Raw genomic sequence first — 72,089 nt, forward strand, 5'->3', positions numbered from 1 at the left:
CTATTTAATGTATCTGATAGCAAAAAATATATATCTAGATGTATCTGACATTAAATCTGATATTAAATTATTAATTAGTGATATAAAATGTAACTATTTCAAATTATAGAGAAAATTAATAAATATGATAGAAATATTTGTGTAATTAAGTAGTTTCTCCATTTTAGAGAGTCATGTTAACGATATTTCAAATGGGATTAACTACAATCAAGTATATATCTCACATCAAATATATGCCTATTAATATAAGCATCGTAAATTAATTACAATCAAATGTATATCTCACATCAAACAAATACTCATGACATGCATGTCACGACCGAAATTAGTTCTCTGGACACAATTGACACCTGACGAGCAACTACCCTCTCTTAGGCAAACAATTCTCCTAAATAATTTTTAATAATAAAGTTCTCATAATTAAAGTGATAATATATAAATTAGGTAATTCAGAAGCAACAAAACAAAATAAAGTGAAATATCAACTATAGCTCAAAATCCGTTCCACACTGTCAAGGTGCATTTATAGGCCCTCGTCAATACGATGGATTGACTAAGAGCCCGTTTAGATTGACTTATAAGCTATTTTCAGCTTTTTTTAGTATTTGATTGGTCAACTTAAAGTCGTTTTGTGTTTAAAATAAGTTTCAATGGATTTGTTTGGATGGACTTATTTTAAGCAGCTTATAAGTTGAAAACAACTTATAAGTCAAAAAAAAATAAGTTGGTTGCATCTACTTTTTTTAAAAAAACTTATAAACAGTTTCAATTTATAAACTGCTTAAAATAAGTCAATTCAAACAGACTTTAAATTTATGGGTCCTTTCCGATAGGACGTCTAGACCGAATCGATTAATCCTCACCAGTCTTCAATAAGATAGTTAGACCAACTCCATGAGCACTCGCCGATAAGATACCTAGACCAACATTAATCTAAGAGTGTACTCATTTAACTCAACGAAGCAATAATTATGCAAGTTTCAATTCATGATTTTGAAAGAAAAAAAAACAAGTAATCTCGAAGTTAAACTCTCACTTACTTGAAGTCTGAGTCCTAAGCAGTTGCTTGTGTCCGATACAACAACCTCAGATCTTTAAATTATATGAAGTTTTTAACTACTTTTAAATCCCAAATAATAATTATCTCCACGTTTAAGAAAAGTTTGAGAAGAACCAAAAGGATAATAATGACAAATTTTCTTTGGTTAATGTTTTTTTAAATATTTTTATTAAAAAATAGTGTCACACCCCAATAATTCATTTATAATATTGAACTAGCTAGAGGAGTAGTATTTATTTTTTTGTCAAATGACAGAATAGTCCATAATTATTGGGGTTATTACAGATTATAAACAACATAAAATAGCTCTTGAACTAAATAAGTAAAGGGTTGATTTTTTATAATTTTGCAAACCACAGGTGTTATTTTTAATTTTCTTTTCCTATTTTTTTAATTATTTTGTGAAGGTTCTATTATTTAAGTTAGCAAATGTGTGTTATTTTTGTAATGGCGCGGATATACCTAACCCAACTTGTAACGGAGGACAACAATAGACCATTTTGCAAATTACCATACCATTTTTTGTAATGACAAGGGTATAGTTGACCCAACTTTAAACAGAGCACAAAAGTATATCACTTTGCAAACGAGGTAATTTTGGATCTTTTGCCAACTTAAAAACCACGGAGTTGATTTATTGCGTTTCTTATGTCATGACCATACAAGAAAATGATGATTTTTTATTAATTAGAACGGGTAAATAATGAAAACAAGAAAATAATTAAATTATGTAAAAGTAATTGTAACATTTTAATAAATATTGTAGTTTCCTTGTGCAAAATAATTTTGTATGAACTGAAAATGTCATATAATGAATACAAGGAAATAATGATTTTTCAATAATTAATTGTAATTATGATTTCTTTTCTTAAAAAATGTGATGCACTTACGAAAGATAGAAAAGTCGATCAACATTTTTCACTTTATATAATAATATGTATAATTTCAATAATTATTATAACTAAATGATTTCAACTTTTCTACATTTTAATTGAGGTTATTCAATAAGTAAATACAGTTTTTCTATTTCTCATTAATTAGTATATATATTTGTCTACTGATACTACAACAAATAAAGGATTTTGCAGCAATTATTTAGTGGCAATAATAAATTTACGTTTTTATAACCATCATTTTATATAAATGTCTCTAAAAACTTTAGCAACTTTGAATACAATGACATAATTAACTCAATTTCGCTAAATATTTTTATGGCAATAACTATTTACTATTATGAGAGAAAAACAAAAGATAAAAGGATAACTATAATTTCTTCTATTAGTTCACTGTGGCTTGAGTAATATATCGATTAAATATAGTATGGGGGATGTATATAAGAGCTAGTTTATTAAATAGGAAAACTTATCTAAATACACAATTATTTTATTATATTTTCTAAAATTTTCTATCGTTTGAAAAAATTACAAGAATTTTTACTCTCTTCTATTCTCGGATACATCACTTTACACGATATATCGATCGGATACATCATTTTACGTAATGTATTGGGACGTCAGATATATTACTTTATGCGATCTATCGGTCGGATACTTCAATTTACGTGATGTATCAGGACATCGGATATATCATGTATAAGTCGGATACATCACTTTGTGCAATGTATCATTCGGATACATTACTTTACGTGATGTATCGAAACGTCGGATACATCACTTTATGCGATGTATCGATCGGATACATCACTTATTCAAATGAGTAAGTAAATAAAGTTTTTCTATTTCTCATTAATTAATATATATATTTGTCTACTGATACTATAACAAATAAAGGATTTTGCGGTAATTATTTAATGGCAATATACATATTTATAACCATCACTTTATATAAATGTCGCTAAAGACTTTAGCAACTCTGAATGCAATGACTGTTGGGTTTAAGTGGAGAGTGAATGGAAAGAGAAGAATTGGAAAATGTGGGGAACCAAATGAAGGTAAAAATGAAAAGTCATTCTCCTTCATTGGTAGAAGAAATGAAAAGTCTTGTCCTTATATTAGGAAAGACTTCCTTTAACTCATAAAGGAGTAAAGGGTGCCCCCTCGCACCATCGTCGTAGTCGTTTGCTCGGTTACGGCTTCAGCTTTGGCAAATGATTGATTGATAATTTTTTAGACAAAATTTATTTATTAATCTCATTATTTGATTTCCTTTTTCTGAATATTAGTTCAGTATTACTTTGAAATTATTTATTATTAATTAATTAATTTACGAATTAATTTGAATTAATTATATTCGTAGAATTAACTAAAATAACCGAAATAACTAAAAACGGGATTTATTTTAAATTTCGCGAAAATATTTTGGAAGGACCTGTTCCTTCCGAAAAGACACTTCCTTCCCAAAAGATATTGTGCCTATTCTGAACAGGCATATTCTAACTCATTGTTGGCTATAAATAGAGAGGCCTCCTCTCAGTTTTAGATATCGAAAAATTCTTTCTCTTCTGCATATATTTTCTTATAAACAAAGTTGTGTATTTGTGTGATCACGTTGCTATTTTCTGGGTTCGCTGATATTATCAAAGTTTGAGGTACCGCTACTTTTTTAATGTTTTATCTGTTTAATCTTGAGAGGAAATAATCCATAACCTTGGGTATAGTGAGGGAATTAAATTCGTTAAGGATATATAGTGAATTATGTGGACTCGAATACTATTTTACTTTTCATGTTTAGTGTTTTTGGTTTACTAACCTTAATACAGGATATAACAATAATATTAACTCAATTACCGCTAAATATTTTCATGGCAATAACTATTTACTATTATGAGAGAAGAACAAAAGAAAAAAGGATAACTACAATTTCTTAAATTAGTCCACTGCGGCCTGAGTAATATATCGATTAAATATAGTATGGGGATGTATAGAAGCGCTAGTTCTTTAAATAGAAAAAAAATACTTAAATACATAATTTATTTTATTATATTTTTAAAAAAAAATTACCGTTTGAAAAAATTATAAGACTCCCTACTCTTTCCTATTTTCGGATTTATTACTTTACACGATATATCGATTTGATACATTACTTTATGTAATGTATAGGGACGTCGAATATATCACTTTACACGATATATCGATCGGATACATCACTTTACGGGATGTATCGGGATGTCGAATATATTACTTTATACTACGTATAAGTCGGACACATCACTTTACACAATATATCAAGACATTTTAAAATATATCCAGATTTCATCAAATTTAAATTTTTTTTATAATTTTTAAAAAATAAAATATAATTAGCTCTTTAACACTTAAAATTTGTGTAATCCTTATTTTTAAATATTGGAATGTATTCGAAATTAAGTCATATGCATGGATTTTTAAAACGCATCCTCTAGCAGAATTAATAATTATATCAAATGAATATGAACAAGTAAAAGAAAGAGACGAGTATAGAAAAGCAGGTGGAGTTATGACATTTCTAGAATTGGGTGAGATGGATGTGTCATCATGGAGGATGGCAACAAGAAAAAAGGCTGCTGAGTGATGAATTTGGTGTTGTTTGCGGCCTTGAAAGCGTCAGAGGATGTGGGCGTGTAGGTGAGAGAATCAAGCGCAAATATGACTCCCTCTCCCGAAAAGTTAAACTTACATCTTAAAATATTAATTAAAAATCTGATTCTAGAAGAAAATAATGACAATTAAAAGAAAAAATATATATTATTTTATTTTGGTAATAATTTCTTGGAACGAAATTTAAGTACTTATTAAAAGGCAATTTTAAAACATTTGTACTATTTTAGTCTTTAGATGTAGTGTAGTTGCCATGTGTAATCATAAAACATTAAGGGATCGTTTGGTCGGGAACAAATTATCTCAAGATTAATTATTTTAAAATTAGTTATTCTGAAATAAGGTGAATAATTTATTTCATCATGTATATAGAATAGCTTGTTTCATCACTATGGTAATAAATAATAGGATAAGTTATCCAAACTTATCAACCAAATAAGACTTTCTAAGATCGATTGGTTAAGTCGATTTTTCTAAGGTCATTGACATTAATTTTTTTAAAGATCTTCAGGATTTTCTTCATAATATCTTTTATAATTTTTAAAAGTGCTTTTTAAATATAACACTTAAAGAAACGGCAAACACTAAAAGTCAAATTTAAGCGGATTAAAAACGAATAAACTAAAATATTTATGCGGATTGAAAATGAATAAACCAAAATATTTATGCGGATTAAAAATGAATAAAACAAAAACATTTGTACGGATAGAAAACGAGCACGCAAAAATAAGAAGATTATTAGTCAAAAAGAAAGGTCTCAACTCTCAAAGGGTTGCTTCCAGAAAGAGAAAGTTCAGAGAGGGAATTATTGTGGGTTGAGAAAATTAATTAATTAGTTATATTATACTAAGGGAAAAATGCAAATATAGACTAATTAATTAATAGACATAGCTAGACTTTCATTTAATTGTAATTCGTCACCAATATTTTTAGTTAACTATGTGGCCCACGTTTTCCCCACTGTATAACGAAGTGATCCACTGATTCAGTTGTGAAACTTCGTATACAATTTTTAATTTCTTTCTCTACAATCTCTTTTTACCATATTTTTCCTTTTTTCACTACATTCAATTAATTTTCAAAATTTAAAAATTTCATCAGTTCCCTCTCAATTTCTGATTCCAGATTTTCAGGGCACTTGTTTTGCGGTTTTTGTATTTTTATTTTATATTTTGAAGTTTTTATCCCTTCTAGTTCGATTTGTTTGTATATGAAGTGATTTTATTTGGATTTTTTCAGTTTTATAGGTGTATACAAGCAAATCATGGCTGAAGAAATTCCTTCTAAGAGAATCACTAGAGGTGTACAAACTATCCAACAAAAATTGGATGATTTTTCATCATTTTCCTTGGGTTTAACTCAGGAATTCCAAGAAATTTCCGGTTAAACCAGTCAAATGGGCCAATTGACCCCCTAACCGGCCTCCTAAGACCGGCCCAACATAAAAAAAAATTGGGCCGGTCCGATCTTTTTTGGACTCGGAGCGGTAAGACCGGCCCGGTAAGGGAATCGGTACCGACCCACCGATTCACCGGCCCGAGATCGGGCCGATTCAAGATTTGTTTTTCCGGAAATAAGCGTTTTTGGGCCATTTTCCAAAAGAGTCGTTGGGCCCAACTGCCAAATCTAAATATATGCAAAAAAAAAAATTAAAAAAATAATTAATCAATTTTTTTCTATAAATACCTACGACATTTAATTATTTTTTTCTCACCAACAATCATCTAATTCTCTCTCAATTTCTCAATTATATCTTAAAGTGATATCATTTTTTTATTATTTTTTGCAATTAACAACATCAAGTGGAAATTTTCAACTTTTAAGTGTTCAACGTTTCATCAATTTTACGATTCTTTGTTTGATTCCGACAATTTGATATAATCGTTCCTTCTCTTGCTTTTATTTAGTAAATTAATTTTAGTATATTTAAATATTTAATTTTTGTGTTTATAATTTTTATTAATTTAATTTGCATAATGAATAGATTAAAAAATATAGATTAAAATGTTAAAAATTTGTGTCCCGACGGAGGTAGTGGTAGTAAGAAAAAAAGTGCTTCCGATAGAGGTAGTACAAGTAAAAATTATTCTCGTATGGCTGAAGCACCACCTAGTGAATTTGGAGAAATAGGTGTAGGTGCACATGATATGAATGAAAATGAATTTCAAGAAACCTACGGTATAGAAGAACCAAATGATTTTAAAGTAGAAATAGAACAAGATGATAATGATGATGTGGATGTTACACCAATTAGTCCTGATGTAGATTTAGGTAATGCTTAATCTAAAACTGTTAATCTTCCTCTACGGCCTGTAAAAAAAATAAAATAAACTAGTCTAGTATGACATTATTTTGAACACATAGCCGGAACAACTAAAGTTCATTGTAAAGAGTGTCAAAAATATTTTGAGCATAGGACAGGGGATAATAGAGGTGGAACGGGTCAATTGACTAGACATCTAGACAATAAGCATCCTGGTTGGAAAGAACGAATAGGGGTGCTACTGGGCCAGTTCAAGGTAGAATAAATCCACAAACCAAAAAATTAAAATGGACGTATAATAAAATGAGGGACCGTGAAGAGATAGTGAAAATGATAGTTGTGGGTTTTCTACCTTTTTCATTTTCTTCTTCTGATGCTTTTATTCGTTATATACAATCAATTTATAATCTCATGTTTAACAATATTTCAAGATGTACTTGTAGATCATATATTTTTAGACTTTATCGACAATATACATATTATTTACGTTGGTTATTAACAAATCTTCCATGTAGAGTTGCACTTACTCCTGGATCTTGATCGTGCTATAAATAAAAATGATTATTTAACCGTTACTTGTTATTGGATAGATAGTGATTTTATTATGCAAAAAAGTATTTTAGAATTTCAATATGATGAAGATCGAAGACATAATGCATAATTTATTTCTTATTTTATATCAATGGTTGCAAAATATTATGGTCTTGAACACAAAGTTTTAAGTATTTCTTTTGATAATGCATCTAACAAAACTGCTACTATTAATTTTTTGAAAACTGAGTTCCCCCCCCTTTAGATAATATTTTTCATATTAGATGTGCTTGTCATATATATAATTTAATTGTTAAAGATGAATTTTATTTTTTCGAGCCAACAATTGAAAAAAATTGACATGCAGTTGGTTTTATTCAAGAAAATAATAGAAAAGTTAGACTTAAAGAATTTAAAAGAAAATGCGAGGAAAATAATCTTAGACCTAGATTAATGCCCGAAGAAATTGAGACTAGGTGGAATTCGACTTATGATTTTTTAAAGACTTGTAATATTTATAAAAATCCTATAACTACAACTTTTAATCAATATGCATATAAATTTCCCGAAGTCATGTTGGAAGAATCTGATTGGACTAAAATTAATGATGTCGTTGTGTTTTTTTTATTTGGCTACTCTTGAATTTTCCAATGTTTATCATCCTACTGTTTCTAATATTTTAGCTTATTTAGCCGAAATTTCTGTATTGCTTATAGAATATAAAAAAAAAAGTTGATTACAAAGATGTTGTTGCTGAAATGATAGAAAAATTTTAAAAATATTTTTTTCTATTCCTCCTATTTATTTAATTGGTGCTTTGTTAAATCTGTATATGAAATTTAATACTATGTTCGAATGTGTTCGCCTTATATATACTTCTATAGAAATTAGAAAAAAATGATGATCCTACTAAGTTTAAGGCGATGGGTGATACAAGTGATCATATTCAAACATTATATAATCATTATATCGATTTAATTGATAATGCTACCCTTACTCATACTGTTCCTCTATCTCATCCTTCTAACGAGCCATCATCTTTTAAAACGCAGGCACGTAGTATGCCTGTCCATAGTTTTTTCTAATTTATCTATTTGGAATAATATACAGTCTACATCATGATTGAGCATAAATCGGGACGAGCTTAATTATTATTTGAGACAGGCTCCAGAGACCTATGATGAAAATAGTGTCACTACACTGGAATGGTGAAAGAACAATAAAAAATAATAGCCAGTATTATCAACCATGGCTAGGAATGTGCTAAATATTTCAATGTCAATTATTGCATCGGAGAGCGCATTTAGTCAAGGAAGGCAGCAGATCGGAGACAATCGACACTCTTTGGGGAGCAATGCCATGAATGTTTTAGTTTGCCTCAGAGATTGGATTAGATCAGAGCGTACAAATAAAGGAAGAGTAGAAGATACGGAAGAAGACGAAGAATTTGAAGAAATAATATCAATTGGAGAACCTTCGGCACAAACTAGTCCAAATTACGGATTAGTTGATTTTAAAAATTATGAGTCAATTCCTATTAATGTTAATACAGATGAATTGGAGAAAATGATTCAAAATATGTAGAAGTTATAATTTATTATATACAACTAGTTGTAAGTTTGTAACTTATATGTTTTTGAATTTTATCAATATATTAATAAAATCAAAGCCTTTGCATTTCTTAATTTTTTTCATACAAATTTTATATGATTCAATTAAATAATTATTTTTACTTCACATAATCATCTAAAGAAAATTAAATTTGTAGTCACTATCAGATTTCAATACTTAAAAAAATATTATTATAATAAATAGTATATTATGAGTATATTTGTTATACATTGTAAGTAATATATTAGATATACATTGTAAAGATATATAATATATAATGTAAGTAATAGATTGTATATTGTAGGTACATTAGATATACATTGTAAGTATATATATAATATAATGTAAGTATATTATTATAATAGATAGTATATTGTGAGTATATTTGATATACTTTGTGAGTATATTTGGTATACTTTGTAAGTATATATATGAAATATAATGTAAGTAATAGATAGTATATTGTAATTATATTATATATACATTTTAAGTATATATAATGTAAGTATAGCACTATAACAAATAGTATAATGTTAGTATACTTGATATACATAGTATTATATATAGTATAGTGTAAGTATATACATACTAATAGGTAGTATATTGTGAGTATATTATTATAATAGATAATATGTTGTGAATATATTAGATATACATTGTAAGTATATATAATATATAACATAAGTATATTATTATAATAGATAGTATATTGTGATTATATTAGATATACATTGTAAGTATATATAATGTATGTCTATAAAGTATATTGTGAGTATATAGTGAATATATTATTATAATAGATAGTATATTGTGAATATATTAGATGTACGTTGTAAGTATATATAATGTAAGTATATAACTATAATAGATAGTATGATGTTAGTATACTTGATATATATAGTATGTATATATAGTATAATGTAAGTATATGCATACTAATAGATAGTATATTCTGAGTATATTATTATGATAGATAGTATATTGTGAATATATTAGTTATAAATTGTAAGTATATATAATATATAACATAAGTATATTATTATAATAGATAATATATTGTGATTATATTAGATATACATTGTAAGTATATATAATGTAAGTATATAACTATAATAGATAGTATAATGTTAGTATACTTGATATATATAGTACGTATATATAGTATAATGTAAGTATATACATACTAATAGATAGCATATTGTTAGTATATTTGGTATACTTTGTAAGTATATATATAATATATAATTAATTATATCACTATCATATATAGTATAATGTTAGTATATTAGATATAGATTGTAAGTATATATATAATATATAATTAAGTATATCACTATAATAGATAGTATATTGTGAGTATATAAATTGTTATAATTACTTCTAAATTAACTAGATAACTATACACTATATTGATGATTGACTCAAATTTTTGAATATATAAACGCCGGAAAAATAATAATCAAGCCCCCTGACCCATGACCCATTAAGGAATAGTGGCCAGTCTTAATGGGTCGGGCCAGGGGGCCCGTTGGGATTGATTATTATTTTTCTGGCGTTTATGTATTCGAAAATTTGAGTTAATCATCAATATAATATATCATTATCTAGTTAATTTAGAAGTAATTATAACAATTTATATACTCACAATATACTATCTATTATAGTGATATACTTAATTATATATTATATATATACTTACAATCTATATCTAATATACTAACATCATACTATATATGATAGTGATATAATTAATTATATATTATATATATACTTACAAAATATACCAAATATACTAACAATATGCTATCTATTAGTATGTATATACTTACATTATACTATATATACGTACTATATAGATCAAGTATACTAACATTATACTATCTATTATAGTTATATACTTACATTATATATACTTATAGAAAAATATTACCTGATTGAATTTGATCTTTGAGTCTTAAATTGAAATCGTTGCGCAATTGCATACTGCTCCACTACAGACTTCAATGTAGCTTTATCATTGTATACCTATGTAACACCCCTCCCCCCCCAAAAAAAAAATCCCTAAGATTCAGATCCTTCTTTTATTCGTGTAGGGTTGGACTCAATTATTAGGAAGTATATGCATGAGTTAGGATGAGTCTCTAAGAAATCAAAAAGTGTTAGAGGTGATATGGGGTCACAAAGGACACTTGGACCAAGCTAAGTCCAAAAGATTCATCGTGGCTAAGTTTTAGGATGAGTTCGTATAAGGGGTCGACTTCTAACGACCCTATCTTTTGAAAGACAAAAATTTGGGTGGCCCACGACCTATTAAATTAAAGGTCATCGAGTCTTCTTTTCAATGCCACTAAGAATGTAATTTTTAGAGTTTGGAGTCAAAAGATATGATGATCCTAAGACGAACTAGCACGACAGGAATTTCAGGCCTGGGTTGCAACTGCTGGAGATTTGGGCTTGAGGTCGCAGTGGCGCGACGCGTCACTATCGCGCCAGGAATAAGCCTCAGTAGTTTGGTCCCTATTGCGGTGCGCCACTAGGAGATGTGCAGGGTTTTCAAGCCTATTTTCCAGAACCCAGAAAACTTGGGCTTGGCGCTGTAAGGGCGCGACGCGCCACAAAACAGCCTTAGTAGTTTGGTCCTTGGCGCGGCGCGCCACTATCAGATGTGCAGGTTTTAAGCCTAAATTCGGCTTGGCGCTGTAAGGGCGCGACGCGCCACTATCGCGCCAAGAGTGTTTTTGGCCTATTTTCCAAATTTTTGGAGAAAGGGCAATTTGGGTATTTCCCCAAAATACATATACACAGCCTTAAAACGTTTTGGACCATTATTTTCAGCTCCTCTCTCTCTCTCTAAAAGCCCTAGAAATCCCTCTCTTCTTCTTCAATCCTTCTCCAACAAAGATTTCATTCAAGAGCTTCAAGAAATTCAAGTTCCCCATTGAAGACCTAACATCAAGGTTTCTTCAAAATCTACTTCCAAGGTATGTAAGGCTATTCAAAATATAGGTTGAGTCCACCCATGTGCCCTACATCTTCTTTTGATTTATTGTCCATAAGAATGAAGTTTATTGATAGAGTTAGGTCCAAATAGGTCATTTTCATCTATTACCCTAATTTCTATTGTGATGATGTTGTGGAGTCAAGAAAGTGATGTGCTTCATGTTGTTATGAGTTGATTGAGATGAGGTTTCGATCATATATTGTTAATTTCTTAACTATGTTGATTTTGATAAAGAAATGTTAATTTTCTTAAATATGTTGTTTATCTTGAATTGTTGATTTAAAATCTTGGAGTTGTGTTGAGTCCCAAAAGATTTGTTAAATGAACAGAGGAACGATTGGATAGGTTTACATGTTGTTATAAATCCATATTTAATCTACTTTTGAAAGATATGATTGAGATTGATTGGATAGTATGATTGGGAGATGTTTGATTGTGATAGAGTTGATGAGTTGACAAGGTTGTAAATGAGACTTGTCGATATGATTTGATTGAGTTGATTGGATGGAGTTTTATGAGCATTGAGTCTTGAGAGGAGTATCGAGCACCGAATTGGGTAAGAGTATAGTCCATACTCGAACCCAATAACTACGTCGCCAAACGTAGGAGGGGATTGAACCGTTAAAGTCCGATGTTTCCCCAAATATATTGTCCCGACATTATAGGACTTGGTTGGATTGGATCCATGATTGGTTGATTCGTTCATACCCTGGCAAAGTATGAACAGACGCGGCAACAACGTCAGTTTGTTGTACTGTCACTGGCTCATAAGTGATGGTTGTCGGATAAGAGAAACTCTCATATAGGTCTTGATAGTACTCTGAGTCAGATTGAGTTGAATTGTATGTGATTGGTCCCGTCTAAATCATATTCTTTTTTAGACTTAGGACACTTGATTGAGTTGTTATTTCTCTTGAGTTGAGATTCCGAGTTGATTTGATTCGGTCCTTTCTAACGTTGTTTCATTCGGCTATTTTACATACACGTACATTCCATGTACTGATGCCATTTGGACTGCATCGTTTCATGATGCAGAGATAGGTACTAGAGATCATCAACCGGCGCACCGTTGAGGATCCACACACTCCCAGCTAGTTGGTGAGTCCTCCTAGTTACCGGAGGATGTTGAGTTTCCTGTATAGTTTTGTATTATTTCCTTTATTTTGATTGTTGGTAGCCATGGGCTTGTCATTGGCACCTCCTAGATTATTGATAGAGGCTTCATAGACCGGAGCATAGAAATGTTGAATTGTTCTTTTGAGTAGTTTTTCTATAACTGTTTTGTTGACTTGATAGTTATTTGGCCTTTGGCCCTAAATTATGAATAGTACTTCATTGATTGAGTCTTCCGCTGAGAGAATGTGATTGAATGAATGTGTGACTGGACCAGGTGGTTCGCTTGGAGGCCAGAAATGGCTTTCGAGTGCCGGTCACGCCTAGGGTACCCTCCCGGGGTGTGACAACCTAATCCTCCTCAACATACTTATGATACGTCTCTGAAATTACCATATCATAGTTACCAAATTCTAATGCAGCTAGTGGATCTACCAAATTCGAAATCGCAAGCTGTTATTGTTCAGACTGCTCAACCCCAGTTATACAAAGTAATCCGAAGCTACTCGGTACCCCGTGAATTGATATTCCTTCACACAATTCATTGTTCTGATTATCCTATCCAATAGAGTTATACAAATTGAATATTTGTTAAATTCATTTGTAGCCCTTTTTAACATTACATATACTCTCACACCCATGTCATTGTGTATAACCATTGGAGTTCTGCTCTCTTCCACCTTATATTCAATTTTCAGTGTTTTGACACCCACATCCACACCTAATTGTAGTGCAATCAAATTATACAACTTTGTATAAGATGCATTTTCTTTAAAAACGACCCCCTAGATAGTGTAGTCTACATAACAATTTGCATTATTCCATTTTCCAGAATGCATTAGCAAGATAGCTATGGCAGTCATTGATGTATACAATTACACAATTATAAAATTCAGAAATTTAGACAACAATATATAACTTTAACCATACATACACATTTTGATACATATAGAGGATTTTATACAACTCATAAAGTCCAACTACATATTCAGAAATTTATACAATTTTAAATATGATACATATACAGAATTTTATACAATTTATTAAATCAAACTACAGAATTAAACTGTATTTATACAAGTACAATGCAACTCTACATAGATACAGTTGATTTATACAAATATAATGCAACTCGACTCGAATTTTCAATCATATACCAAAAATTTCATTAATACAATTATACACAACATAATCTCTTCATACACAGCTAATTCACAATCGATCGATTCAATCTGAAGACTCAGAAAACACGAAGTGAATTCAAAATTAATTGAGCAAAGAAAAACACAGAAAAACTGAATCTAAATTATGGATTCTATATTCGCAATTAAAACTAAAAATGAAAACCCGATACAGTTCATTGATTATATAATTTATCACAATCTTTTGTTACACATATAATAGAAGATACGAGAATGCGAATTCAATATATCACGTACCTTTTTGTATATTAAGCGAAGAAATTAATTGATTAGTTGTTGAATTGCATTCGTTCCTTATCAGAAACCCAGAATGAAAACTTTTGACGGCATGAAGCAAGCCATATTCGTGTGAAATTGTAAACAGATACTGTTGCTTGATTTAAGGGATTTTTTTTTGTAACCGAAATTTTCACGCCTAATTACTGAAATTTTTGAATTACTGAATTGTATAAATTTTAATGAAAAATACAAATTATACAAAAAAAACAGGCGCATAGCAAATTTAAAGTCTAGCTACGAATTGAAATTATCCAAACTGTAGCTATAGAGCATAAATATAATTTTTATACTAGCTATTTGTGAATTTTTCACTTATACTAATCTATGATTATCATTCAGATACATAGTAGTCAAACTTTTGTACTTCATTAATTTCTTAAAATAAATAAAACACAAGAGCTCTTCACCCACCCAAATAGATCATTTGTAGATTAAATCGTTAAAGTTAGATTTTCTCCCTTTTAAGATTCTTTTAAAGATTAACATGACTTTTGTGCACGAATGATATGTAATAAATCGAGAAATGGTCCAAAAATCTTTCGGTACGTATTTGTAATCTGCTCCTCAAATGTTTATTGATAATTACCTCAAAACTGAGATGGAGTCTTAGAACTTAATTTTGAGAGGAAAAAGATGGCATCAATATTAGATATTTCTTCAATAAACTCTGGCCTAGTGTGGATATATATACTTCCTTGCCACAAGATTATATATGTTGACACTTTGAATAAGCCACCTCTATTATTGAGATCTAATATTCCCTTGCCAAAATGACATCTACTCTTATCTAATTATAGTATTATCCTTACAAAAGAAAAGAAAAAGATTATAATTAGGGTTGGGAATAATCTGGTTTAAAATGAAAAAATCGATCGAATCGATTTTTTTTTAAATTTCGGTTTGGTTCAATTTTAAATTCTAAAAATTTAGTTATTCGGTTCGATTTTTAATTTTTAGCTATTTTAATTCGGTTAATCGATAAACCGAAAATTATTTATATACTCTCCACAGTAAATGCCTGAATCATGTTGCCTAAAGCCACAGACTGTAGCCTGTAGGAGAGTTGCGTGTGCACTGGATCTCTTTATATATATATATTGTCATTGGAATTCACTAGATCTCTTTAAATATATTTTGAAAAATATTTACTTTTGCTAGTGTCTATTTTACTCTTTTCCTTGTGTGAATATTAGTTATGCGTGTGTGTGTTATATTTTTATCTTTGTGATTGAAATATACTAGTAGTGATATATATTTCGAAAAATTCATATGAAGGATTGAAGGAGGTGAATTTGTTCAATAAATCTCATAAATCGAAAATCGAACCGAAATAAATCGAACCGAAATTGTGAAAACCGAACTGAACCGAATTTATTTTAGTTTGGTTTGAATTAACATTTTCACAAACCGAAAACCGAAAAATCGAACCGAAATTTGCAAACCGAATCGAATCAACCAAACGCCCAACCCTAATTATAATATCTTCTTGAGAAAAAACAAAATAGTAATTAAGAATAACGATTAGCATATCATTTTCAATTTCTGTTATAATTAATTAAGCTTTACCAATAAGATTCCACCTAGTTATCAATTGTACATCAATCGATAGATTACTTGAGATTTGCGGCATGAAGCATAGTAATACGCATTAGTTTAGAGTACTCGTATGGAAAAGTGAACTTTGTTCAAGAAATGTTTTGATAGTTTTCTGACAAATTTTTTACCTTCATAAATCATAACTAAACTTGAGACACCCTTTTAGAAAAAGAAAAAAAATCCTCAGTTTTGTAATTCTGGATCAATTTTCCAAAAAAAATAATTCGTAATCAATAGCATGTTTTATTTGTTTATTTACTTTTGTAGGTATATTTTTTTAGCGAAATATATATATATTGACATACGCACTCATCAAACTGCGATATTTCTAATTAAATAAGCAGTTGAACAAATGATAAAATATTTCGATTAGATATTTTCAGCTTAAATTTCAGAAAAACTTATATGTGTGTTTTCAAGCCTTCATTACATAGATAAATTTAATCATATAAAATATGTTATCTTCTTTAATTATACACATCAACCTCCATTTGAACAAGCTTGAGATTTTACAACTTATTGAGACTAATCATATAATTAAAGAAACATATTTTAGGTGGTTAACTCATGATTTACGTATGTAATAGGCACTTGAGAATACACCCACAAAATAAATTTCAAAGTTTGAGATAAAAATATCCAATAAAAATATTTTATCATGTGTTTAGGTATTTAATCAAAATATATCGTAATTTAAATGTTTAAATAAAATTTACTAATAAATTTAAAAAATTATGAATATATGAACCCCTTTATGATACTTCTTGATCCATTTATTTAAATACCTACGGCATAAAATTCATTAAAAAGGAAGCGACAAATAATATTTCTATTCCCAAAATTCAATTTTTTCAGTTGAAGTCAATAGTAATATTTTATATAACAATAAAAACCAACTTTGAATAACTCCAATGTATGTCTCAATCACACACTATTGATGGTGGAGTCTTGAACCTCATCACTTACTTCTCTAATGTTTTAAATAATAATAATAATATATTGTCATTACATTTTACAGGAAAATGAAATAACCTGAACCACAGACTTAATTCAAATGCCTAATTTTACCCGATAAGAATTTGTTCACACTTAATATTCAGTAAATACATAATATGTCTATATATCAAGAATAACACTTAACTGTGATTAATTAATATACATTATAGTCTTATCAAATTACTTAGCTATAGTAAGTTTATGCAGTTTGGTGTGTAATTGTGTAAACCACCTATACAGATAACAATTAACCTTAAAACCTACTAAATTAAAAAGTTCTTATTGTGGGAAAATATCTATTCACTGTTAACAAAATTATATGAACATATAACATGAAAAGTTTCTAGGTATATGAACTCTATCAGGTGGATGCATCACTACCATAAAAATAACTTTTAGCAGCACGCAATCAATATACACATTAACAAAGAATGTTAAAGTTTTTATCGATATTAATTAATTGTTATTAGATTCAATGTTGTTGTAGACTTTAACAACATTTACAAATAGGTCTAACACGTATTGCCTCTAAAAACATATGTAAATTGTCGTTAATTAATTACCGCTAAAAATTATTTTTGATATAGTGCATTAGTGTTTCTTGTTTCCTTTTTTAAGAATTTTTTTTTCTCAGAGAAAATAAAATATTCAAGAATATGATGAAAGAGGAAAATTACAAGAAGAAAACGCTCTTTTTTTTTTTTTTGAATGATTGATATCCTTTTCTTCTGTTTTGGTTTGAAGAGGGTATTGGCACCAGGTTACGTTGCCTTGTACATTGTACATCATATATAGAAGAAAACAAATTGAATTTGATTAAGATAAACTATTTATGGAGTGTGACTCGGCCTTCTTTTTCCTCTTTCTATATTTTATATCCGACAGTTTTTTTATTCACCCAAAAATATAATCTATCTTTATAGTAATATTTAATTTATTAAGATGTTTGTAATCTTTAAAAATATTTACTACTTAAAATAATTAATAAAATTATCTTGAATTTTTAAATGATAAATATTTTTAAAATAATTAATTTTAAATATCACGATAAATAATTTAAGATGGAAAAAGGTATTATTACCGTGCGCATTTGAGCACAACACCAAAATAGTCAATAATGTACCAAATATACCAAATTGTAAAAATGGGGAACAATATGCCGGTTGCCATACTATTGAACCCACTTACCCAGTTGAATATTAGAGATTGTAATTTAATAAATCTAATGGACATGATTATTTAGTTAACAACAATTAAAAGGAGGAAAACAATAAATTAATGGAGAAAAGAAAGACTAAAAAAGTAGTAATAATATGGACCTAAGAAAGCATATGTAGGCATGAAAATGAAAGGGTAATAAATCACTTAAATATAAATGGATAAGAACGACTCACAAGTCACAAATGACCCCTAATTCTTATGAACCCAACAAGTCGATAAGCACCAGGTAAAACTGTTTTTTCTTGATGTTTGGTATTTGTATTAAAATTTGATTATATTTTAATTTATATTGTAAAGTTTCACATGAGAATATAACACTTTTTATTAAGATAATTTCATATTCAAACGTACTTGAATTCAAAATCTTTAATTGAAAATAAAAAAACACTTATTTATGCACTAACACCTTGTTTGGAGGGTTGTTATCCGGTGTATTGTATTGTATTATTAATTTAGATACCATGTGTATTTTAATTGTTACTTAAATTATAAGCAAAAAATTATAATATTTTATATCAATGATTCTAATATATTATAATTAAAAATATATCGTTCAACTGTATATAACTTAACAAATGTGACCGTATCGTTAGATCTGTTACACACTAAAACACCATTATATTCAACTCAATTTTATACCTGAACTTAAAGCATTGAAACTTAAGTAACTAGCAGTGATCTTTTTGAAGTCTCTAAGGGTTCGTTTGCTTAGTAGGTCAAAAGATTAGAATTTCGAAGATTTGATTAAAAGTGACCAGAAAAGAGAAGGTCGAGGAGGAATGAGCGGAAACTATATTGATTAAGTGCAATTTCTAAATTAGGAAAAATTAGACAAAAATGAATTATTAGGTTATTTTATTTCATAATTTCTCTTATTTATTTATATAAGAGAGAGTTTGAAGCTGAAGTAGGCAAACGTGTGTAATATTTGTATATATTTTGGATAAAATATTCATGATCGATGACGAAAAATATTTTAATTATGGACATCTTAATGGAGCTCTTCACATTATATTTGAATGAAAAAATATATATATTATAATTTATTTTAGAGAAATTTAAAATCATTTAATGAATACCACTTAAAAATTTTCAATATTAATACTATTTATCATATATTATTTTACACTTAATAAGATAATTTAATATTGTTTAATTAATACCATTTAAAAAATAATTTTATGAATAAATAGTGAGTAATTTTCGTAACACTTCCAAAATTATTTATACTGCCATAATAAAATTTCTAATTTCGGGATATTCCGCACCCCCATTTCATTATTAAATACCATTCATATTTAAAATTAGATGATTAAGTAACAAAAAGAAAGCCCCACAGCTCACAGTGCCATCCCCAAGCCTTACAAGTAGCCATCCTTTCTCTCACTGCCTCCACTTCCTAAATTACCCCCAAAACCAAAAAATCCCACAGTTTCTCTTTCTTTCTTTCTCCAATACTACATTTTCTTTTTTGTTCTCTCACACCATATTTATTGAGAAAATCAATACTACTTAAAAAGTCTTTCAAACTGGCGATCGACAACCAAGAAGCCCCAATCTGTGAAATCAAGCCTAAGAACAGGCGTATCATGGTACTATTTCAATACTCAAAACACAAAGCCGTGCTGTTTCTATCATTCATATAGTTAAAATTTCTCTGTTTTTGCTAAAAATAATAATCTGTTTTTAGGGACCTGATGAGGATGACAATAGATGGCCTCCATGGTTGAAACCATTATTGAGGGAACGATTCTTTGTTCAATGCAAGTTACACGCTGATTCCCACAAGAGTGAATGCAATATGTATTGCCTTCAATGTATCAATACTCCTCTCTGCTCTCTCTGTTTAGCCCATCACAAAGATCATCCTGTCATTCAGGTTTTTCCCCATTTTCCCTGTATTCTTTCATCATTTGAAATTGCTCTGTTTTTGAAAGCTTAAACAGAGTGTCACTTTGTTGAAATAGATAAGGAGGTCATCTTACCATGATGTGATTAGAGTGAATGAGATTCAGAAGTATTTAGACATTTCTTCAGTCCAAACATACATTATCAACAGTGCCAAGGTTGTTTTCTTGAATGAAAGGCCACAGCCTAGGCCTGGAAAAGGGGTCACTAATACCTGTCAAGTATGTGAAAGGAGTCTTCTTGATTCCTTCAAATTCTGCTCTCTTGGTTGTAAGGTATACAAAATTAGCCATTAATTTCTCTATTATCTTGCATATAATTTGACTTTTAATTGGATTGTGGGTGCCCATAAACTTCTTTATTGCACACATTTCAAGGTAATGGTAATGGAAAATCTTTGGCATTATCAAAGTTGGGAATTTCTAAATTTGATCAATTGTACAGATTGTTGGGACCTCAACTAATTTCGTGAAGAAGAAGAAGAAGCCGAAGAATTCGCCGGAGAAGAAGATGTTGCCGGCGGCGGAATCTGAAGACTCTTACAGTAGTAGCAGCAGCAGCCATGGCCGGCGAAACAAGATTCAGAGTTTCACTCCGTCAACGCCCCCTCCAACTTCTGCTATTTACAAAACGGCCAAGCGTAGAAAGGGAATTCCTCATAGAGCCCCAACAGGAGGACTATTCATAGAATATTAATCTTTGCAATCCCAGTCCTTTAATTTACAATCTAAAATGCATAATGTCTATACAAATATACTGCCTAGTTTATCAAGAATTGCAACTTTTCCAAAACCCATCAAACACTAGTGCTTTCTCCAAAAAAAAAAGGCCAGTGTTTTAGAGCTCTTCGTCCATAAGGAGCAGTATTGTATATAGTTGTTAGGATTAAAATAGGGTATGTGACAAATTGGAGGTGTGGAAGTTGAAATAAGAAAAAGTGTAAGGTCTAATAACGTTGGGCTTAGAAAATAAGCTTTATAGTTTGATGAACTACTTATTTTAGCTATTGTTTAAACATAAATTCTGAATGTCTCTTTGAGCCTGTATAATCTAAAATGTAAATATATTGTATTGTGATTATTAGAATACTTAACACCGTGTCGACATTTGGAATAGAGCTTCAGCATTATAATTTTCTCATCTTTTTTTATTTCATATAACTGACACTTCCCTATCGTCTAAATTTTAGTGCTAATTTGCTAATATTCCATCTTATCACAATATCAATACTTTTATATGAATTGACATGATGGGTTGAAAATCACTTCATATATATAAACAACGGAAGTGTCACGAAAGTTAGGACTTTGAATTATAAATATACACTACACAGTACACAATCCCTATATTTTGGGCATTAATTCATTTCAATGTAATAAATAAAAAGGATCAAGTAAATTTGGTGCGTTATTTAATAAAGGTTGGGGTAAGTGTAAATAATGTAAAATTAGACTAAAGGCAAGTTGGAGATGGTGGGTCCATTGGAGGAAATGGTGGCGGAATCAGATAGGAGTACGTGTCGGATGATGTTTGGTGTGAAGAAAGCAAGATGTCTTGGTTCGTGGAATCTAAGAGTTAGGTCAGCCGCCCTTTGGACATATAAATTCGGTTTTTTCCTTTTCTTTTTCTTGGTGGAGGGGTTTTCTATTACAGGACTTCTATTTATGGCTGTTGGATTAGTATTAAAATTGAATGGTCATCGTCATACATCGGGAAACTTACCTTTTCTGCATACACGACTATATAGTAAATTATTTCGTCCGTCAATCATACTATTTTAAAATGTTCAATATTCATTCTATTTCATATTAACTAAATTAATGTATATATTCATGCAATGTATAGATAATATTTAAATATATACTTATTATATAATTTCAAATTATATACTATTAAATGTATTTTTTAAAACACTTCACTCATATTAATTCAGCATTAAAAAAATTACTTACATATATAACATGTGGGTAGAATAGGATATAAAAAAATCAGTGTTAATCAATAAAATAGAAAGAAAATCGGTTATGTAAATGTTATAAAAAAAAAACTTAAATAGGTCAATAGGTAATAAATAAGAAAACTTTCGCGTGAACAAAAGTTATTGAGTTATCAATTTCTCAATCTTCTTATCTTCATTCAAAATCTCCTGCAACATTTGATTAAATAAATAGATCATCACATACATATGAAAAATATATGAACACTTATTTTAATAAAATAATAACGAAAGTTAGCATTTAAAAAGTTAAAATGCTTGACTAAAATTTTTGATAAAAGGTTATCAAAAAATAAACAAACAAAATAAGAACAAAACAAATTACTTACTTCAATTCAAACCTGTATATAACTATCGCTCATCTGCATATAAAAATTAAAATATTAAAACAGACAGAGTTTATAGAAAATAAAGAATATGAAGAATGAAGTAAATATATTAATCAATAAAATTAATGATCAATAACAAAAAAAGAGAAGGAAGCTTGATGTTATATATAATTGTAGGAGTATGTATAAGAAAGGTTAAGAAGTTAGATTTATTCTGACTCTAATTTTATTTAAATTCAAATTCAAATACTATATTAATTTTTTAATGAAAGAGTTTTTAATCACTCTTTTTTATCCTTAATTTTAAAAAAATAAAATGCATATTTTTTCTTCTAAGCTAAAATTTGAACCTATCACCTATTACTTTAAATTAGCTTAGGTTCAAATTTTAGCTTAGAAGAAAAAATATGCATTTTATTTTTTTAAAATTAAGCATAAAAAAGAGTGATTAAAAAATCTTTCATTAAAAAATTAATATAGTATTTGAATTTGAATTTAAATGAAATTTGAGTCAGAATAGAATTCTAACTTCTCAACCTTTCTTATACATACTCCTACAATTATATATAATATTAAGCTTTCTTCTCTTTTTTTTATTGATTAATATATTTACTTTATTATTATTGTTATTGTTGTTGTTACTGCTATAACTATTTATTTATTATTATTATTACTATCATGATTTTTTAAATTTTATTTTTTATATATATATATACATACATACATAAATGAAGCTTAAAAGTTAGGACTCTGTTACCATTCAAATTTCATTTAAATTTGAATTCAAATATAATATCCATTTTTTATAAGTTAATTATTCAAATTGAGAGAAATATTTGAAATCAACAAGATATTCCCTCCCACCCCCCTACGTTTTCTCCTTTTTCTTTCATTTATCTTCCTTTTCTTTTCTTTCTTTGTTTCTTTAATTTGTTATTTTTCTAAAATAAGATTTAGCCCCCACCCACCCCCCACCCCTCACATTTTCTCATTTATCTTCTTTCTTTTTTCTTTTTTTTTGTACATTTATTATTATTCTTATTATTATTATTATTATTATTATTTCTACTATTACTATTACTATTACTATTATTATTATTATTATTATTATTATTATTATTATTATTATTATTATTATTATTATTATTTGTCACGATCCAAAATTGGCCATAAGTGGCACCCACACTTAACCTCCTAAGTGGGAGAACCAATGATACAAACCTCAACTTATAAAATATGACAATAACGCGGAAGCTCAATTTATGAGAGTAAGAAGTAATTAAACCACTAAAGTCTATTAGATACGTTTTTCCAAAATCTGAAAGTCATCACTTCAAGGAAATCTAATTCTAAAATACTACGTCTGAAAATATCAAACACCAGAATAATAAATAACTTAATGTGTCCGAAAACAAAGGACATCATGCTATGCCCGAGAGAATCCAACACGATCTAGAAGGAATAGCTCACCCTGGAACCTGATGTGCTGGACACTGGCTAGAGCTGAGGTCGAGTCGAAATCGCTGGAACACTCGCTGCACTCCACAAAATAAAATAAAGAAAAATACAAGTAGGGGTCAGTACGAGACTCAAAATAAAAATCAATATGCATAAAGTAATAGCGGAAAATCAACCACAGCACTTAACAGGTGGCAACCAACAAGATCAAGATCAAGTGACAACACAATGAACAATTATATAACCAATCAACAATATCAAGATCACACATGAGGACTCAGGCCTCCATATCACACTCTTTTGGGAAATGAGTTATTGGAGATTGAGTAGCATTAAGTCATTTTAATATATTTTTCTTTAATATTACCGTGTCGGAACGTGACATCTGATCCAATAAAACCGTGTCGGATTGTGACACCCGATCCCAATATACCGTATCGAAATATGACACTCGATCCCAATATACCGTGTCGAAATATGACATTCGATCCAAATATAATTAATTTATCATTTTTTATTATCACATTTCACTTTATTAACAATATTCCATCAAGCTTTCTTTATTCAAGGCATCACCTTTGATAGGGCAAGTTCAAGATTATGGATTTCACGGTCTTGGATTTCAGACCAATCACAACCACATATCAATCATCCAAATCACAACAATTGAATGCATAGTAAACTTCATCCATTACTCAATGACTATCAATCACTATTAAGAGTCTATCTATGATATAGAATAAACCATAATCTACCTCCACCGAAGAACCGAAGTCAAGCAAGCTAATTCTCCAATGTTTTTGCTTTCCTCAATGCCTCAAAATATTTTCAATCTACCAAATATACAATATTCGTAAGCAAACGAATCCGTAGACACCAATATTAATATTATGTGTATGTATATATATTTAACCTAGACTCAACAACTCATCCAACTCTACAATCAATTTTTTAAAACTCAATTCTAGGGTTAATCCTCAACTTCTCCAATATCATTACTCTAATAATATTCATATAATATAATACACTAATATTTAATTACATATATCAATATATCGAAGTTGATCAAATTTATAATACTATATGAAAAATTCCAACCCAGAACCAAAGTTTTCAATCATGCAAAAGGACGAACATATGTATGCATGAGATAATTTATATCTCAATTGAGTGATCATATAACCTATCAACCATTGCCTAATGATTGGTCATTATTGTCATAGTAATAGCTTTAAAAGTCAGTATTTCTCCCCTGTTCAATTTGCAAGAAAATCGTACTGCCAATATGAGATAGACATTTAAGATCTAATTCATCCAATACCATAATATTATAATTAATAGTTTCCACCCAACAATTAATATGTATAAATAACATTGGAGCTTGTTTAAGCTTTACCTGTAGCAATTTTTGTCAATTCTGTCGACGCCAACTAGTGGTTCTCTCGTCCGGCAGTTTGAGCGTAAGCCATTTGTATTAAAAGTGATAAAACTTATTAATTTATTTTAATAAATATAGAATAAGTGGTATAGGATATTAAATATATTACCAATTTAGCGCATTAATTAAATAAGTTATTTAAATTCACCCCTCAATTAAATAATCATAGTTATTGAATAGTCAAAAATACCCATTAAAAATTTATGGGATTAGTCTTTTATGAAATAAAAAAACTCTAATTCTCAAAATGACCTAATGGGTCGTTACATTATTATTATTATTATTATTATTATTATTATTATTATTATTATTATTATTACTATTACTATTACTATTACTATTACTATTATTATTATTATTATTATTATTATTACTATTATTATTACTATTACTATTACTACTATTATTATTATTCCTATTACTACTATTATTATTATTACTATTACTATTATTATTACTATTATTACTATTATTACTACTATTATTACTACTGTTATTATTATTACTATTATTACTATTATTATTATTATTAATATTATTATTATTATTATTATTATTATTATTATTACTACTACTACTACTCATGCTAATATTACTGTTGCTATTACTTTGTTGTTATTGTTAACAACAACAACAACAACAACAAACCCAGTATATTCCCATAATGTGGTGTCTGGGGAGGGTAGAGTGTACACAGACCTAACCCCCACCTTGAAAGGTAGGGCGACTGTTTCTGAAAGACCCTCGGCTTTAAGAGAAGACAAGATAAAAGGTCAGATAGGAGCAAACATATAGAAAACAAGATGAAAACAGAAATAGCAAAAGGGAAAGTCGTGGTAGAGTGGTACGGGAAGAAAGAGGCATAACTACAATAAATAAATAAATAAGATAAGATAAGATAGATAAGACAGTCAAAGTACAACGGCGCCACAACTATAAACAACAATACAATGCAGAAATCAAAAGGCAATAAACAATGAACAGAACTACAACTACTATGGTGCAAAAGATGAATCACTTAGCCTTTAATCCTAATCTCGGTCCTCCACGAAGGAAGTTATAGTGCGCTTATGCGCCTACTAGTAGTTATAATTATAATTATTATTTCTATCATTATTATTTGTAGTTATATTTTTATCTTTTAATTTAATATTTAAATTAAATGTATTTAAATTATTTTATAATATATGAAAATGATTATAAGTTTATTAAATAGTAAGAGTTCATTTAGAACTCTTCAATCATAGGTTTCTAGTTTTAAGCTAATCAAAAAAAATAATCTGAAAGTTTAATATTTTTAAATTCAAATACTTTTATTTTTTCAATTAAAAACTTTTATTACAATATTAATGAACTTTGTCTTAAAATTGCCAAGTGGCTTTTCCATAGCTTGACACTTGACATAACAACATTGCAAACTACTCTCATTTATAATATATATAGATTTGTGAGACAATGCACACATATTATGAAAAACATTCAACTACATAATTTGAACCATACTTTTCGCTATTGCCATTTGTAAAATCATAAATATAACTTTGAAAGTAGTGTGATTTATCTCCTAGAAAATATAAAACTTCAATAAATGAAAGAGCAAATATGTAAAAAAATTTCATACATTCATCTTGAACTTTGAACAATTCAATTATTTTGAACAATGAAAAATTCCTCAAAAATTCAATTAATATGAAATAGAAAGAGTAATATTTTTTCAATTTAAAAAATCAATAGATAATTTATCATTTTGTGTTGATTTTACCTAATATAATTATTAGTTTGTTAATCTAGACAATAAAAGGACAAAACTTAGTGTACTCAGTATTTTATACAAAGTTAATAAACGCATGAGACATATATTTATATATAAGTTTTTAAAAATTAATTGCGATTAATTAAAATGTATTCTCATCTCAAACATCACTTGATTATAATAACTTTATATGGTTTGAAATAAATATTCGATGTCGATAATTAATATTTATCCAATAAAAATTGATGTGTTTAAATCTTTAAGAATTTTATATCAGTGGTTAATAAGTTTATTGGTCCTTCTAATCTTGAATAATTCTTTTCTTGTGCATTAGCTTTTGAATTAGAGTTAAAGTCAAAGTCAAAGTTGATTTGCATGACCCATCAACTCGATGTTGCCTCACCATATTATATTGTCAATCTCCAAATGTTCACGTCTAGATGTGAAGTGGAGTTGTAGACATTAAAATTTTATGAAACTCTACTTGACATATTCAATTTTAATTAGAACTGTACAAGACCTGTTAGATTTTAGTTAGGGTTTTGGAAGATACACAACCCTAAACTCTAGTTCATGGCTATATAAATGATATTATATTTTCTTGAAAAGGCATTTCGAATATCCCATAAATTCATGAAATATTCACAATGAGGTTAGAATATAACTCAAGCAGGTCAAAATCATCCTACGCTCGAGAAATATGTCACTAACGACCCTCGAATCACAGAAAAATCAGAGGAGAGAAGAATCAAGGAAAAACAGATTTGTACCCATATTGTTTTATCAATAAAATTATGTTTCTTCATTTTTTTGATTATAATTTATTTTTCTATCACTTTAAAATTCGATCCCTTCATCCTTCTCCCTATCATGTATGTTTATTGTTTATATTCACATTCTCAACATAATTTATGTGTTACGACCCAAAATGGGTCATAAGTGGCACCCACACTTAACCTCCTAAGTGGGAAAACCAATAATACAAACCCCAACTTATAAAATATGACAATAACGCGGAAGCTCAATTTATCAGAGTAAGAAGTAATTAAACCACTAAAGTCTATTAGATACATTTTTTCAAAACCTGAAGTCATCACTTCAAGAAAATCTAATTCTAAAATACTACGTCTGAAAATATTAAACACCAGAATAAATAAATAACTTAATGTTTCCGAAAACTAAGGACATCATGCCATGCCCGAGAGAATTCAACACGAGGTAGAAGGAATAACTCACCCTGGAACCTGATGTGCTGGACATTGGCTAGAGCTGAGGTCGAGTCGAAATCGATGGAACACTCGCTGCACTCCACAAAATAAAATAAAGAAAAATACAAGTAGGGGTCAGTACGGGACAACATGTACTGAGTAGGTATCATCGACCGACTCAAAATAGAAATCAATATGCATAAAGTAATAGCGGAAAAATCAACCATAACACTTAACATGTGGCAACCAACAAGATCAAGATCAAGTGACAACACAATGAACAATTATATAACCAATCAACAATATCAAGATCACACATGAGGACTCAGGTCTCCACATCACACTCTTTTGGAAAATGAGTTATTGGAGATTGGGTAGCATTAAGTCATTTTAATATGTTTTTCTTTAATATTACCGTGCCAAAACGTGACATCCGATCCAATAATACCGTGTTGGAATGTGACATCCATTCAAATATACCGTGTCGAAATGTGATACCCGATCTTAACATACCGTGTCGGCTCGGGACACCCTATCGAAATATAATTAATTTATCATTCTTTATTAATACATTCCACTTCATTAACAATATTTCATCAAGCCTTCTTTATTCAATGCACCATTTTTGATAGGGCAAGTTCAAGATTATGGATTTCATAGTCTTGGGATTTTAGACCAATCACAACAACATACCAACCATCCAAACCGCAACAATTAAATGCATAGTAAACTTCACACATTACTCAATGACTATCAATCGCTATTAAGAGTCTATCTATGATATAGAATAAAAGCACGCTAATTCACCAATGCTTTTCCTTTCTTCAATGTCTCAAAACGTTTTCAATCTATCAAATATACAATATTCGTAAGCAAACGAATTCGTAGACACCAATAATATATATATTTAACCTAGACCTCAACAATTCACCCATCTCTATAATTGATTCCCTAAAACTCAAGCCTAGGGTTAAGTTTTAATTCATCCAAATAGCATAACTCTAATATTATTCATATAATATAATACATCCAATATTTAATTATCTATCTCAAAATTTAATTTATACTATGACAACAAAATAATACTTAATTAAAATTGAAGATAACTGGTCACAAAACCAGTTGCGACAACCTGAAACCAAACAACTATTGATCTCTAACTTTAAATATACCATTTATATATTTATCCTCTCTCACTTATAATCCAATCATTATGCCATTATCATTACATTACTAACTCAAATATTTGGCACAATTTTTTCCCCACATTATGCAGATTCCAATTCATAACTTTTGCAATCAACACTAAATTGAACCAATAATATACTAATATATATGGTGCCTATCCTAGCATCTAATATACACAACAAGAATGAAGAGCCATTACCTGAAGCACCGATTGTTCCTTTTTCGGTTATGCCGCCGCACTTTCGTTTGCACATATGTTTTTTCTCCTTTTTCTTTTGTAAAACTCTTGTGTATTAAAAGTGACAAATATCCCTAACTTATTTTAATAATATGAAATAAGTTGTATAAGATATTAAATAAATTATCACTTTAGTTCATTAATTAAATTAGCTATCTAAAGTTACCTCTCAACTAAAGAACTGTAGTTATCGAACGATCCAAAATATCTATAATTTTTTTTTATGAAGTAAACCTTTTTATATAAATAAAAATCTTTTGTACTCAAAACGATCTAATGGATCGTGACATTATGGCAACACAACGATTGAGAAGTGAAAAACCCCTTGCCGTTTTCCATACACTACAAGTCTTTTTACAAGTCTTCCATGGAAAAGAAATGTGAGTGCATTGTGGACCCAATGGCTTATCTCATTCCCCAAATGAAAACTAAACTCCGTCAAGTTGGTAGTTGGGGTCAAGATAATTATTCAAAATAAAATATGAGCATATAATATTTCACATTTGATTGTGAATATAAATTATTTTTGAGAATTTTTTATTCCATTAAATTATGGAGTACTAAAATGATGAAAATAGTTATTTCCTCCTTTTATTTGACATTTGATTTAATAAATTTCTAAAATATTTACCACTTTATTAAATAAAAAGACATTAATTGTTTCTCTCATTTCCATCTTTAATACTCCAAAAGGATGTGTAGAATCGATACTCATTTGAGGAAGGGATGATAAATCATAGTTTAATAAAGTACGGTATATATTATTCTTTGGTGCAATTTGACCCAAGTTTTCAAATATTTTTGGCAAGTTATTTTTAGGTGAAATTTTGGTAAAGTTTTACTATGCGTTTGGCCATAAATTTTTTCAAGTTTTGGTGAAGTTTCAAAAAATATTATTTTATACCTGTAAGTTCTAAAAATTATTAAAAATAGTCATAAGTTTGTGTTATCATTTTATAATGAACATGTTCCGCTAAAAAAAAACTTATAACATAATTGATAACAATCAACAACAACAAAATAATATAGGCAAGAGCAATACATTAATCAAATCAAAAATATATTTTTTTTCAATCTTGTCAGTCAAACTATAATTTTCCGGTGGAGGTAATAACAAACTATTCTTTTATCTTCCCACATTCTACAAACAATCTCTTCCTGATAGGCTTTTATTTTTAGATTAGATGACTGAGAAGATGAAGCAATATTGTTACTCTGAGTCGATTGTTCATCATTTCCATCAACGGTCATTTCATCACTTTCATATTCAGTTAATATTCTATCATTGCTTTAATTTTTACGCAAAAAATTATTTAATACGACACAAGCAACTACTATTTTCACATGCATGTCTAAGTCATAGTTATTCATACCTTGTCGTAGTATTAGAAATTTACTTTTCCACGCACCAAATGTTCTTTCAAATACATTAAGCAAAGAGGCATGTCTATAGTCAAATAGCTTTTTGTCCTTCTTTGGCTCTCTTTCACTTCCCCTGTAGTCTTGCAAATGATATCGTACTTGTTTATATGAAGCTAGAAATCCTTTTGTGTTTCTAAGACCAGCGTCAATAATATAATATTTTTCTACAAAAATTCAAAAACATAATTCAGATCATACTTATGCTTCTTCTTGATTTCTTCCTCTCTAAAATACTATCAAAGATGAAATTACTAATTTACATACCACGTGGTGGAAAAGGCTAGTAAGGGTAGAAGGCTAGTAGGGTTAGAATGTTGTCTTGACCTGTGATGTCTAGGGTTGGTCTTAATTAGGTCTAGGCGTGCTATTATAGTTGTCTTGTTATTGCCCTTTGATTATCACATATATTTTGCTATTGGTATTGCTCTTGTCTTATAAATTTGCATTGCTTTTCATTTTAGCCGCTATGATATATATATTGTTGTTCTCTCTTTCTTGGGATTGTTACTTTTGAGCCGAGGGTCTTTCGAAAATAGCCTCTCTATCTCTATGAGGTAGTAGTAAGGTCTGCGTACACTCTACCATTCCCAGACCCCACTTGTGGGATTCCACCGGGTATGTTATTGTTGTTGTTGTTGTTATTAAATGCCGGGTGGTGGAAAAGAAAAGTTAGACGATGAGTCGAGAATTGCATTCTCAAGCACTTTACTATCATGGTCAGTGCCCTCCCAACCTGTTGCAACAAAGACGAGCCTCACGTCAAAATCACGTGCACATACGATATTTTGTGAAGTACTTTCTTTGCAGTTGTGATATGCTTGCTGCCTATTCTTGGGACCTCCCCTTGAATATATGTTCCATCAATTGCATCAATGCAGTCCTATAAAATAGTAAATACAAATATCATTTCAACTGTAAAGGAGCCCCATTAAAGAATATAACTTATAATTATTTTTAGAAATTAGTTGATAGAATTGTTCGAAAAGTCATTTTACCTTAAATCAAGGCCAAACGTAGTTGTGTCGAATCTTTAATTTGAATGTACATCAGTCACATTTTTTTTGAATAAACATATGTTGGTGCCAATTGACAAGTCGCCACAATGACTCTTCTAAAGTGTCGATTTATTTTTATAGATAAATTTTATTTAAGAGGGATTAATGGTGTTGGTTGACCATATTAATGGAGTAAGTTGGTAAATGAATATTTAGTTGAAATTAATAAATGATGGGTGTTTTTATAATATTTAAAAGTTTGAGGTAATTTTTAAATTTTTAAAACTTCTCAAGTTCTAGTTTTTTCTAGAACTTGAGAACTTGGGGATTTTGCAAAATATATTTGTCAAGTAATGGTAATTTATATTGAAATGACCCGTTAGGCCATTTCGAGTACGAATCCTCCTTCTTTCATAAAATATCCCTTTCGTATATTTAAATTGAGAATTTTGGACTATTCGATAACTTCAGTTAATTAATTGATGGATGATTTTAAATAATTAATTTAATTAATGGACTAAAGTATTAATTTATTTAATATTTATACCATTTTTCTTATATTTAATAAAATAGGTTAGTAGGGTTTGTCACTTTTAATACATAATTAGTTTGAAAAAAATAAATAAGAGAGAACATCAGAAACCCACGAGTGCAACGATGGCACATGAGCACGAAGAGAAGACAGTGGTTTAAGGTAAGCAAATTTCAACAAAATTCAACTCTTCTGTAGATACACATCGAGTACTCCATATATGATAATATAATTATAAGATTTTTTTTTGGTTTGATAAATAAAGAAAATTAAGACAAATTTGTTAATCAATAATGGAGTAACGATTAGGGCAATAATAAGCCAGTTATGGGATGATGATTGATAAATTGTAAATTGGCAAATCTTTACACATTTTTCTTTCCGTGGTCTTAATTCTGCACATTCTCATGGTTAACTTAGTTTTGATTTAAGTTATTTCATCAAATTATAATTCAAGTTTTGATATATTTGTATAGCTAATTAAATATTAGGTGTATTGTATTATATGAGCACCATTAAAATTATGATATTGGAGAAATTAAAATTTAACCCTAGGCTTGAGATTCGGAAAATATGAGAGTTGACATATTATTTGGCATCAAGAATTGGAACTTGATTATAAACTTGGATGAGTTTTTGAGTCTAGGCTAGACATATAATAATATGAGTTTTGTTAGCTTTGAAACCTTATTGTGATTATTTATTTGATTAGATTGTGGTGTTTCAGATACTATACGAAAAGGGAAGGCTCAAGTCTCAGAGTGATTGCTTAATTAATTGAGAGAAATGAATTTTTAAATCTCAATTTAAGCTTGTAGATGCTTGTATTTCATTGTTATGTGCACTGGGGAGTAATGAGAATTGGACTGGGTTATTGACTGTATGATTGACCTTAAAAATGGAGATGAGGGGTATAAAATGACGATCTAATAACATGTATTGGTGGAATTAATGTGATGAGATTATGAATTTATTTTGGACATGTGAAATGACTATGTTGATATGAGATAGGAAATATTATTGTTGTTGTCATGTTATTATCGTGAATCATATGAACATGAATTGATTGCATTGGTTCTGACATATTGTGCTGAAACTGAAAATGATATGAAACAAAGGGGTCGGGCCACACGCTCCGTGGCAGGTATTATGAAATAAAGGGGTCGGGCCACACGCTCCGTGGTAGGATATGTATATTGAGGGGACGGGCCACATGCTCCGTGGTAGGTAACATGGATAGAAATGTTTCCCATGGGTTCCGGACTGTAATTCAGCGGATGTGTACCGATAGAACAAACATGTATCATCTCATTGCATTACATCACATTTTGTTGATATTTGTGAATTCGTGTTTACCACTTATTGCTATGGATATGTTGAACTTGACTTGATATGATTCACTTGATGAGACTACTGATGAGTATTCGTGGACTATATTATTATTATTGTGTAGAGTGTAGAGTTGGGCTGGTTTTATGCAGATTGTAGTTAAGGAGGTTCGGTTGGGATGACAGGAGTACTTGTATCTATTGAGCTTTGCTTAGTTTTAGTTATCCACTTGCTGAGTATCGTGTTGTTTGGTACTCACCCCTTGCTTCTAACTTGTATAGGTTGTGAGCCCGGACCTGCTTGATCTCTTAGTATTTTCTAACACATCTGAGGCTATCATTTCGAGTGTTGAGGTAGCTGTTACATCCACCTAGCGGACACTTCTTACTCTTTTATTATGTTTTAGTCCTATTCTAGAGACAAAGACATTGTGACTGTATTTTCTTTCGTACTTCGGTAATGTATTAGTGGCTTGTACACGTGACAACCAGTCTTAGGGGATTTTGAGATTATTTATTTATTTTTGACTAAGTTAAGCCTTGTTTTATCTCAATTACTTCCACATTTACTTTCCGTTGAGTTTTAGGCTAACTTATCTCGATGGGTTGAGATGAGTTCCATCACACTCGGATTCGAATCGTGACATATATGGACAAGCAAAAGTTCTGAAGAATTTTTTAAGTTTTCCCCAAAAACTACTTGGGGCCAAACGCTTACTTAATACTACTAACAAATAATATTAATTTAGCAAAAATATCAAAGATTTTCTTGAGGCGATATTTAATAGAATTTCATTCATTTTTAAAAGTTTTAAATTCGAAATTTCAATTATTCCACCACGATCTACGTGAGAAGTGACATTATTCAGGGCATGAATCACAATTGCACCCTTTTTGTTTAACCGTGTGAAGGCCTTTTCTTTGACTTTGATTTTTATTTTTTTGAACTTCTAGATACTTTTGACTTTCAGCCATCAATTTTGCTTGCTCGAAGACCCTTGACTTTGCTTCCTCTCAGCTCACTCGTTTTCGCTTTTAGTTCCCACTTCCCACCAAAGTACAAAAAATAATAGGGAAAAAAATCTTTACCAATTTTTTTTTCTCATTCGATATTTGATATTTGTATTGGAGTCTAGTTAAATTTGAATTTGCATCGAAAAATTTCAAATTGAGATAAATACTCTCTGAAAAAGGTGACTTTGTAGCTAAATGAACTTAAGTTCGAGACCTTTAAACAAGAATAAAAAAATACTTACCACTCACTACAATCTTCGTTGGTTATTAAAGTTTTAATTATTAAGCCTCCTGATTCATGAGGTGCTTCTCAGTTTATTTAAATGATCCGATAATGTCATTCAATTTGCTTATATATAAAATTGTCCAGATAAATATGCCTTTATTGTAAATTTGACCCAAATGTATGGGAGTGGAGAGCAATTTGTGGTAGTAACTAAACGAGAACGCATTCAAAGATTGGAGTTATATTTATTAGGAGAATAAAAGGGACAATTCTCAGGATTAAAACTACACCAAAATATTAATATAGACATAAACAATCTTTCTAAGTTATTATTACTCTGTTTTTTAAGTTATGATTTGATATGAAAAATGACTTGTTATACATACACTATAAATTAAGATAATGCTCACCATTAGTGGATAGAATTAACTCTTTCCATAGAGGCCGGTGGGGTCTTTTGACACCATAGACTACACTATCTCGAGCCTCTAACCTCTACTTCTATTTTATTTTATTTACACTCCCTCCATTTTATTTCATATAAATGGATTGAATACAAAATTCAGAATAAAAGTTAATAATTTTAAATTAAAGATTTGTATGAAATTATCAAAATATTCTTTGAATCTTACTATCCTAGACCGTTAAACATGCTGTGAGATATAAAATTACTAAATATAAAATATTATATTTTTTTAAAACGTACGACTAAAGAAAAATAAGACACAATTTTAAAAAATAATATTTAAAATTTTAATTTGGATGGGGGTGAAGGTGAGCGGTGTGCATATTGCCACTTGTATGTAGATTTATACATGTCAAAGTGCCAACGAATCACACTGGTTGTTGTTCTAATCCCTCCTTTCGTGGCTGTTCTTGCACTTTCTTTTCTTGCAAAATTATTTCTCATACACCACCAAAAGATGTGGTGCAATAGATGGGGCTGCTCTTAGCCTAATAAAAGGTTCCTGATTCGATTCCTGGATATAATTTGATTCAGATTATTTTTTCTCCACAAAATTCTATACTGTACGAATCAAAATTAATCGAACTTCATTCCGAATAACGAACATCAAATAGAAAATAAAAAAAATATTCTCGTAGAGCTGCCCCTTTGAGAAAGTTTGACCCCTCGTCAAATGAAAGCCAAAAAGATTTTAGAAATTATTTTCTCCGTTTCATGTTCAGGTTAATTTAACGTTCTCGCTAAGAAAGTATTATTATGAGTTTATTTTTTAATTAAATTAATTATAATTTGATAAATTTGCCTTCTTTTATATTAATTTCTTCATAATAATGCATATTATAAAAGATAATTTATTTAATAAATACTTTTAAAATAAGTTTGAACTATTATATATTATATATTGAAAGTCCTTGTAAAGTAAAGCGAACTAATTCGATTTCATTCACGGTACGTAACACACCATTTCACCAAGAAAAAAGAAGAGAAATTGATGAGAAATGTGAAATTTGTAGTGAAGATGACTTTTGATTTTTAAGAATGACAATAATATTTATTTATATCGGTTTATTTTTAAAATATTTATTTAAATACATTATTAATTTTATAATATGCATTAATATGAAGAAATTAATATAAAGAAGAGTAATTTGTCAAAACCTTAATTAAGTTATATTTGATTTAAACAGATTTAAAGAATGATTACAGAAAAAAAATAAAATAAAAATAAAAGAGATAGACGTAATATCATAAACTACAAATAAGTAAATGTTATTGAGCGAAATCTGAAGAAAGATCTCTGAAATTCTCTCTTATAAATTAGAAATATTAATTAGAATTTTTTTTTGACCTTTTTATATATCTTAGCTATAATCTCTCTCCATTGGATATTTACTCAATTTATATGTCTATCTTTATTAATAGGGATATGCATTTCCAAAGTTGCCTTGTCAACATACCAATAGAAACTAAATGAGTAAAAAAATTTGATAGACACCTAGGAATATATAAAATCAATATGCATGAAGTAATTAATAACATCCCATAATCAAGGATTTTGTAGTTTTCAAACAATTATACTAAGAATAAAATGGAGAAAAAACAATTAATTTTGTCCTAACCTTTTAAAAGAATAAATAATTTGAACAACTTTTTTTTAAAAAAGCGACTAATAATTTGTGATGGAAGGAGTACTAAGGTAAAATGAAGAAAACATAATTAATATTATCTTAAACCTATAAAATAACATTTGAAATAACTATTTTTAAGAATCACAATAAATAATTTGAGACCGAAAAATGCATCGCTAAAAAATCTTTATCTTTTTAGAATAATGTGGTTTACCTAACCATTTTATGAAGGTAACAAAACATCTTCTACGATCTTCTTGCTCTTTTTATAATTAGTCTCTATTGTACGTGCAACTTATTGGTAATTAAAACATATATAGCCAGTAATATGTACTTGTTATGGACAATACATAAATTAAGGATAAAATAATTAAATATTTTTCTTAATTAATATTTACTTACAATGCATGTAAATAAAAAATATGATAAGTATTTTGAGAGGGAAGAAGTACCTTAAATAAAACAACAAAATCCCCTCAAATTCTACAAGAGATTAAAAAAGGGGTTGAAATTATCTAATTGTCCCCTGGCTAGTGAGGGCCAGGGCGGGCTCGACAAGCCTATAAAAAAGGCAATAATCTTAGGCCTTCTAATTTGAGGGCCTTATTTTTTAAAAGAAATAATAGGTTATAGATATCTTTTAAAATAAATATTATGTATTGTTTGTAGAAAATATAAAATTTTCATATAAGTGAAAAGAATTATTAGAAATTTGACAAATCTAAAATATTATGTCTCAAAAAAATTCAATGAATTGGCTATAATAAACTTCATTAAAAAAATTATATTAAAATTTCAGGCCTTTGTTTGAATTTGACTTTAGGCAATTGATATATTTGAGCGCTTGGGCCAAGTAAGAACACTCAATAATTGAAGTGTGGATCACACCTCCCTATTCCTATCCTATGAAAAAGATAGAGTGTTGTATTTAATTAGCATATTTTATATTACAGTGTTTGTAGTTTGACGCAATGGCCATTCATTCATGAGACCAGAACTAATTAAAAATTACATTTTTCAATATCTTATTTATTGGTCGATGGTATTAATAATGTGTACCCAGATAGTTAGTCATCCCAATGCCTTTAGATATGCACACTTCAAATTTGCCCCCAAATTTAATAACTTATGTACAGCAATAGTGTACCTTTTTTTTTTATGTCATTCTTACATGTTAGATAGGTTAGTAATACTCATGACTTTTATCTCTGTCAATTATCTTATTGTTCATTGCTTTTGTTCATCAGCTTAATTACATTAAACAAATAATTTAGCAGTAACAATCTTATTCTTTGATCAATATAATTTGTATATCCTTAAACCACTTAAGCAAATTCAATTATTACTCTAAGTTACACAAATCTAGGGCAAACAATATTACAACTTAAAACTCTTTAAAGCAACAGATCTTGCAAAGTTAAGATGCCTAATTAAGTCATGATGTCATCAAACTTGACCACCCCTTTTAAATTTGATATGATACGACGCGACGATAAAAGAAAGTTTAGGAAAGGCCAATTTTCATTGTCACGTTACACACACCATTGCTGATGTTTTTGTTTCACTATCTTTCCTTTTCTAAGCCTTATGTGAATGCCAATTGTCACAAATGATGTATCAGTCATTTGTCAGTTTACCTATATTATCTGCTTTAGCAATTTTCATGGCCACTGAGAAAAAGTTTCTTTATGTGGAATGATATATTAATAGTGGAAGATAAGAAAGGATGAATGTAGAGGATTTTTAGTTGAATTGCAAACCGTGTAAATAAAACAAATATATACTAAATTTTTATCTTAAAACTATCAAGCTTGTCCAGCCAAAATATCTAAGAATATAACTTTAATGGTTCAAAAGAACCGTCCATAACTACATGGATAATGAACTTGAATTGCATCACTTCATTTGTATTGAAAATAACAAAGCATTGCACTTGTTATGAACCTACTAGCTAGAAACCAATTTTGCAAGTCATATTCTAGCTAAAGTAATATTAATGTTGATATGTCGGTTCAAAGTCTCTAGTTGTAGTTCTAGCAAGTAGAAAAGTTTGTCATGTCCTTTTTTTCTCCAATATGATGGACCACCGCAGACCACTTGCCTATGGGGTGTTAGATTCTATGCTCAATAAACTATCCTCTATAGGGAGGCTTAATATAGTAAAGAGTTATAATGGGATCGATGGATATATTTCTTTTATCTTTAATTGAGAAAGTATTGAAAACATCTTTAAATTTGGGGTGAACTATTATTTTCAGTTTCATTTCTAAATTATTGACAGTCTTAAAAAAATACCTCTTTACTTGATTAACTGAACTTAAATATACTCCCGATCTTGCAACATGAATGAAATGCACTCCTAAATTATCTCCAAGTTTAGGGTGTTTTCGACACTTCTCTCAGTTTTTTACTAAGAGTCTCATGCTCCTACAAGAGTTTGAGACCACTTGTTATGCCATGTGACAGATCAGAGGTGCATGTATCTAAGTTTAGTTAGTCAAGTAGAGGAGTGTTTTTAATGCTATCAATAGTTCGGGAACAAAACTAAAAAAAAAACTCTCCTTCTTTATATGATGCGAATTTAAATTAGTATAATCGCAAAGTGTCTTTACTACTATTGCTTTGGTAGTATGCTACGTTTGCCAAGTTGAAAGTTGGCTAGTGTCATAGTAAACATCTAAAGAGTAAAGACACGCCATTTGAGGCCCATTTAATTGGGTTATGCCCAAGAAAACCAATCCCAAACAAATAGAAGTGTCTAATAGAGTGGGGTCCATGATCGGAGATAAGCCCAAGAGAAAAGAGTGTGAATCACATAGTATATAGCCTATAGAGAAGTACTAGTAAACACGTCAATTGGAAAATGCCAAGTCCATAACGAGTGTTTCCATCTAATCAACCAACCTCTTCATTCATAAACACCAAATTATATTGGACTTAATGATAGCGTCAAAATTTTCGCGAATCCTTACTAGCTTTCCGCCCCTGAGGGGACTCTATCTCCTCTTCTATCAAAACTAATTTTGCTTGGATACACAACACGAAATTGTTGGATGGTCCAAAAGTATTTCAACAACAATAATAATTATTGGGAGCGTATCAATCTTGAATTGTGGTGAAATGAATAAGATCCTCAAAGTATGAAAAAATCCAGAAGTACATATATCCTTTTTAAATAGGCTTGATGCGGCTCAAATCTAATGAATCGGAGCTTCAAAGCTCATATCGAACAATTAATGAGAAATCGAACGAAATATATTTAGAAGCACAATTTCAAGTAAATTGGAGTTGACTATAAAGAATTTCACTGACCACATTATTCGATTAATCTCAGGACAATGAAAAATATCGACCCTAAAGAAAATCTGAAGGCATGCACGATTTCCACCGATACACATTGCATAAGACTACATGAAGTTTTTGAAGTTGCATATCACCAAAAAGAATTTAACTTATAAATACTGACAGTTTAGTATAAGATGATTGTATTTTCACCGACTAATAACCAGTCACTTACTATCTTTTACAGCATGATACTGCAATATAACTATATAATATAAGCAAGTTCCCTCCTTAACAAATTACTCAGGTTTTAAAATTAAGTTCTCCCGTACATCCTGGTATACTTTAATTACTTTGGCAATTTTATTGATGGTCAAGTAATTACAAATATAACAATAGAATTAGGTAAACAATTTTAGCAACTAACATGTATAATAGTCAAGAAAATGTAATAATTAAAACCTTGGATCGACAAAAGAATCTATCTAAACCCTAAAAAGGTAGTTATATAATATATATATATATATATATAGTTCATAGAGACATGCTAGGGCAACACAACCACAGTCCTTGATCTTTCATGAATTGTATTGATAAAAAAATTATAAAAAATAAAAATAGGGTTATTCTTTCAAATGTGCCACTTTGAGTTGGTGCGTGGTGTAAAACATTCATGTGGAAAAACTATGAGAGCATCCCACACCTATCAAATGACAATAACTTAATTGTCGTTAAATATGTTTTTAGAGGCAATTAACACTCTTTGTAAATGTTCCTAAAGAGTAAATCCTATAGCGACATTAAAATCAATAACAATTAACTAATGCTGGTAAGAAGTTTAGCGCTCTTTATTAATGTGCATATTTACTACTCCTAATAATTATTTTTGTTATCGTGCAAAGGGGGGGAAAAAGAAACAGACTAGTGCTGTTAAATTGATGATCATAAAAAAGGCCGTCATGTACAAGGCATGCAAGAAAAGAACAAATAAGCACTCAATTTATTGTTTGATATTCATGAATTTCAGTGGAAAATTGACTCTGTTGTGGAACACTAGAATTCTTTCAGTACTGGTGACTTTGCTGGAATATTATCATCTTCAAAGTACTCTTAAAAGTAAAAGCTAAAGAAAAATGAGTCCAAAAGGATTACATATTTTGACCCTTTGGTCCAAGCATATCTTGAATGGTATGTTTGGTTTTGAGAGAAACGTTTTTTAGAAAAAAAAAACATTTTCAAATAGTTTAGGAAAACATCTTTTTTTAGAACAATAAGTGCTTTAAAAGTAAGGAGAATAACTTGACATTAGAAAAAATAAGTTTCATAAATGCCATTTCATGTTGATTGCCTATTCTCACCCTCAACACTTCACCCACTCTCTTATTTACTACAACAAATAAAAAAAATTACGACAATAAATTGTTGCTTTATTATGTTTAATGATATTAATAAATATGAGTATTTATAATGAATACTCTCTACAAATATTGTTGAAGACTTTAGACTCTGTATGCAATAACATTTATTCAATTGCCACTAAATATTTTAGCGGCAATAAATATTGATGTTAAAAGAAAAATCTATTACAACAAAATATCTCTTTTGTTGTAGTGTCCTGCACTCTCTAGCTTTACCCGTCTAGCCCCCCAACCTGCCCTCATCTTCACCTCCGCCCCCACCCTGATCATCTCACTTTTATATTATTATCTTATTTATATTTTATATAAATATTCTTAAGATAATATTTTATATTTACTTTAACGAACATAGATATAGATAATAAACAAGAAAATTAGTATTATTTGTTTTGAAAAAAAATACACATTTTCTGTTAAGTGGATGAAAAAGACAAGGTGGGGGGGCTGGGGAAGAAGGAATCTTTTGGGTTTTACATATTGAAAAGCCAATTATCGACTGTTGTAGATTCTTTCACCACATGATTGACTTGTAGATTTTCAGTTCCTCCAGTTTCTGCTACTACGTGTTCTCCCTTGTATGGTCCATTCATCCACTCTTTCTCCCCACCCAAAGAAAGAAAACAATAAAATAAAACTTTAAAACCAGGGCACAGAATACACCAAGAAATTAGAATTAAATTCAACAGCTTGAATGGAAATATTGCATCAAGAACCAAAGCAAGAATATATACTCCCTTATCTTGTGGCTTTAGGCAGATTCCCATTTTCCATTTCTAAGACAAAATTTTGCAGATTTTATAGTTTTAGGTAGACAAAGGTGAATTTAGAATTTTTAGTTCATGAGATATGAGTCATAATTATTTTTTCAATCGAGTTTTGAATAAATTATTTATATATATTAAATAATTTTTTAATAAAAATATAAAATTTGAACCTAACTTACTGAGTTAACCGTAGTTGCAACTAGCTTCGCCCAGAACCCCCACCCCCCACCCCCCCACCCCCCGACAAACTAATGCATGCTTTCTTTCATCCTTACTTAAGCCTCAGTTTGTACTAAATGGATATATGAATCTGAATGCATTTATTTACAATAACATTTAAACACCTATTTTGTTTGAATAGGTCTTAATCATTAAGATCTTAAATAAAATCTTAATATCATTAAGAAATATTTTTATGTGGATAAATTTTCATTATTACTTTATCCTCAATCACCAGTCATCACTACTAACCAAATCTTCTAGCACAATCAACCATCATAATTGTCAATCACTATTATCGTTGCCAACCACCAAGCATTCTTTTATCACAATCAGCGCTGACAACCACCATCCTTGTCAACTACTATTGTCAGTTGCTGCCATACCTGCCACTTCCATAAGTATAATTAGATCCATTGTCACCACAACCTATGTCTCCTTCACCATCACTATCATCCGCAACTATCATTGCGGCCAATCCAAAAAAATTGGGGTTCCCAATGCTTCTCCACGCTCAACGAGATGAGCCAACCTCGGGATGCTTTACTCCTAACCCCACAAGGTTCTGCAACTAACATCACCGCCATATACCATGGTGACTTGTATGGGGCCACCACAAATTAAGGGACCAGGTCCTTGAGAGAGAACAACTACTAAGAATGGAAAGTAAATGACGATAAAATAATAAGTAAAGAACACACGATGTTTATATAAAAACCTCATTCCTTAAATGAGTAAAAATCATGACCTACTAAAATAAGATTTCACCAACAGCTTCACTAGAATGAGCAATGATTTGATTACAAGTTCTTGTAATCTTAGGAATTAACCTCTTAAATTCATCCCCATTGCAACAACTCTATTACAAGTCCTCAATGCGATGAATCTATTACATTCTTACTTAACCAACTAACTCTAGTTCATACAAACTCCAAAATGATACCAATACAATAGAAAAACACCTACATACTTCTCGTTGAGAAGTAGATTTACAATGTGAGTACACTTTACAGCTGTGTTGCTAAACTAGCTTACAAATGTCAATCGTACCATGTCTCTCTATCAGTTTTTCAATCATCAAAATCAATATTGCATCATACCACCAACACATCATCAACCACCACACATTCTTCTACCGCGATCATGAACACCGCCAACTACTAACATTAAAAAACTTCACCATCTCAAACACCACCACAACCATCCGTCACCATTACACCAGTCACTACAACATCAAGCACCTCCATCATCACAATTCTCACCATTACTAGCCACTAACACTAACCATTACCTAGATTACTACAGACTATCTCCACTATCACTAGCGAACGTCATTTTTTTTTACCAAATAATAATTTTATTTTATGAAATTTATAAACTGAGGCCTAAGTTGATGTAACAGTAATTAAAAACTGATAATTTTGCATTCAAACTTAGTGGCTAGTGTTAAACAAGTTTCAATTGGCTTTACTTAGGAGTGAAGATATTTTAAAAGTGATCAATGTCAAATTTAAGTTTCTTTCATACAAAAGGCAAAAACCTACAGGTAATCTATACTATTAATTCACTTTAGTAGCAAGTGGCTTGAACCCATCATAAAGCATTGATTACTTTGATGAATGCCCAACCAACATGACCATGTTAGTCAACATACCACTATCTCCAATAAAGCAAATTAAAGAAAACAAAAGAGAAGAACAAAGAAAAAGCAAAGCAAAAGGAAACAGAACCCACAAGAAACAGAAAAAAACTAAACTAAGCATTCTCCTTCTTTATTTCTTATTATCTGGTCCATTTTTCCTATCTGAAATAACCACAGTGCTCTTAGGTAAATTCTTCTCATTCCTCTGTTTTTTTCCCTGTTTTGTTCTTATTGCTTGAGATGGGAGAGTGATCTCTTTTTGGGCCACACTATTTTTCATTTTTGTGCAGTCCCATGTATAGTAAGAGTCTTTTGGACAACGAAAAATTGGTTCCAGTAAGTGATCCAAGAAATTCGGTACCATATATGAGCACTAGGGATTGTTCTCAAGGATTTTGCAGTTATTACTGCCCACAATGGTGTTACATAATTTTCCCTCCACCACCTCAATTTGACTTCCCTGATGATGAAGATGATTCTAGTCCTAATTTCTCTCCTCTAGTTATCGCGATCATCGGAATTCTTGCTAGTGCTTTCCTATTAGTTAGCTACTATACCATAATATCAAAGTATTGTGGGAATTCAAGAAGAAGGGAAAGTCATCAAGAAGAATCAGAATTAGAAGAGGAGGATCATGACCCGTCTAATCATGAGGCATGGAATGTTAGTGCTGGTGGTTTAGATGAAGCACTGATCAATTCTATTACAGTCTTCAAGTACAAGAAATGTGATGGATTATTGACTGAAAAAACAGATTGTTCTGTTTGTTTAAGTGAATTTCAAGAAGATGAAAGTCTTAGGCTTTTGCCTAAATGTAGCCATGCTTTTCATGTAATGTGCATTGATACATGGCTTAAATCTCACTCCAATTGCCCGTTATGTCGGGCTCATATAACTTTTTCAAATGCTTCGCCTCCTCCATTACCTCCTCCGGTAATGGAAGCTCCGCGAGAAATTGAAATAGCTCCACCAATCCAACCTGAACATGACATAGAATTGGGCATTAGAGAGGAGGAAACACGAGACGAAGAAGAAAAAGAAGAAGAAGATGTAACAAACCAAAACCATATGAATCAAGAAGTTAGGAGGAGATCATTATCAATGGATTATGCATCTCAACGTCGTTTATCAATAGCTGATGTATTAAGAATTGATCACGACGAATTTCATGATTGTGTAACGGGAGAAGAAGATTGCGAGTTGGAAAGAGATGTTGGAACATCAAAACAAAAAAACAATGGGGAAGAAATGAGTAAGGGTGGAATTAGAAACAATTCACTAGTACAATATTGTGTAGCAAGTCCAATGGTGATGAAGAGATCATTATCCAGTGGGAGATTCTTGTTTACCAAATGTGGGAGAGGACAAAACATGGCTATTCCATTGTCAAATGTTTGAATATATTTTGTGCCAATTTTTAGGACGATTTGTCTATGCTATTGAACAAAGAGTTGATTAAACATGATGACTTTGAAAGTTTTTTTTTTTTTCCTCTTAGAATTTGTGCATTTTTGTTCCTTTTTCATCCACTCTTTTTGTATGGCTGAGTGAGTGGACGATTGTTCTATATTACGATTCGATTGGCATGTTTTCTTGAGTTTTGTTTGTTTGATTATTGATGAGGGGCAAATACAGCTACAACTGTTGTATTGGAGTTGAGACTTAATATTGCAAGTGAGTGCTTTTTATAGGGATAATTTTAGATAACTTGTCATAACATTAACCTCTATGGTACCTCTTTTTTAAAAACAAATAAATTAAAGCTAATATACCAACAGACATGTAACAACCTGAGTTTCTCCACACCAACACTATGTTGTAAAATACTATATTGATCTCAATACTGGAAGATTACAACTCTTGAATGTAAACAACAAAAGGAAATTGCAGAACCATTGAAGAAATAAGATAGGTAAGCAGAAAGGGGATGGGAGACAGATTCGTAAGAGGAGGTGAGAAGAACAGACTGAGCCAAAGCTGCGACACTTTTCTTTCTAACCTATCGGCCTTTTTAACCAGTTGTTAATTAGGTCTAGAACTCTAATAAAACTCATCAACATTTTACTCTGGTCAATAATTCAACTGAGTCAGTATCCTTCCTCACTTCTAGCTCATAGGGTCTTATGAAGTCAGCTTGGTACACACAAGCCAACATGCTTTTGTGTGGATTTTTGGATTATGGATTGAACGGTAGATTTTATTTTGGGAAATTTTCGCATATAGCTACTAAAAAATATCTTAATTATGTTTTAAAGCTATAGTTTGCTAATTACAATTCGTAGCTATAGTTATAGCAGCGTTTGTATAATTCGCGCAGTATTTGTATACGTTTGTATAATTCGCTATACAATTCGCAGTTTTTGTATAACGTTTGTATATTTCACTACACAATTCATGCACAACGTTTGTATAATTCATTATACAATTTTTAGTTTTTGTATATTTCGCTATACAATTCGATTCGCGTATAGCGTTTGTATAAATCGCGCGAAATTATACAAAACTCAAATTGTAATTACAATTAGATTTTGCCGCGAGCCATAATTAATTCAAACTATAGTTATATTAGCTAATTAACTAGTATATGTTTCCTTATCCACGTAATTTTCCTTCTTCAACCTTACTCATATTATACCAATACTAGTAAGTCCAATTTTCAAAGCTCTAATAGATTTAGTACCTATTGTCCTTCCCATTATAGTATTAAATCCAATGTAGAATTACAAAGTATGGGCAATAGGGTGGTCTTAATCTTTGTTAACCGTAGAAAGTTGTACATTTGAAGAAATAAAGTATTAAGTGAATTAAGGTTATTAATTGTTATGGCCTGCCTTAAAGGCTTAAAAATCAAAATTGAAAATTCAAAATATTTAGACCGATTAGTTTAAAACCATTATAATTTCTTCAATCTAAAAATCAATAACCAAAATTAAAATTTTTATATTCAATTCGGATCGCCAGAACGCCCATTCCCAATTGATACTATGACACCAATAGAGAATCACTAATGATACTTTATGGATGTCATTAGAATTTTTCCACAATGTTTAATTATGAAGTATGTTTAGATTTGGGTTATTGGGTAGGGCCTGGGGGTAGGGCTTTGGTTCTAATGCTTAAGACAACCTATTAGCTCCCCAACAATTGTGTCGTGCATTTTAGAAAAGCCAGAGACAACAATTTTTTGTTATATTGGTATTATAAATTAGCCTTATCACATTATTCATTATTTTTTTCATATTCATTTTTCTACTATAAGAAAATAGGAGGGAAATTAAGGAATAATTACAGGTTAATATACATTTGTTATACATATGATATACATACCCATACATATAATATACATAAGTATATGCAGCGTATACTTTAACCGTGTTTGATATATTAGACAATCGAATGGTGTATATCGATAACTTCCTAGAGTTAAAGCGTAACAATGAAACATATCTCTATGAGTCTCTAATGTTTTAAAAGGAATTGAAAATTCATTAAAAAGAAAATTAGGAGCTTATAGTAACATCTATAATGGAAAAAACGAAATATTAACTAATGATATACGAGAAATGTATTGGGCCTCTTGGAGCAAGAAGATGTCAGGGCTTCTTCTTCCCTTAGCGCAATAGATGGGCCGAATTCAAGTGTCACTCTGCTTACACGATCCCATGACAATACACTATGGATTCACAAAGGGAAACTTACATAAATATACAATATTAAGAAAATATTTACCATTTATAGCAATAAATATTTTTTTTTAGTGAACACTTATAATATATTTATAATACAATTTTAATACATATTGCAGAGAACTATTTATAAAACATATATAATACAAGTTTTATAGATGGATAATACATTTATCACATATTTTAATAAATTGATAATACATTATGTTAGTTTCTTACTACACAAACATAATATATATTTTAAAACACTTATAATACATTTATATTGTATGCATAATTTACTTTTAATACAAGTGTAGATTTATCATAGTATTGCTATATATTGCTATAAATGGTAATAAATAAAAAATATCGCTAAAATCGGTAATTAATTTTTAAAAAGCACTCAATCAAGTAATTTTTCCATTCACAAATAGCCCCAATTCACCTATAGAATTTGGAACTTAGAACCCCATACGTGAGGTTGTTTGACTTGGCGGAGAGTTTAAAAAAGAATTATTTTTTTTGTTGAAATTTATAGTCTAAACTCTAAAATGACTCATAGATATTTGTATAGTTATAAATCATCTTATCAAAGATAAAATAATATTTCAAAATTAAACTGTTACTAAATATAAAAATGTACCATTCTTTGTAGAACTGACTAAAAAGAATAACATATCATATAAATTGATATAGAGAGGGAGTATATTATTTAAGAAATATTCCATAATATGGGTGTTTTAGAGTAGTGTGAGGCAAACTTGTAAACGGTCAATAGGCAGAAAAAAAAACAAGTTTAAAAAAAGTGATATATTATTAAATTGATGTAGAGTGTCCAAGTACATTGACCATTCTCTTTCTTGTAAGCACATTAGTAAGCGTGTCAAAATTTTATGAATTAATATAACTATACATGCTTGCTGTCTTTCTAAAACAAAATTTGAACCAACAAGGATTTAATTTGAAAGCAACATTCATTACGTGTATGATGAGAAAAAAAAAAGTGCCCCCCCCCCCTCCTAAATGACTTTATTATTGAAAATGCTAATATAAATAAGAGTTTTGGTGGAAATTGTAGTCTGATTGTTTCAAATTTTAATTATGTTTGAAAACGAACCTTACCCAAAACTCCAAAAGACGTTATTATTCTATATACATCCACTAGCTATATCAGGTTGGACACTTGGACTAGCAAGTAAACGATTAGACTAAAAGCATCCATCACATATTTGCATAAAAAACAACTCATAATTCACATGGTGTTTCTTAAGTAATTGACTTTTGTACATAAACATGATTACATGTCTTGCATTTAGCCATTTTATGTGCTTTTCTCTCTTTTCTTTCTATTTAGGAGTAACTTTTTCTCCCATCACATCCAAGAGGTTTAGTAATTAACTTGTCTACTACTTGGGAAGTGGGGTTTGGGAAAAGTTTTATTGTCGTCAAATTTTACAGCATTTGATGCTTTGCACTAGACATCATTTAATTTGTATACACTTTGATAAGAGATCCCTTTGATTTGCAGTTTTTTCATGATAAGCAAATGTCTTGATTTGCAGTTTGGTCCATTTGGGCTTGGCATCCTCTAAAGTCAACCATAAGCTTGTTCAATTTCTTGTTGCTGATCCTTTGCTGGATTATCCTTGTGTCTTCCTTCAAACTATCATTTGCCAAAAAGAAATTAAATTATTAATAATGTGTTATACATATGTGAAAGAATTCAAAGAATAAAGTTTTAACTTTGCGACAAAGAGGGTTCAGATGTACACCCCTTGCGGAGCCCTAGTTCCACCCCGGTTACAAGACAAATATCCAGTCGAGTTTAATTAAATACATGCACCGACAGTATAAATTTTTTTGTATGCACTATATAGCAAATCAAGCACTTTACTAGCATGTTGTAACAAGTAACCTGTATTATTCTCACGATAACAAGTCTCACTTTTTTGAAAAAATTATATTTTATAAAGATCTTTTAGGTCAGTTGATAGTATAAAAAATCTTTTACCCCGTCGATGATGAATGTAATTAGTAAAATTCTATTGATGATAGGCCAAAGGGATAGAATGAATGAGGTGTATACCTTTGAGGTGGAGAAGGCAAAGGAGACAACATTTGGGCAAGGTTAAGAGCATCTTGTTTTTGGTTAATGATGTGATTGAAGCACAAATATCGACCGTAGGATGCTATTTCTTCATAGACACAAATGTGGGCATCCACCAAGAAATCAAGATCAACAGTCACAAAGACACCATCTTCATACATCTCAGCTGCCCCTTTAAGATAAGGATTAGTGATGGTTAATTCAGGACCAATTAACAGTCCTGAGTTTATAGTCACCATGTTTATTCCTCTGTCCATTGCCAATGCCCAAGCTGTCTTCTCTACTAGTGTTTTTGACATAGCATGCCACAACTGTCCATTTTTAGCAAAACAAACTTATCATGATCTATAAGAAATTAATGTCGGTAAGAAATAAGGTATAATACATGTCTTTTAACTTAATTTCAGTTGAAATAGTATGAGACATCTTTTTTTCCACAAAAATGTGGTCCCAAAGTTGTAAGATTGAGGTCCACTTAATTTGTTTAGATTCAAAGGGATCTGTTAGATACATAATAAAATTTTAATTTCATACACATGCAGTGTAATACATTTTTATACCATTAGTATAACCGACCTAGCTAGGAGATTATTATTCTATTTTTTAAATTATCATATCAAATTTATTCTTACTATCAAATTTACTTCTTGTTATATAAGTGAATTTAACTTAATAGTACAAAAAATACATATGCTGTTAGTATGTATTTAATTTTATTTTCTATACACTGGATGTAAAAATAAAAAGAATCTTTCCACTACTATGTTATCTAAAATGTACGTATAATTAAATGTAATTGTTCAGTCTATGTAGGTGATATTATTAACATGAAAAATAAAAGGGGTAAATTGTTACAATGTGTCAAAATACCAAGATAATATTAAAAAATAATTAGACTATTAGTGTATATACATGAAATAAAGTATTTTTAATTTGCAAATGGAGTTTTAACGGCTAAAACGTGCATGGAAATAATAGTGGATTTTTACTGATAAAAGGTAATGATAAGGAAGTGGGTGAAACACATGATAAATATGGATACCTTGAATTTACGACAAAAGTTGATGTCAGTCCAATGTCTTTCATCAATGGATGCAGCAGAATCTTTATCGTGTTCCTGTCCCCAAATCATAGCTGTTACTGAGGATGTTAAAACAACTTTTTCTATTGTCTCTGTTTGTGCGCATGCTTCCAATACATTATGTGCTGCCCTCACCTCCACTTCTCCCATTTCTTCCTGTTATTACATATATACACTTCAGGTCCACGGTCTATTAAAAATAAAAATAAAATTATTTGTAATATGTGCTATGTTTATCTTAATTTGTCACATCCTGTATCCTTCCTTTTCCTTTCATTGAACTGCTACCTAATTTATCATGCTCCTTAAATAGTACCTATCTAAATAATGTTTGACTTATATTTGCCTAAAAATATATGTAACCCCTTACCTATACAGTGACCGCTTCTGTTAATTAGATTATATATTTTTCTCTTTCATTATTATTATTTTTTTATTTTTACTTTTCTAGTTTATTAAAAAATGTTTTTTCGTTTTAGTTGTTTTAACATCAAAAGAGAATTAGTAGTTACTTCAATAATAATTTTCGAAAGTGCAAAATGTAAACTGAAGTATTAACTAATGGTATTTTTTTCAAAAAAAATAATTATACACGTACTCATTATCAATAATTACCACAACGGGGACATCAATATTTAATTATGGAGGTGCATAGGGTTTTTTTTTAACACATTTTTCCTCGATGGAGCAAATTCTTGTTATTTAATCATAGATAACACTGACTTCCACACTGTAAACACATGATAGCTAGCTGTAGAAAATAATTAGAAAATCAAAGAACATTAACTAGTATTAAAAGTAACGTTACGTACATCGTAAGTAGGATAATCTGTTGGAGGTTCAAATGAGTAGAACAAACCAGAACAACCCTTCAAAGCATCAAGAATACTATGATAATCAAAAAGGTCCAACTCAAATATCTTCAATTTCTTCTCTTCACATTCAATCCCCTTCAACGACAACAACGATGACTCACCTAATAATCGATATATAGGAGAGAAGATTAGACATTGAAATAGGAAATTAACAAGTAGTTATACTCACTCTATCTCAAATTATTTGTCGTTTTTTGAACTAAAGAGTACAAACATGACTGATGACCTGTGGGCGTTATGATTGTTCAAATATCAATGAAGGGTATAATAGTCAGAACCCTTCCTAATTAATGTTTACTTAAGGAACGTGTACAACAGAAATACGATAGATAATTTGAGATGGGCGATGATCTTACCATGATTCTGAACAGCTGCATGAACAGTGTAACCTCTCCTGAGAAGACGTTTTACTAGCTTTGTGCCTAAGCTAGTGGAAGCGTCCATTACACATATGGTATTGAAAATACAATTGTAAGAAGCAGGAGCCATATTTTAGATTAATTGATTGCAATTTGCAACAAGTCACTAGCCAACTTCTTTCTATATGAGAGAAAACTAAGTTTGGGTGTAGAAAGTTTGAAGGGAGATATCCGTATATAAAGTAAGTGAAACAGAGAAGCTAGCTAGCTACCGTCCAAACAGCAAGGTATAACGAGATGGTCCTACCAGCCCAATAATGGGAGGGCCTTTTTTCCTTCTTCTTCTTTTTTTTTTTTAAAAAAAATTTATTTTATTTTTTGGGTTATGAGAGTGGATTTGTAAATAGTAAACTATGGAAAATACTGAGAATTAGGGGGTGTTAGTACCAAGGAAAATATTAATTTTTCAAAAAATTATTTTGATCAACCAAACTCACGACATAAATTAAAAGAAAAAAAAAGTCAAAAAATATTTCCCCCGATACTAGACATAACCTTAGTTACACACCACATCTTAACATTCAGATTCTTACGAGTACAACATATAAAATATCATAATAATATTTTTAAATAAATTATATTGTTGATATATAAGTTAAATTTATTCTAGAACTATGTGAAATATAATAGATTTGTTATTCGATTAATAGTTGGAATTAAATATGCCATTTCTATTAAAGAATTATTTTTTTAATAGAGAGTAAATTTTACCTATCTTTGCCGGAGATCTTAATAACTTAATTGATTGACTATCTCAACTTGAATGTTGAATAATTATCCTATCGTCCATCTGGGTGTAAGTTAGAGAATAAAGCGTGTGTATGATAATTAAGGAAAAAGGGTTATTATCGTGTTATAGTTGACATCTACTAACTGTGCAACTGTAATAGCTGGACTCATTCATTGTTAGCTAATAAATGCAGCTAGACGTTGACCGGATTTTCCATGAACTCCCAACTCCCGTCTACGTGCGCTAGATTTAATGCACACACTTCATTCATATATACAAAATCATATAACGAGTGTATCGTCTTAACTAAAAATACTTGTTATTTTATAAGTTTAAAAATATTCTTTTAATTTTAAATAATAATTGTTTTGAAATATTATTAGCACTTCAATTATGATATATATCTAAAGTAGATATTCAATAAGTAAAATTATATATTAAAATAATAATAAAAAAAAAATATACGTAAGTATTATTTTCTTAGGAGGTATATAAATAAAAAAATACAATAATATTTTGACTTTCACAACACGGAGAAATTAAATGATTGAATAGAGTAATGTTTTATTGGTCAATTGTATCGTTGATATATGGGGTCACTGCATCTATTAAAATATTCAAGGTGTATTTTGTTTTCTTAATGATGTCATAAATCTGATTAATTTAATGTTATCGTCTCTGAGATTCTTGTGGGTGAATAACTAATTTTATTTCCCCTTTCCCCACTCTCCCAGGAAAATAATGAAGAAAGATAGAGTTAGATTCTTTAGCAATCGTTTTTTTTAAAGGTGGCAACGTAAAAGAAAAGTTTGACTGTTACTCATAAATTGGTGACTAATAATAATAATAATTGAATAACGTTAATATATATGGTTCAAGAATATAATATGTAGATTGAGATAATTAAATAATAAGATTATTAATATTAAATTATTTATTAAACGTGATTAAAAGAACAAATGAACCAGTGAATGATAAGACAATTAATTGATTAGATAGAAATAATGAATATTATTAGTTATGTTCTCCGGCATAATTGTTCAGCAAATATCGAGTGAGCTTGAGAAGTAGTGAGAGTTGTAGGTTACAAGACTTCAAAATATATAATATATAGCTAGAGGTAAAGTTATTAAATTGTCGTGAGATACAAACAAGAGATATAAGTATATTTAAAGTTAAATCCTAGAAAACATTTTGAGTGAATTCTGCCGCATCATGATTCATAAATATAACAACAACAACAATCTAGTGAAATTCCATAACGTGAGGTATGAAGAGGATAAAATATACACAGACTTTACTCCTATCAGAATAGGACGGCTATGATTCATAAATATAACTGCATGTTATTTTTGTTACGTGTAGGATGTGTAATTGCTATAGAAATTCTTAATTCTTGAATGAACGGTTACACTTTTAAGTTTATCTTGACCCAGATCCAAATCAATAAGAATTACGTGTCCGGACCTTCTAGAAATGTGGACAATTGTATGGGATAAACTCATACACTGTGGCTGATACCGCTTTTGTTGCATCATTCCTCATTTGTCTTCAATTCCCATAGGTCATTATTCAATCTGTCCAACAGTCAAGTTCGGTTAGCCCATCCAATTACAAAAATAGTAAACAAAAAAGTAAAACAAAAACTAACGTGTGTACCAATTATTAAAATTTTTAAATATGAAAATCATTTCCCACTAATTGGTCCTCTAATGGAACTCAAAACTCGTGCATTAATGTAATTAAATTGACAGTTCTATTTAATTTTTTGAAAACACCACATCTCAAAAGAAAAGGTACCAAACGTTCATTGAAAGAAATAACAGCATTTACAACTCTAACTTGAGAAACTAGACCCGCAAGTGTCATTCGTCCCGTTTTATGTAACATATTTCTTTTTATCAGTTCATGAAAAATGATATCGTTTTCAATTTAGAAAAAAAAAATAATTTTAAACTTTATATTTTACAGAAACAAGATGATTTAAAATTATCACACAAATATCTATGACTTATTTTAGATTACAAGTTTCAAATTCTTTTTTATTCTTAAACTCTATGTTCAGTCAAATATCTTCACATAAATTGAGATGAGAGTAGAAAATTTTGCTAAACTATGCACTAAATTTTGCTAAACTATGCACTAGAGTTTTAAATCCTAGCTAGAAATATGTAAGCCTGTTAAGTGGGTCAGGTCGGGTCAGACTGGTCCATTAAAAAATTACACTGATCTTCGATACTGAGCTGGGTCGGGTAACCCATAACTAGGTCGGTCCGGTCCGGGTATAATAGTGGAAAATTCCTTTCTAATTGTAATGACATGTTCCCATCGTTAGGAATATGTCAATGGAGAAGGATTTTGGGCCAGAAAACTTCGAGTAGTAACTTTGGAAAAACTTAGCCTAGGCCAGACTTGGACTAATTCTGAGTTAGGTGAAGTCTAGGGTGACCATATGAATGATGGAAGGTCAAATCTCCAATTTGATTGGATAGGCTGATAGTTAGGATGATATAGAGCATTTACGGCTTTGCCGAATCGCATTTGAGCGAGTAAAACTCCCGAAATCGAAGTTGGCCTAAAGGGTATATTTTAATACGTATTGAAAAGAGGGTAGGTTGTAAAAGGGGAGACTTGGAGACTCTTTACGAGCTCTGCCTATCCCACCAGAGTGGGATTTCTGCCGTCAGAGCGGGATAGTTACGGGACTTGAGTCATGAAAAACCTCATAACAGTTCTTTTTTGCAAAAACAGTTCCTAAGTCTTTAAGAAGTGACCTAGGGCGATTTTTATTTATTTTCCACGGATTTTCACGTAATTCCTAAAGCCTATAAAATATGGTTAGTAATCATTGGGGGAGGGTTTGAAATGAAAACCTATAGTGGAAAATAGCCCTAGAGTGGGATTATGATCATGGGTTGGCCTAGGGTGTGAAATTATGTTATATTTCCTGATAGTTAGGCTATTGTGTTGATCCTTTATATGTATTTACTGTTTTCTACACCAAGAACGAGAACAACGAACCTAGAAAGGGAAGGCTCTTGCATTATAAGATTTTTGAAACTTGAATTTAAGGTTGGTGATGGTCTAGTTTCCCGCATGAGTTTTATATACTTGTTAAATTGCTTCATGACATGCATGTATGTATATGAATAGGGAAACATGTTATATTATGTGTGAAATGATCACTTGCTGGCCTATTTTTGTGATGAACCTGTTCTCGCTGATATAAAATTGTAAATACTGAATGCATTTGTGATTGCGGTATACTTGGATCGGATGTCACATTCTAACACATGATTGGATCGAGTGTCACATTTCAACACATAATTGAATCGGGTATCATATTTTAACACATAATTGGATCGGGTATCACGTTTCGACACATATTGAGATCGGGTGTCACATTTCGACACAAAGTTAATTATTTGTAGGTCCCTAGAGAGGGCCCTTGCATGAAATTATAACATGTGGAACACATTGAGTTGTGATATTGTTGAATATGGATGAACTTGAGATTAGTTGACTTATTCTATATATGAATATGCCTATTATGTTGAATTTACTTGTCTATGATCCGCTCACTTACTAACCGTGTGATCCTACCAGTACACCATTATTTTTGTGTACTAATACTACTCTTGCTTTGTCTTTTTGTTGAGTACAGGGCATATTCAGTCAGATGTGAAAAGACCTAGTCTAGAGGAGTGATTGTGTTTTCGAGTTCAAGGGTGAGTTGTTCCTCCAGGCTGTCGTGGACTCTATCGTTATTTCCAGTCCTTTTCTTTTTCAGGACCTAGATGTTCAGACAATGGTTATTTGTTACTAGTTTCTATTTGGAGTTGTATTCCTTTTCTAGACTTGTTAGTTTTTAGAGTTTTGGAGTTGTCCCCTCCCCCTAAGCTTGAATGGACCATAATCTCCAAGAATTTGCAGATTCAATTTGCTTACAGGTTTGATTCTTTTCCTTTTTTTTTTTAAAAATACAATATAATAACATGGGTCATATAAAATTAAAGGGATATAGGATGACTACCTGAAACTTTTGCTTGTTCCTTGTTCGTTGTTCGCCGCATAGGTTAGTTTTCGTCTTCTCTTCGTTCTTTTCTCCTTTCGTTTCTTTTCTAAATATGTACTAAAAGTGATAGCCCTATTAACTATTTTAATAAATATGAGATAAGTTGTATATGATATTAAATAAATTATCATTTTAGTCCATTAATTAAATTAGTTATCTAAAATTATCTCTCAACTAAATAACCATAGTTATTAAATAGTCCAAAGTACCCATTAAAAATTTACGGGATGAGTCTTTTATCAAATAAAAAACTCCAGTTCTCAAAATGACCTAATGGGTCATTACAATAGATACCAATTTACCCATCGTTCATCCCCGAATGATCAAAAGAAAAGCAAGGTAGAAATTGGTACCTGACTCGACAAACAAATGCGGATATCTCCTACGCATATCAGCCTCAATCTCCCAAGTGGACTTCTCAACAGGATGATTCCTTCACTGGACCTTTACAGACGCAATCTCCCTTGACCTCAACTTGCAGACCTCTCTATCAAGAATAGCTATAGGCTCCTCCTCATAAGACAAATTCTCATCAAGAAAGACCGAATCCCAACGAATAATATAGTTTCCATCACCATGGTATTTATTTAGCATAGACACATGAAACACTGGGTGTACTCCAAACAAACCTGGAGGTAAGGCCAATTCATAGGCCACCTCCCCAACACGCTTAAGAACTTCAAACGGCCCAATATACCTCGGACTGAGCTTACCTCGCTTACCGAATCTCACTACACCCTTCATGGGTGAAACCTTCAATAATACTTGCTCTCCTTCTATAAACTCCATGTCCCTAACCTTTCGGTCTGCATACTCCTTCTGCCTGCTCTGAGCTGCTAGAAGCTTCCCTTGAATAAATTTCACCTTCTCTAGTGATTCCCTCAAAAGATCAGTTCCCCAAGGTCTCACCCCAAACGTATCAAACCAACCAATAGGAGACCTACATCTTTTCTCATATAGCGCCTCAAACGGATCCATACCAATACTTGAATGATAGCTATTATTATACGAAAACTCTGCCAAGAGTAAGAACTGATCCCAATGACCACCAAAATCTAGCACACATGCACGAAGCATATCCTCTAGCACTTGAATTGTTCTCTTAGACTGACCATCGGTCTGAGGGTGAAATGCAGTACTAAGATCTAATCTAGTACCTAACTCAGCATGCAAGGTCCTCCAAAAGTTAGAAGTAAATTGTGTACCTCTATCTGATATGATAGAAATCGAAACTCCATGTAATCGAACAATCTCGAGGATATAGAGTTTGGCTAACTTCTCTGTATCATAAGTCACCTTGACTGGAATGAAGTGAGCAGACTTAGTTAGCCTATCAACAATCACCTATATCGAATCAAACTTACCCAATGTCTTTGGAAGTCCAACCACAAAATCCAATACAATCCTTTCCCACTTCCATTCAAGAATGGGCATTTTTTGAAGTGTCTCTCCAGGCCTTTGGTGCTCATATTTTAACTGCTGATAATTTGGACAATGGGCAACAAAATCAACAATGTCACGCTTCATTCCGCTCCACCAATAATATTGTCTGAGATCACGATACATCTTGGTTGCACCAGGATGTATAGAGTACCTCGAACTGTGAGCCTCTGCAAGAATAGTCTAAATCAAATTATCAATACGGGGCACATATACCTTTCCTTAATCCTCAAGATGCCTTCCTCATCGATCACGGCCTCCTTGGCCTCTTCTTGCGAGACCATATCACAAATCCGGCTCAACTTCTCATCATCAAACTGTTTTTCTTTAATCTTATCTAGAAAAAAAGATCTTGTCTCTACAGAGGCCAAGAAACCTCCTTTCTCAGTTACTTCCAGCCTCATAAAGTCATTAGCCAGAGTTTGAACTTCTCTAGCCAATGGACGTCTAGAAACCTACAATGAGCTAAACTTTCCATGCTCTTTGCTTTTCTGCTCAAGGCATCGGCCACTACGTTAGCTTTTTCTAGGTGATAAAGAATAGTGATATCATAGTCCTTTAGCAATTCCATCCACCTTCTCTGCCTCAAATTCAAGTCTTTCTGAGTGAACACATGTTGTAAGCTGCGATGATCTGTATATACTTCACACTTTACCCCATATAGATAATGTCTCCACTATTTCAATGCAAATACAACCGCAGCTAATTCCAAATTATGAGTGGGTTAATTACGTTCATGCACCTTCAATTGCCTTTAAGCATAGGCAATTACATTCTTCTCCTGCATTAACACTGCGCCTAAACCAGAATATGATGCATCATAATAAATAATGAAATTCTTACCTTCTACTGGCAGGGCAAGAATTGGTACAGTAGTCAATAAGGTCTTGAGTTTCAGAAAACTCTCTTCACACTCGTTCGACCATATAAAGGGAACTTTCTGCTTGATCAGATTGGTCAGCTGGGAAGCAATGAAAGCAAATCCCTTGACGAACCGGCGATAGTAGCTAGCTAAACCAATAAAGCTCCTTACCTCTGAGATATTAGTAGGTCTTGCCCAACTCTTCACTGTTTCAATCTTCTAGAGATCCACCATCACTCCATCTTTAGAAACCACGTGCCCTAAGAAGGACACTGAATCAAGCCAGAACTCACACTTGGATAATTTGGCATATAACCTTCTCTCCCTTAACAATCCTAGAACAATTCTCAGATGCTCTTCATGTTCTTTTCTACTCTTTGAGTAGATCAATATATCATCAATAAAAACAATAATAAAGAGGTCCAACTATGGCTTAAAGATTCCAATCATTAGACTCATAAAAGCAGCAGGTGTATTTGTAAGCCCAAAAGACATTACCAAGAATTCATAGTGTTCATACTTGGTTCAAAAAGCAGTCTTCGGTACATCTGCTGCTCGTATTTTCAGTTGATGGTAACCGGACCTCAAATCATTTTTTGAGAAAATACAAGCACCCTCCAACTGATCGAATAAGTCATTAATGCGAGGAAGGGGATACCTATTTTTAATAGTCAATTTGTTCAACTGCCTGTAATATATGCACATACGAAGGCTACCATCCTTCTTCTTCACAAATAAAATAGGAGCACCCCAAGGAGAGGCACTCGGTCTAATAAAACCTTTACCCAACAACTCCTGAAGTTGGGCCTTCAACTCTCTCAACTCAGTCGGGGCCATTCTATAAGGTGGGATGGAAATAGGGTGGGTGCCGGGCTCCAGGTCGATACAAAAATCTATATCCCTATCAGGTGGCATACCAGGTAAGTTTGTGGGGAAAACATCCATAAACTCACATACTATCGAAATAGACTCAATCGATGACACTTCAGAACTGTCATCCCTGAGATGTGCTAGGAAGGCTAAACAACCCTTACTCACCAACCTCTTAGCACGAAGAAAAGAGATAATCCGAACTAGGGCGGGAAGATAGTCACCCTCCCACACCAACTGATCCATCCCATGCTTGGCTAATGTCACAGTCTTAGCATTGCAATCTAAGATAGCAAAATTTGGAGAGATCCAAGTCATACCCAAGATTACATCAAAGTCAACCATCTCTAAAATATTCAAATCTACATAAGTTCTGCTCCCCACAAAAGTCACAAGGCAAGACCTATACGCTTTCTCAACTAGCACAAACTCACCAACAGGAGTAGAAACACGAATAGGCATGTCAAGTAAGTCATAATGTAAATCAAGTCCATCGACAAATGCGGAAGATACATAAGAAAATGTAGATCCAGGATCAAATAATATGAAGGCTAAGCTATCGCAGACCAGAAGAGTACCTGTGATAACAGCATCGGATGCCTCTGCCTCTGACCTCCCGGGGAAAGCATAACAATGGGCTTTGTCGCCTGCCTGACCATTTCCCTTGCTGGGCTGTACTCCAGTAGTTCCAACCTGCCCGCCACCCCGGCTGGACTAGCGATCACTACGACCTTGGCCACCAAGTCCTCTAGAATGACAGCCCCTACCATAGCCGTCGCCTCCACCTCTAACGGCTGGGACTCTATAACCCTGATCATGCCAAGCCTGACTCTATCTTAGATAATATTTTCTGATATGTCTAGGCTCACCATATCCGTAACAAGTCTTAGGGTCAAGAGTGGTCTTTGTGAAGACGAAGAAGACTGAAGATAACCCCGAAAATTAAAAAAGGGCTGACTAGTCTTTAATGGACCTCCATTTGAAACCTGCAATGAAGACTGAATAGGATGGGTCGAATAATCTCCAGAACTCTATCCTCTGGAGTAAGAACCACTAAACTCACCTCCCTTACGAAACTTCTTGAACGTTATCTCTTTAGCGAAGTTATCTGGCTTTACCCCCTCTACCTCTATCACAAAATCAACCACTTCCTGAAAAGATTTTGCTGAAGCAGCAATCTGTAAAGCTGGAATCCGTAAATCTGCCCTCAATCCATTCACAAAGCAGTGAATTCGCTCTTCTAGACTGAAGCAAAGCTGAGTAGCATATCCGGCTAAGGCACAAAACTTGGCCTCATAATCGGCAACAAACATCCTCCCCTGCTCTATATTCAAGAACTCGTCTCTCCTCTTGTCCCTCAAGGTCCAGGGAATATACTTCTCCATGAAACAGTCAGAAAAGGTTGCCCAAGTCATAGGTGGTGCCTCTACTGGTCGACACTCAACATGAGACCACCACCACATTTTGGCGTCTCCTTGAAACTGGTATGTCACAAACTCAATACCAAATCGCTCTACTATATCCATTTTATGAAGCAGCTCATGACAATCAACAAGAAAATCATAGGCATCCTTAGATTCAGTACCCCTAAAGACTGGGAGTTTCAACTTCAAGAACTTAACAAAGAGATCATGCTGGTCACTCATCATTACCGAACCTGTAGTCAATCGAGGAAATATGCTTGTTCCCGAGGGCACCGTCATACGAGGAGCCACAATAGCTGCATGTTGTACTCTTGGAATATGAGGTGCTGGGGGAGCTTGTCCCTGATCGGATAACCCACTGAGATAGGTGAGAACCTGGTGGATCATCTCTGGAGTAGGCTGGGGTGGTTCTTCTCTCTCAGGAACCTGCTCCTCCTCCACATCAACATTATCTCTAACTACCTCATCAGCCGGTGGAGGGGTCACTGATCTCTTCCTAGCTGGCCCAGCTGTCTGGACCCTGCCCCTGGTGGGCTTTCTCCCGCGACCTCTACCGCGATCTCTCGTTGCTACTCTTCCTCTGCCTACAGCCCCAACGGCTGGCTCAGGTGCTCTTGTTGCTCTAGTTCGAACCATCTGCAAAAGTAAAGTCAAGAAGGTCAGATACCAATTTGTATCACCTAGATACCAATTGGATTCAAGTAATAGCACGAAAGAAAGAAGGAATGAAATTTTTCTAAAGTCCCGTAACCTCTCGAAGAAAAGTAAAGGCGTTTCCGTACCATTCCACAAGACTCTACTAGACTTGTTCTTGTGTGATGAGATTACTGAACCTAAGGCTCTGATACCAAGTTTGTCATGACTCAAAATGGGTCATGAGTGACACTCACCCTTAACCTCTTAGGTGGGAGAACCAACGATGTGAACCCCAACTTATAAAGTATAACAACAACGCGGAAACTCAAACTTATAAAGTAAGAATTAACAATCTACAAGAGTTTACTACATAACATTCCCCAAAATTTGAAAGTCATCACATCAAGCACATATAATTCTAAAATAATAAGTCTAGAATGTCAAACACTAGAATAAAATAAGTGACATATTTTGTGTCCGAACACTAAGGACATCATGTCATGACTAAGAGAATCCATCACGAGCTAGAAGGATAGCTCACCCTTAAATTCGATGAACTTGAGACGGACAAGAGCTGAGGTCGAGTCAAAGCCGATAGAAGACTCGCTACACTCCATAAAATAAAAAAAAGAAAAGATACAAGTAGGGATCAGTATAGGACAACATATACTGGGTAGATATCATCGACCGACTCAAAATAGGAATCAATATGCAATAAATAATAGCGGAAAATCAACCATAGCACTTAACAGGTGGCAACTAATAAATAATTACATAACCAGTCAACAATATCAAGATCACACATGAGGACTCAAGCCTCCACATCACATTTCTTTGAAAAATGAGTCTTTGGAGATTGGGTAGTATTAAGTCATTTTAATTTATTGTCCTTTAATATTACCGTATCGGAACGTGACACCCGATCCAAATATACTGTATCGGAATGTGACACCCAATCCAAATATACCGTGTCGAAATGTGACACCCGATCCAAATATACCGTGTCGGAATATAACACCCGATCTAAATATAATTAATTTATCATTCTTCATGATTATATTCTACTTCATTAACAATATTTTATCAAGCCTTTTTTATTCAAGGCACCCTTTTTTGATAGGGCAAGTTCAAGATTATGGATTTCATGGCCTCGGGATTTCAGACCAATCAGAACATCATATCAACCATCCAAACCACAACAATTAAATGCGTAGTAAACTTCACACATTACTCAATGAATATCAATCACTATTAAGAGTCTATCTATGATATAGAATAAAACCATAACCTACCTCCACCGAAGAATCAAAGTCAAGCAAGCTAATTCACTGGTGATTTCCCTTTCTTCGATGCCTTAGAACGTTCTCAATCTAACAAGTATACAATATTCGTAAGTAAACGAATTCATAAACACCCATATTATATGTATGTTTAACCTAGACCCAAAACTCACCCAAATCTAAAATTCATTTTCTAAATTTCAAACCCAGGATTAAGCCTTAATTCCTCTAATTAATATAACTGTAATAGTGTTTATATAATATAATATAACTAATATTTAATTATCTATGTCAATATATAAAAATTCGAATTATAATTTAATAACCAAATAAATTAAAAATCACACCTGCTAATTTATGAAAGCATTAACTTGCACTGCAAACATAAATAGAATACCAAATCTTAATCTATTAGAAATCCATTACATATATAATTTCCAATGATTGGCATCATTAACCAATACAGGCCATTAAAACAATTGTCCCCTCCCCCTAAGCTTGAATGGACCACAATATGCAAGGATTTGCAGATTCAATTTGCTTGCAGGTTTGATTCTTTTCCTTTTTTTTTTTTAAAAAATACAATATAATAACATGGGTCATATAAAATTAAAGGGATATAGGATGGCTACCTGCAACTTTTGCTTGTTCGTTGTTCGTTGTTCGCCGCATAGGTTAGTTTTCGTCTTCTCTTCGTTCTTTTCTCCTTTCTTTTCTTTTGTAAATATGTACTAAAAGTAATAGCCCTACTAACTATTTTAATAAATATGAGATAAGTTGTATATGGTATTAAATAAATTATCACTTTAGCCCATTAATTAAATTAGTTATCTAAAATTATCTCTCAACTAAATAACCATAGTTATTAAATAGTCCAAAGTACCCATTGAAAATTTACGGGACGAGCCTTTTATGAAATAAAAAGCTCCAGTTCTCAAAACGACCTAATGGGTCAATACAACATAGGGAGTATTTATAGGTGAAAAAAAATGGGGGTTAAAATTTTAATTTTTAAATTTTTTGGGGCATTTTGGGCCGGGTAGATCGTGTACCGATCCCTTAACAGGCCGGTCTACTGGCCGTGGGACTCCATCCAGCCCAGCACGGGACCGAATAGCTACAATGGTCGGCCAGTGACCGATCCAGTCTTACCAGTGCCGGTACCTTAGCAGGCGGTCTTATTGGGCTGAAATTGGGTCGATCCGGCCCAGTTGATGGGTTTAGAAATATGTACCGACTACAGTAATATCCACACTTCCAAATTAGCACAGCTTAAGGTTCAAAATTCACAAATTGTATCGATCTGCAAAGGTGTCCACCTTCGCGTAAATCATATCAACCACATTCTTGTTGGCATCTGAAAATATTAACACTTTTATTTGTTCCAATCATTATGAATTGCACTCTCTGCTACACTTCGCGAATTGCAAGTGATTTAATATTACTATCTATGTGTATAATACTTATTGTCCGCTTTAGCTTAGCAGACCTCACAGATTTGTTACTCGGATGGCGGCATCATTGACCCCAAAAACGTGTATATATATCATGTAAATTTGTGTTATATATATCTTATAAAGTCAATATGAATTCATGTTTCTCTCCGACCCATTTTGATATGAAATTTGCCTGATGCCACGTTCAACTCAAAAACTTGCCAACTTAAAAATCTGTCAGTTCCTCTCTTTGGCCCTCCCTCCGTCATGACAATATGGCATCACATTATGGTATTCCCTACATGACAAACCAGAGTGTGTTCGAGCACTCCAGAAATAGTTTATAATATTATGAAAGCATAGGATCAGTAGTATTTTTGGACTACCGAGACTGTCTCTCTTGAAATAGGTAATGACAAAATTTATTTATTTTCACCATACCATGCATAAGATGATAAGGAATAATAATATCTTCTATGGATTAAAAATATTTAAACTCGATCTTTTTGGACGGTGGAGAAAAAAAGCATATGATCTCGTTGCCTGACCCACACGAAAAAATATATATTCAAATTACTAGTAATATTTTACATGTTCTTACTTTCCATGATAATAATAGATTATCATCATTTGGTAGTTTTATTCAATTGTTACAGTGGTGGTGTCATACTCGAGAGTCTGAGTAAACAATATTATAACTAGAAAAGTTTGTCACGTTGTAATATTTTCAGGGTTAATTTCTCTAATGATTATTCAATTAAAATTTCTGAGATAATCATTCTTTTTTATTCCAATTTTTTTTCTCAACAAAAAAAATAACTTTTTTTGAAATAATAACTATTAATTAAGTGGGCATCTAAGAAATCAACCCAACATTTTCATTTGTCTGCAACTTTTGCTGATCTATGGACACAGTACAAGTGTACAACTATGAATTAATTCAAATAAAAAAGAAAGAAAATATTCATGAGATTTATATATATAATAAGATATCTTCCAACTTGTGAAACCAATAAGGTAGATACAGAAGAAAAGAATAGGAACGAAAGTAGTACGTTTCACATGTTGCTGGGAGATTATTTCGGAGGACCTACTAGCAGTGGTTACTTCTTTCTTCGGAGGGTATGCTATGCCTAAGTTCTTTTCTCATGCTTGTTTGGTCTTGCTCCCAAAGGTAGATCACCCCAACACACTCTCTGACTATAGACCCATTAGTCTCAGTAACTTCACCAATAAGATCATATCAAAACTCATTTGCCTCAGGCTTGCTCCAATTCTCCCCGGTCTTATTTCTCTCAATCAGTCCGGGTTTGTAAAAGGAAGAAGCATCTCCGAAAATATCATGCTAGCACAGGAGATTATCCACGATATCCGAAAGCCTGTTATTGGCGAAAACGTGGTTATCAAGTTAGACATGGCCAAAGCATATGATAGAGTCTCCTGGTCCTATACTTGTCTAGTACTGAGAAGGATGGGCTTCGGTGAGACCTTTATTGATATGATTTGGCGAATCATGTCTAACAATTGGTACTCCGTTATCGTTAATGGGGATAAACATGGTTTTTTCCACTCCACCAGAGGGCTCAAACAAGGTGATCCTCTTTCTCCCGCCTTATTCATTTTGGGAGCGGAGGTGCTGTCCAGAATGTTGAATAGTCTTCATAATTACCACTTCTACCATGGTTTTCATATGGAGAAAAGAGGCCCACAGATTAATCATTTGAGTTTTGCGGATGATGTTATCATCTTTTCCTCCGGAAGGAAGGAAATTCTCCAGATTATTATGAAGACCTTGACTCTGTATGAAAAGACATCAGGGCAGCTTATAAACAAGAATAAGAGCCACTTCATGATGCATCCCAATGCACTCCAAGACAATGTGGAAACGGTGAAACAGGTTACGGGTTTCACTCAGAAGCATAGTCCCATCACCTACTTAGGATGCCCTTTGTACATTGGCAGGCAGAGAGTCATGTACTACACGGACATGGTCTCTAAGGTTGTCAACAGAATTAGAGGGTGGCACTCCAAAATCCTCAGCTACGGCGGTAGAGCTACACTCGTGAAATACGTACTTCAGTCGCTCCCAATTCACCTTCTTTCGGCCATTACTCCCCCCCGTACTACTCTCAAACAGATTGAGAGAGTCACCGCTGATTTTTTCTGGGGGTGGAAGGATAACAAGAAAAAATACCATTGGGCTTCATGGAAGAAACTTTGTTACCCTTATGACGAAGGAGGTATTGGGTTGAGGAGAACTACAGATGTGTGCAAATCTCTCCAGTTAAAGCAATGGTGGATCTTTAGAGCTAAACCAACATTGTGGGGTGATTTCCTTAGAGCCAAATACTGTCAAAGAGCGAATCCCATCATCAAAAAATTCCATACTGGCCAGTCGCTTGTGTGGAAACACATGATGCACAACAAACACATTGCCGAACCTCACATTCAATGGAGGCTTCACTCGGGTTCGTGCTGTTTTTGGTGGGACGATTGGCTAGGTATCGGACCCTTAGCCAACTATAGGCAGGAGTTGGGAAGAGCAAACAATGCAAGGGTGGCTGATTTTCGTATAGATGGCCAATGGAACATCGATATGCTAAATCAGTTGGCACCAGCGCAGCTCGTTCCTCTCATTACTTCTTCCACACTTCAGCTGCAAGGAAACACACCGGATCAGGCCATTTGGAAGCTGAATACCAATGGGAACTTCACATGTTCCTCGGCATGGCAGCTTGTGAGGGAACATCGGACCAAGACACTTTCCGACCATTACACTTGGCACAAAAACATCCCCTTTAAATGCTCTTTTTTGTTGTGGAGGGCTTTTAGAGGCAAGCTGCCAACAGAGGAAAAGATCACTGCATTTGGCTATGGTTCCACACCATGCTATTGCTGCCACAGTCCAGGTCCGGACACCATAGAGCACATTTTCAGCACTGGCCATTTCGCTAGGAATATTTGGCACTACTTCTCAAATTCCCTAGGCATAAGGCATGAAGCCACACCCCTCAAACCTCTTGTTATGAGCTGGTGGCTTCGCAAGTACCGCACAAAAGCTCACAAACTTATCCTCCATTCCACCCCAATATTTATATGTTGGAATTTGTGGAAGAATAGGTGCGCGAGCAAATACGGGGGGAAGAGTTCTAGCTTGGCGAGAGTGAAATTTGCAGTTTTCAAGGACATCTCAAATCTTCTTAGAGTCGCGTATCCCTATATCCATTGGCCCTCGAACTGGAGCGACACCATCTCCTACATAGATAAGTGTACTCATGAGATGAAGATCACCCAAGTCTCGTGGATTAAGCCACAACTCGATTTCGTCAAGCTGAACACTGACGGCAGCGCGTTGGGTAATCCGGGGGCAATTGGGGGGGGTGGCATTGTAAGAGATCACATGGGTAAATTTATCTTCGCCTACGCCATACCATTAGGGGAGGGAACCAACAATCAAGCTGAACTAGAGGCGGCAGTTTATGGGCTTAAATGGTGCATTCAACAGGGTTTTCAGCACGTTATCTTAGAAGTTGACTCGGAGTTGCTCACTAAATGGATCAATCATCAGACTAAACCTCCGTGGAGCCTTCACCAGGTAACTCAGGACCTTGTTGGTATTTCCAAATTATTTGTTCGCTTTTCTTGCAGGCATGTATACAGGGAGGCAAACTACACTGCGGATGCTCTCTCCAAGCACAGTCACACTCTTACCACTCCAGGCCACTACACCACCCTTCAGCAGCTACCTCGTGGTACTCGAGGTTACTACATGCTAGATAGAGTCGGTCTGCCCAGCTTCAGACGGAGAAAGACCAAACGGATTAAAAAGCCTCCATGATCTACTATTTAGTGTTGCATCCTTGGATTGAGCACCCAATTGCAGTGTTTGTGATTTTCCATGTTATATCTTAGCCATGTTATTTGATGTCCATCGTCTATGCTAATTTTGTTGTATATATAGCATTTATGAGGATTCATCCCCATTTTTATTTAGATTTTTCCTTTATTTTATGTAAAGGGAGAGTCTCCCTTATTTATGCTTTCCTAGTTTCTTTGTATCGAGAGGAGTCATTTTCTTTAGGTGCATAGTTTCTAGGTTTTCTTTTCATGTGCTTGTATCGGGGATGAGTTGGCTGCCCTTAGTAGGATGGTCGGCTTATGAACCACCATAGGATTGGAGGTTAGGTCTATGTCCCCCTCCGTGTATTTTTCTGTTTTTTATGTATAATACAGCTTGGGGGTGAGCGGCTCAACCCCTGGCCGCGCACGAGAGGTGGGAGCCTCGTGTAAGGTCTGTTCCCATAAAAAAAAAAAAAAAAAAAAAAAAAAAAAAAGTTCTAGAAATATTATGGAGATAGCAAATAATTTGAAGATGATTATTAGTGGAGTGTCTGGTGCGCCATGATATGTTGGGGCCACTAAGTACTCTAATGTCTACAAAAGTAAGAAAAAAACATACAAATAAATGGAAAAAATCACCTTGAAGTACAAATTTCATCTAGCAACCAATAAAATTCGATTATATATGATTTTAAATATGTGGCAGGTATATTATATATAAGTGTCGAATGATCTTATACTTATTATGATTCACTTAGATTTAATATTTTATCGCTTCGATTCGTTTAAAAGAAATAAGTCAAGGGTTTATCAAAGACATCTCCATCTTTTAGACAGGGATATGCATACATTCTATCCTTCTCAGACTAGATCACTTTGTAAGACTAACCTAAATATATTGTTGTTATTGATTCATTTGAAAGAAAATGATAATAATAAATGTAAAATTCAAAACTATATTCATTTTTTGAGATAGTAAAAGAGTAATAATTACATATTGCTAGTTTTTACTAACACCAAAATTTGGTTCTGAAATCAAATTAAAGAAATTACAGATTTGGGTAGTTAGAACTTGGAAAGGACTCAAGCACATTGGCCTTCATTGCAAGTCCAATGTAACCTGTGGATTAGAGCACAGAAATAGAGGTAAATTTTAGAAGGGACATTTTACCCAGAGATACAAATTTATCCGATTTAGCGGGATAATTTGTTTTTCTTACAACAATTTTTTTTTACAAAATATACAATGAATCTGATAAAAGCATATAATCCGGTAAAAACATGTAATGAGAATACAAAAAATAATACATACAATTATGTTGTTGTGTGTAAAGTATATGTCGTGTATATATGTAACTGTATGTCCATTGATATGTTGGACATACTATCGACATACAAAATACATACAACTTTTTTTTTCCCTTTTCAAGTTTCAATCTGAAACTTCAACCAATAGCAACTCTAATCTTTACCAAACTACCTCAAGATTGGCATATAAACTTCAAAAGATATTCTCAATCGTTTCTAACAACACAAAATCCAAACAAATAGCTAGGCGAGTTTCAGGGTGAGGCATACCAAAAACGATTAGGGGCGCAAATTAAAGGCGTAGATCCATAAAGCATACTCCTCAAAATTTGGGGTGTAAAAGCATAAATCTTGGGGCATAATTATGCTTTTTATTATTTTTAAAGTATTTTTGTTATATATCACTTTTTATTATTATTTGTATGATATTTATATTTTATGCTATCATATTTTACAGGCTGTATGATTTTTCTAAAATATATAAATAAATAAAGGAACTCTCATACAAAATGATATTGCCATAATTTTTTTAAAATAATTGTGCCTGAAATTAATATGATAGAGATTTCATAGCACTCTGTTCCTCACAATTGTATCCATTTTTGGTCTTTACTCTTATACTTTTATCTTTCCCCTTTCAAATATATACAGATTAATCAATGCAAATATTAGTTAAGGTTGTGAATGACTAATAGATGTAGAGATGGATGATGATTTATTTTAAAAATTATCTAGGTACTTTCATTTTATGTGTTTATACCTATCTCAAATACTAATTATAATATTCTTTTATGAAATTATTGGTGATTTATTCAAATTTATTTGCAAAGTTTTTGAAAATTTTACTTTTGCTTTTTTTTTTAGTAACAAAATTATAAAATTGAAGATACACGAGAAATACGCTTCGTAGATCTACTGGGCTTACATCTTGCTCCGTACTGTGTAAAATGTCTTGCCTCACGCCTTGGCCTTTTAAAATACTGATAGTTACTACTACTAATCAAGAATTTTCAAAAGATACTTACTCCGTTTACTTTTATTTGTCCACTATAATAAAAATATGTTTTCATATTTACTTTTCACTTTTAGCATATCAAGAGAAAAACATATTTTTTTCATGTTTATCCCCAACATTAATTATTTTATCCTCAAATCATTTCTTAAGATCTAAGACTAA

General features: G+C 31.7%; 3 protein-coding genes and 1 long non-coding RNA gene across 4 annotated transcripts; 2 read left to right on the forward strand and 2 right to left on the reverse strand.

Annotated features, from left to right (window-relative positions):
* The first annotated feature begins 19,742 nt into the window (after window positions 1-19,742).
* Window positions 19,743-21,432, forward strand: LOC129901225 (protein RGF1 INDUCIBLE TRANSCRIPTION FACTOR 1-like). The gene is made up of 4 exons (XM_055976349.1): window positions 19,743-20,001; window positions 20,100-20,288; window positions 20,377-20,592; window positions 20,762-21,432. The coding sequence occupies exons 1-4, from the start codon at window positions 19,999-20,001 to the stop codon at window positions 21,011-21,013; spliced, it is 660 nt and encodes a 219-aa protein (XP_055832324.1). The 5' UTR covers window positions 19,743-19,998; the 3' UTR covers window positions 21,014-21,432.
* A 960-nt stretch (window positions 21,433-22,392) lies between these two features.
* Window positions 22,393-24,188, reverse strand: LOC129901226 (uncharacterized). The gene is made up of 3 exons (XR_008769793.1): window positions 24,113-24,188; window positions 22,643-22,675; window positions 22,393-22,463 (listed from the first exon to the last, which is right to left on the reverse strand). It is a non-coding gene; the product is annotated as an uncharacterized LOC129901226 (long non-coding RNA).
* Window positions 24,189-44,826: 20,638 nt separating this feature from the next.
* On the forward strand, window positions 44,827-46,340 carry LOC129899476 (RING-H2 finger protein ATL52-like). The gene is made up of 2 exons (XM_055974462.1): window positions 44,827-45,047; window positions 45,152-46,340. Exon 2 carries the CDS (start codon window positions 45,156-45,158, stop codon window positions 46,257-46,259), a length of 1,104 nt encoding a protein of 367 aa, XP_055830437.1. The 5' UTR covers window positions 44,827-45,047; window positions 45,152-45,155; the 3' UTR covers window positions 46,260-46,340.
* A 3,415-nt stretch (window positions 46,341-49,755) lies between these two features.
* Window positions 49,756-53,162, reverse strand: LOC129900810 (cinnamoyl-CoA reductase-like SNL6). The gene is made up of 5 exons (XM_055975871.1): window positions 52,949-53,162; window positions 52,530-52,693; window positions 51,679-51,873; window positions 50,616-50,947; window positions 49,756-50,192 (listed from the first exon to the last, which is right to left on the reverse strand). Exons 1-5 carry the CDS (start codon window positions 53,079-53,081, stop codon window positions 50,063-50,065), a joined length of 954 nt encoding a protein of 317 aa, XP_055831846.1. The 5' UTR covers window positions 53,082-53,162; the 3' UTR covers window positions 49,756-50,062.
* Between the last annotated feature and the right edge of the window lie 18,927 nt (window positions 53,163-72,089).

This window comes from Solanum dulcamara, chromosome 8 (genome assembly GCF_947179165.1).
Source record: "Solanum dulcamara chromosome 8, daSolDulc1.2, whole genome shotgun sequence".
Classification (NCBI taxonomy): domain Eukaryota; kingdom Viridiplantae; phylum Streptophyta; class Magnoliopsida; order Solanales; family Solanaceae; genus Solanum; species Solanum dulcamara.

What these genes read in the sequence shown, in the direction of transcription:
- LOC129901225 (XM_055976349.1), top strand. An exon ending in AAGATCATCCTGTCATTCAG is followed by an intron (nt 20,289 to 20,376) that starts GTTTTTCCCCAT and finishes TTGTTGAAATAG; the next exon opens with ATAAGGAGGTCATCTTACCA. An exon ending in TCTGCTCTCTTGGTTGTAAG is followed by an intron (nt 20,593 to 20,761) that starts GTATACAAAATT and finishes TCAATTGTACAG; the next exon opens with ATTGTTGGGACCTCAACTAA.
- LOC129899476 (XM_055974462.1), top strand. Translation starts at nt 45,156, where the DNA reads ATGTATAGTAAGAGTCTTTTGGACAACGAAAAATTGGTTCCAGTAAGT.
- LOC129900810 (XM_055975871.1), bottom strand. Translation starts at nt 53,081, where the DNA reads ATGGCTCCTGCTTCTTACAATTGTATTTTCAATACCATATGTGTAATG. An exon ending in TGCAGCTGTTCAGAATCATG is followed by an intron (nt 52,694 to 52,948) that starts GTAAGATCATCG and finishes ATCGATTATTAG; the next exon opens with GTGAGTCATCGTTGTTGTCG. An exon ending in CAGATTATCCTACTTACGAT is followed by an intron (nt 51,874 to 52,529) that starts GTACGTAACGTT and finishes ATGTAATAACAG; the next exon opens with GAAGAAATGGGAGAAGTGGA.